Source organism: Abramis brama (assembly GCF_963993115.1).
Source record: "Abramis brama genome assembly, chromosome: 1".
Classification (NCBI taxonomy): Eukaryota; Metazoa; Chordata; class Actinopteri; order Cypriniformes; family Leuciscidae; genus Abramis; species Abramis brama.
Window position 1 is genome coordinate 44,082,448 of NC_139963.1, and position 72,089 is coordinate 44,154,536.

The 72,089-nt window shown below is 37.3% G+C and overlaps 5 protein-coding genes across 6 annotated transcripts; 3 read left to right on the forward strand and 2 right to left on the reverse strand.

The window, feature by feature from the left end:
- The first annotated feature begins 18,234 nt into the window (after positions 1 to 18,234).
- LOC311080285 (NAD(P)(+)--arginine ADP-ribosyltransferase 2-like) lies at positions 18,235 to 23,141 on the forward strand. The gene is made up of 3 exons (XM_084110161.1): positions 18,235 to 18,622; positions 18,837 to 18,924; positions 19,001 to 23,141. Exons 2-3 carry the CDS (start codon positions 18,874 to 18,876, stop codon positions 19,718 to 19,720), a joined length of 771 nt encoding a protein of 256 aa, XP_083966287.1. The 5' UTR covers positions 18,235 to 18,622; positions 18,837 to 18,873; the 3' UTR covers positions 19,721 to 23,141.
- Positions 23,142 to 25,289: 2,148 nt separating this feature from the next.
- Positions 25,290 to 27,822, forward strand: LOC311080279 (NAD(P)(+)--arginine ADP-ribosyltransferase 2-like). The gene is made up of 3 exons (XM_084110151.1): positions 25,290 to 26,538; positions 26,753 to 26,840; positions 26,917 to 27,822. The coding sequence occupies exons 2-3, from the start codon at positions 26,790 to 26,792 to the stop codon at positions 27,646 to 27,648; spliced, it is 783 nt and encodes a 260-aa protein (XP_083966277.1). The 5' UTR covers positions 25,290 to 26,538; positions 26,753 to 26,789; the 3' UTR covers positions 27,649 to 27,822.
- Positions 27,823 to 30,013: 2,191 nt separating this feature from the next.
- Positions 30,014 to 35,251, reverse strand: LOC311080249 (uncharacterized protein). 2 transcript variants are annotated; one of them, XM_084110059.1, is made up of 4 exons: positions 35,111 to 35,251; positions 32,495 to 33,128; positions 31,406 to 31,552; positions 30,014 to 31,131 (listed from the first exon to the last, which is right to left on the reverse strand). In XM_084110059.1, exons 2-4 carry the CDS (start codon positions 33,074 to 33,076, stop codon positions 30,244 to 30,246), a joined length of 1,617 nt encoding a protein of 538 aa, XP_083966185.1. In that variant the 5' UTR covers positions 33,077 to 33,128; positions 35,111 to 35,251; the 3' UTR covers positions 30,014 to 30,243. The 2 variants fall into 2 exon arrangements, with proteins under 2 accessions (XP_083966185.1, XP_083966186.1); XM_084110060.1 differs by having other exon boundaries at positions 35,115 to 35,244.
- A 43-nt stretch (positions 35,252 to 35,294) lies between these two features.
- Positions 35,295 to 47,050, forward strand: rnps1 (RNA binding protein S1, serine-rich domain). The gene is made up of 7 exons (XM_084110125.1): positions 35,295 to 35,423; positions 37,269 to 37,436; positions 42,831 to 43,022; positions 43,120 to 43,225; positions 44,575 to 44,728; positions 46,061 to 46,202; positions 46,468 to 47,050. Coding segments are annotated over exons 1-7 (870 nt in total). The 5' UTR covers positions 35,295 to 35,421; the 3' UTR covers positions 46,574 to 47,050.
- Positions 47,051 to 53,880: 6,830 nt separating this feature from the next.
- Positions 53,881 to 67,273, reverse strand: gpr139 (G protein-coupled receptor 139). Its single transcript, XM_084134832.1, has 2 exons — positions 66,966 to 67,273; positions 53,881 to 59,244 (listed from the first exon to the last, which is right to left on the reverse strand). The coding sequence occupies exons 1-2, from the start codon at positions 67,087 to 67,089 to the stop codon at positions 58,277 to 58,279; spliced, it is 1,092 nt and encodes a 363-aa protein (XP_083990958.1). The 5' UTR covers positions 67,090 to 67,273; the 3' UTR covers positions 53,881 to 58,276.
- Positions 67,274 to 72,089: the final 4,816 nt, after the last annotated feature.

Below are 72,089 nucleotides of genomic sequence, written 5' to 3' on the forward strand. Positions count from 1 at the left end.
CAATTCAGATCATAATTTATTCATACCGCAATGCATGATGGGAGCCATTAATGAGTTGTGATTGGTGGCAGCCACTGCAACATGCTTTATTATTGTCACCATTGTTGAGATTCACAGGCTGATTATTGATGTCTGTGTTTTAAATGATTATGTTTGAACATCTTTTTGATCAGAACAATGTTTATTAAATATTTTGAATTATAAGTAAAGTACTGATAATCATAGGCTGAAGAATCATAAAACTGCTGCTAACAAGTTAAACCAATCTATCTTAATATGTTTCATTGTTCAGATCACAGCATGATTATGTCAAAACATAACCAACACTATAAGATAACATTTTACTTTGTTCATTTAACTGTTATAAATCAATAACAGCAGACAAACAACAGTAAATATTAAAGTAAACGTATAATGGTCTAGAGCCCAACTAAAGCAAACACCCATCACCTTAATGGTAACTTACAATTTGTGATTTTCTTCTTCAGTGATTCTGCTTGTTAACATCAGGTGTCTTCAATAATGCTCAATCATCACTAAATTAATCACTTAATTATCTCCTCAGCCCTAAATGCCGCTCCATCTGAAAGCAGGTGATGGTGATTTACTACTAATCAAGGAACCGGCTTTACTGACGAGATGCGCATAACAATATCGCGATTTAAATCGCCCAGCCCTACAAGGTACATATATGTAACTTTTTGAGGATCAAAAAGCATTAAAAGTTACATATATGTACAGTTTCTTTTAAAGGTTAAGGTACAATATTGTACCCTTGAGGGTACAGCCCCAGTGACAAGCCATTGTACCCCTAAAGGTACAATTATGTACTTTATTTTCTGAGAGTGTATGTAGAGCCAGCCCTGATTGGCTGCTTGAATCTCAATTTAAAAGAACGTCCAGTTTGCGGTCTTTCTTTCTTTTGGCCATCGGTGGAGAAGAAGTCATAGCACGGTTACTCATGGTTCTTACAGGGCTTTCAACCGAGGAGGTCCTTCAGAAAATATCAGAAGCAGGCATAGAAGTAACCGGCGTCGAGATGAAAGGACATGAAATGGACTTTCAGGCAAATTACACTTACTCAGATGATAATTTATATGTCACAGTTAGACATTGAGTTTAAAATGAAATGTTGGAAAAGGTGAAAATGAAAAGGACTTAATAATTCTGATTTTAATTCAGCGTGTGTGTAATATATATATATATATATATATATATATATATATTATCATTATAGTCAACAATTGTACTCTGTCAAAGCCAATTTTGTACATTTTTGAAGGGTCCATTTTTATACTGTTAAATAAAGGTACAAAATTGTCACCACAGGTACAAGACTGGTCTCTTAAGGTACAAATCAATATTGTACCCTTGAGGGTACAGCCCCAGTGACAAGCCATTGTACCCCTAAAGGTACAATTATGTACTTTATTTTCTGAGAGTGTATCAATGCTATAGTGACTAGCGTGAAACAATTATTGTAACTCAATACATTTCAAGTCATGCTAGTCACTACCCAGCCAGCAATGACATGTGGGGCCCAAATGGGTCTGACATGAATTGCCCAATTAAGACCCATGCAGTACCCTTATAGGTCCCACTTTTAGGCTTCCACGGCTTGCCCCAATGTGGATCCCGGGTGCAAGCCCATAATGGGGCCCACATTTGCCGCCCATGAAGCTCTCATCTGGGCCCCACATGTCATTGCTGGCTGGGTTACGAACACAACTAGCAAGATGGCTGGAATTAAATCTGTGTAAAATGTTTCGTATTCTGATAATTAGAAATCATGTCTAATTCAACTGTTGCATCTGGTCTCCGCTTAAAGCTAGAGAACCGACACCCCCAGGGAAGACATGATTTACGACTGTGCAAACAAAGCAGAAGTCAGAACTCCTCTTTGTAGGAGGAACAAACTTTTTTTTTGTTTTAAAAAAACCTTTAAAAACCAGCGCAGAGCGTTAGTTAAGGGTTCACAGAACAAAGATGAAGATCAAAAACCAGACAGACTAGTAACCATGTAGACGCGCAGAGACAAAGAACCCAAATTAAGATCAGAAACAGCCATCTTTATTCAAGCCATCTTACTACTCTCGTCTCAATTTTCTTTCTTTTCTGAGTTTTCCATTCTTTTCCGTTGTGAGTCTCGGTTCTAAGTTAAGTTTTGTGGCAAAGTTTCGGTCCACGTTTCTTCTGCAAAGCCAGCTTCAAACAAAGACTTCCATCCACCCGCCAGCACACCACGTGATTGGCCGCCTCAGACCCAGGCACGAGGAGACCAGCCGACGAACTCGGGAAACCCCTTTTACGTCCAAAAAGGGAATTCCAAAAGAAAAAAAAGGAACGCAAACAAGCAAGTACTGCCTCCAGACTCTTAAACTGAACTGGTGTATTTGATAGAGATTTAGTAACCCACCTAAGAAACGAAGGGTGAAATTAATTATTGATGGTTCGTTCAGGTTATGTCTTATAAGTGCATAGAATCTTGAGATTTCATCATCTCACTCTTAAAACTCACTCTTTCCAAACTCTTTCTTTCGGCAACTTGTATATATGTGTGTGTATGCGTGTGCGTGTGTTTGTGTTAGATATTAGTTTTATGTGTTAGTATATAGGCTAATCAATAAAGTATTGTTTGTATTTGAAAAGAGAAGTATTACTTGTGTTATGTGCTCACGAATTTATTGTCTTGAACTGTGATCTAAGTTACCTATGCTTTTACCCTTGATTTATTTCTTTACGGTTAGCTGGGGATTATTCTTTCTTGGCCAGGAAGATTATATTTCCTAGAGTTAATAATTGTTTATGCTTTCTGTTCATTGGATGAACTGATAAAATGATCATACTAATTATTGATCATAATCCGTTATGAAATTAATTATATTTACGCGGACGTATAAACGCTACAATATATATATATATCGTCGCTGCCCGATGAAACTTTCAAACTGCCCAAAACGGTTACTTTTCAGGAAGTGAAAAAAACACCGTAATTTCAAAAGCAGTTGAATGTAGCGTTGTCATACTTGGTACGGCATCTTTAAATGTAACCATATTCTTGCCAGTGTAATGATATAATCCACATTTGACCAAAATCGAGTTTAAATGGACATACCCCAGCCAGCAGAGCCATGTGGGGCCCAAATGGGTTTGACCTGGGCTATCTAACTGGGACCCAGCCAGTTTTGCACCCAGTTTCCATGTAGGCCCCACATGGATTTGCCCAGATGAAATGAACACTGCTTAGTGTGCACACTACAGGCTGTTTAATGTAACACTGAATCAGTGTTGGAGGTAATGAGATAATTAAGTGATTGAATAATGATTTTGTATTAGTGATGAACACCTGCTGTTAACAAGCAGAATCACTGAAGGGAAGAGAAACACAAGAACTACTTCCAGCCACAACCTTGGATGAAATCAACTGGAGATAAAATACATTACATCTCTCAAGATCTGATTAAACAACTCCACAAACAGCATTACCAGCTTCACTTATTACTAACCAGACTGACTTTATTTCTGTCAGACATCTACAGAAGTTCGTATTAAGAATTAAGAAGAGGCTTAGATGTTGATTACTTATTGAAAGTAATAGTTTGATTTGATGTTACCATTGTGGCGATCAGTGTGTGCTTTAGTCAGGCTCTTGACTTTTTAACATTAGTTTTTCTCTGGCAGCTGTGTCTGTTTGTTATGGTGAGAACAGCAAGAGAAAATATAATCAGATGCTGTAAGCTGATTGATGATAAGAATATAATCATCATATATTGGCTTAACTCACTGATATTGTGTGGGAGGTTTATACGTGTAGTATGTTATTAATTCTGTTTTATTGTTGTCATTCTACAGCAAGAAAATAATAGAATTTAATCAGAACATCAAACGATTTTTAACACACCATTTACATATTTTGGGCTCCTGTGAGTTTTACTCGCACACAGACATCAAGAATCAGCATATGAATCTCAACAATGGTGACATGCTTCATGGTGCAATGCATTCTGAGTACATCATGCGAAATTTATCCATGGCTCCCAGAATGCATTGCACCATTGAAGCATGTCACCATTGTTGAGATTCATATGCTGATTCTTGATGTCTGTGTGCGAGTAAAACTCACAGGAAAACTGGCTGGGTCCCAGTTAGATAGCCCAGGTCAAACCCATTTGGGCCCCACATGGCTCTGCTGGCTGGGTACATATAATATGTAACTGTGTGAAATAAACTTTATTTATTTGTTTGTGGTTTTCAGTGTGCAGAAGAGTGACTTGTGGTTTTGTTGTGTTTGGCTTTACTAACACCATGACGCTTTATGAAATGAGCAATAGCTGCTAAAACCTGTGAAATGACGAGTCTCTTCTTAAGTGTTCATCCCTTTACATGCAGTCAAAAATAATGTTGCTAGTAAGTAGATCAAATAAAATAATTGAAAACTTTGATTAATTCAATTAGTTTAACAAAATATCCATTTGTTTAAAGTCTTCTTATATGAACTTTAATTGTGTGGAAAAGCTTTCCTCAACTGAATAAACCCTTGTGCGCCAATTTAAAACAGTTACTCTGAGGGCCTTATAGAGGACAAAAATGTCTGTGTCAAAAACTGTCATGAAAGTTTGAAGCTTGTGAGTACAGACTTAAGTCTGGTCTCATTTTAAAGAAGACCCTGAATAAAATATTGTTGAAGAGAATTTTTTTTATATAAAAAATGAAAGAAAACAAGTTATAGAGGTTTAAGTTACGAAAATAACTTATTAATATTATTTTACATGAAATATATATTTTATGAAACATGTTGAACTCTAAAGCTCCTAGAAAAAAAGATTTTGTTTGGGTGCAATACCAGATTTTCCCCATTAGATGCCAGCAAAGGTTCACACAGATTTGCAGTAGTTGTTCACTCTCAAATATTACACACACAAACACACAATTTTTTTATTTTTTATTATTACACACATACAAACCACACTCTGACATCCATACCAACACACCCATACAATTATAGCTGCATAATCTATCCAATTTACCCATGTAAATTTCTCAATTTGCAGAAGCAGAATAAAGCAAGTATTTGCTTTATAGGCCTAACCTGAGAAATTGGCACCAAGTAAAAAAAAATAGTAAAACATTTAATGAAAGAATGAAAGCTTTTTAAAAGATGATTGCATTATTTTGTAGTCAGATGGTCCTGGGATTAAAATTGGGTTTCAATGGGGACATTTCTGTCCTTAAGAACCTGAGTGGAACTACTTTGTGTACCTATAGTGTAAAATTGATTTAATAAAGGAAATTGGGGTGAAATAGTTTTGACTAATAAAATACAAACTTGAGCCAAAATGCAGTTGGCATTAAAAATTATCAAAAAACAAAACTGATGAGGGCTACTTGTGGGCTGTGGGACTCATCTTAAGCAGAGCGAAACTCAGAGTTTGTCCTGCATGAAACCACAGGTCTTCTTCACAAGGGTCGCATTATCAGACGAGATGAACGAAGAGAGCGAGAAGAAGATGAGAAGATTTGTTCTCTCAAGTTCATCTTTCCTTCAAATAAGGGCAGAAGTTGATATATCAACTATTATGATTGAAAATATTCCTGAGCATGTCCTGGATTATGTTTTCCCTGTCCATTTGTTAATTTTATTATCAAGGTAAATAAAGCCAGTGAATGTGCCTCATGCATCCCTCCTGTATCTTCACCTGATACAATGATGACAATAAAGTACTTTAAATTGAGAAAAAAATGAAGTACAGAGAAAAGTCATGCAGCTCACCTTACTGTCTGCACCCATAATAATAATTTTATTTTAACTATCTTTAGCTGTTATTTCATTAATGATAATTGTTGGGCACCATGTGCTGCTATGGATTTCACAGTTTTTTTTTTCTTTTTTTTTTCTTTTTTTTTCTACAGTGTATTTTAAAGGTGTAGTGTGTGATTTTTAGTGGTATTGTGGTCAGGTTACGAATTGCAACCAACAAAAGTTAGTCTGCGTCTCTTTTTCTGTTCTCTTCTTTCCTTCAGTGATTCTGCTTGTTAACAGGCTTATTAAGGCTCAGATGACTCCATATTTAATATACACAGACTTTGTGGCTCAGATAAGGTCCAGTTCTGGTTTATTTATTTGCTCTTGGCTGACATGTGACATTGCTATGGCCTGCTTGTGGCCCAGATCTGGCAAATAGTCATTCCACGCTGCATATGGGCCAGATCATCATTCCACATGTGCCAGATGTGGGCCGGATCTGGGCCGAAACAATGTTGCTATCTGGTTTTAGGCCCTATAAAAGTGTTTTGGCTTTAAGCGGTGTTCATCAACATTGTAACTAACGCTCCATGGCTATCAAAGCCTGATTGGATTGGTTTGGTTTTGTCAACTCAAACTAATACCATAGCCCTGAGTTTGATCAACTACCATCATGGTACAAGCCCCAGGTTTATACTTTCATCTCATACATTAACATTCTGTTTCAGTTTTTTAGCATGCTATACATCAATACAGGCTAGCAGTTTACTAAAAAAAATATTCTTTGTTTTAATGTACTTGTTCTAGTCTTGTTACACAAACTTTAATTGTTTAATGACACTGACTGGAAGAATTTGTGTGTGTGTGTGAAACCACAAACACTCCAGGCCTTCAGAGGTGTTGCACTTTCAGATGAGCTGAACACTTTCATACACACTCTAAAAAGAGATGTGTTAAAAAACAACACACAAGATGTGTTGATGGAATTTGACACATGTTGTGTAGACTTTTAACACACAATGTGTGTTAAAATGTAGCTCTGGATAGAATAGCACTGGGTGGAGGAGAGTTTGTTTTTATGGAAAAAAAAATGTAGGTATATTTTATATGGTATCAAATAAAATGCTCTAAAATAAATAAAGCAATATATTCAAATAAATAAATTAAATCTTAATTCATGAAAACTTAAAGGGTGTTTTTTTTCAGCCAATCACACCATGCCTCTTTTTCAATGTCCTTTTCAAATGCTGCTTTCACTTGTTATTAATAACCAGATTAGCGTTATTTCTGTCAGACTCTACAGAAGCTCTTATTGAGAATGAACAGGTTTTGGTGTTGACGATTCATTGAATGTTTCATTTAAAGTCACCAGAATCGTGATTAGTGTCAGCTTTATTTGAGCTCTTGACCCTTGACTCTTTAACATTAGATTTCTCTGATTGTTGTAAATGTGTATTTAATCTGTGCAATTGAAACAGCAGAAAAAATCATGAGAAAAATATGCTCAGATGATAATATTATCATGAACATGTAAGATTGTTCAGCAGAAGCTCAGAAAAAGTTTAATATTTGAAAGATGAGTGTAATACTTAAAAGATTAGCATAATGGTGTTTTTATTACTCAACAGGCCAGAAACAGATAAACTGCCATATGTAGCTCTCTAACAGAGTTCATTGTAAAGTATTATCTATTGTGAAGGGTCTATTTATTATGGGTTGTTGTAGTGCTGGGCTGGAATTTATTTTCAAGTACCGTGTCTATTAATGGGTAACGCTACAGTAACGTCTTCAGCTAGTCAGCTTGAGATCCTTGCCATCTAATCTGGTTATATCTCTTAAGCCTAGCAGTGAATGTTTTATGAGCAGTAAGTTAACCATATTCATCCGCACAGTCACGCAGAGCCAAAGCACAACCAAAACAATGTTCTTACGCAAAATGCATGCAGTTTTGTTTTTTAACCACTAGAGGGCCAAAAGTTACATGGTGAACGTAAATGCTAATTGAATGATACCATGTCAAATTTTCTTCCATTGTCTTGTAACCTTCATTTCAAACTTTTTATTTAAATATAAAATAATCATATATATATATATTGGATGTATTTTGTCTTTCAGATATGGAGCAAAACCCTTTTTTAATCTCTCCAAAAACATGTATATATATATATATATATATACAGTATATCTAATTGTTATTGTATGCAATATTACGGGTTGATTAATACACATCTTGTTGATCTCTAGATTGTAGATTTTCATCAACGATTTCATGTGAATTCACCATTGCGTAAAGAAATCATGTTGAAAAGTTCATCTTTGAACGATGGGAACTCAAAGTTGGTCCAATATGAAACCACACGAGAGACAGCAATTATTTCTCAAACACACACACATTATCAGCGATATAAAAAAGGCACCTTCCTCATCAGTTATTCTGAAGAGTCGTTGTCGTCTGTGAGCGAATGACTTTTCTGATCTTCATGACTTTTCTGCAATTAGCTTAAAATTATTTTTTAAATACACAGTTCGCACAGAATCTTACAGTCTAAGGTATCAAACAGATATCAAGAATCAGCGTATGAATCTCAACAATGGTGACAAACGAAATGCTTCATGCCACAATGCATGCTGGGTGCCACCATAGTGCAAATCTCATCCATGACTCCCAGCATGCATTGCTGCATGAAGCTTTTTGTTTGTCACCATTGTTGAGATTCATGTGCTGATTCCTGAGGTCTGTGTTTGACTAATTTCTGCTGCAGATTAAAATTTTCAGAAAACATTTATTTTATTATTCTGCTCTGCTGGATAGCATGATGTAGTGTCACAAGATCATTATAACTAACAGCACATAAATAAAATAAATGTGCACCATCCATTTACTCATAAACTTGATCAGATCAGCACTTGCTGATTACAACATCATCAAGAAACATCTGATCATATTTTCTCTCGCCATAACAAATGTATTTTATTAAAATACAGTTAAAGCAGCAAGATAAAAACTAAAGGAAGAGTAAAGGGTCAAGAGCTCAAATAAAGGAGCCATTAATCACGATTCTGGTGACTTCAAATAACACATTCAATGAAACATCAACATCTAAACCTCTGTTAATTCTCAATAAGAGCTTGTCTATGTAGATTCATAATGTCTAAACCATCCAGCTAATAAAATGTTTAAACAAACTCTTTATTAAACGTCACTGGACTCCATAAACACAAGTTAACAATACGTTTCAGTGTTCATCCAAACACTCAATTGTAAAAACACAGGAAGTAACTCTGGCAAATACACACCGACTACAGTCACATGTGACACATATCTGACACAAGTTGTGTAACTATAACACATTAGTGTGTAAAAGGTTTCAACACACTTCTGTGTTAGAGGAATAACACATTAGTTGTGTTAAAGGTAACACAAAATGTGTAGTCCTTATAAACACAGAAATGTGTTAAGAATCGACACAGGTTGTGTGTTAAATTTGACACAACATGTGTTGTCCCTGAGCACACACACTACATGTGTTAAAATCTACACAACATGTGTTGTCCCTGAGCACACACACTACATGTGTTAAAATCTACACAACATGTGTTAAAATCTACACAACATGTGTTGTCCTTGAGCACACACACTACATGTGTTAAAATCTACACAACATGTGTCATTTTTAACAACTCTTTTTACAGGTTGTGTTGTTTTCAACTCATCATTTTGAGTGCCGACACTCACCATCACTGTGAATGGTATGCAGTGTTTGCTATGTTCTCAAACTAACAGGCCAGTGTAAATACAAGTTATTTATATACAATATTTTGTCAGTTGCTACATTTTAATTAAATTCAAAGTGCAAACTCGGTTAACTGTTATCTCTTCTTGAACTTTTGTCAAAAGCAGCATTATCAGTTAGGTGTTGAAGTGTAAATAACTGAATAATGTCCAGTACAGTGAGTCTGTCCAGTCATTGAGCTTGAAACATTGTCTTGTACTTTGTGTGCACATGCATTCTGTACTCGACTATTGATTAAACGGTTAATATTGTTGCATCTGGCCCTTTCGCTTTATTTTTTAAAATGACACAATTTGTGTGTTAAAATGACTTACACAGTGAATGAGTTAAAATTAACACAAAACTAGTAGTCCTGGAGCTCACCAACACATGTGTCAAAATTTAACACAGGTTGTGTCATTTTTAACACATTCTTTCTAAGAGTGTAGTTACTTTCCATGGTATGTTTACGGTAACATACAGTAAAAAAGGAGAGCTGTTAATTAACATCAAGCGTAGCGTCAGTTCTGGCAGGTCACGTTAGTCAAACGCGCATTGACTCTCAGCTGATCCACGTCTACCTATAGGAATCTGACGCCTATCACTGTATATATAAGCTCCTTCAGTATTATCTGCAGCTATTGCGTTTCTCAAGAGCTATTTACCCTCCTCCATCCCCATCTCCTCCTCTCGTCAGTCAGAATTTGGCATTCTGATTCCCCTTGAATCAATTATGTACTATAAAATCTTGAATTAATGATATCTGCATACATTCATGTTGGTTCTGTTCTGTTTACCCTACGGGGGGTTATTGCTGCTTATCCATCATGCTAGGCTGCATGGATGCGCACGGAGTTCTCACCTAGAATAGAACCCGCCAATCCAAACTGTATGCTAATTGGCTGTACATTGCTAGCAACCAGCTGCCAGATTACCGTTATTTTACAGCGCAATGTTTTACAGTGGTTGTTTTTGCTATGGTATTTTTTAAACCGTAGGAAAAAGTTCCTTATGTAAGTGTTCTTTAGCCTGTTGATTATTGTTCATGGTTTTCAGCTACAATTAAATGTTTTGCAATAAGACTTAGAATAAATGTGAATGATTTCTACGTTTTTTTTTTCTTCTTCTTATTGGAATTGAAATCAGAAATCAATAAGAATCGGAATCGATAAGCAGAATCGGAACCATTAAAATTCAACCGATACCCAACCCTACTGCTGCTGTATAACAACATGAAATAATCCCTGTAGCAGATCTATGGAGCTGGGGAAGGTGGAGGGTTTCTGAAAGAGCGCTGCAGACCGCAACAACAAACAATGGCAAGTGTTTGAATGCTGAGCAAAAAGTTCATTGGCCGCGAATGCCACAGCAACCAATCAGCTGCGCTATGAAGATAACCATGTGAATGCTAACAAATGTTATGGACCTATCAGCCATGTTACCAAATTGAACCATATTTTAAGTGTCAAAGTAAATATAGATGGATTCTCATATGTTTACAAACACATTTGATAAATGAGAATTACAATTCATACTGTACACTATATCTGTATCACACTGTTTTTAAGTCACATTTGTTTTTGTTGTTGTTGTTGTTTTCTTTCACCATGACTCTTTATCCCTTTATGTTTGTTGGTTACATGGTAGTTATTCGATCATTCATATTTCAGTACCCATCAGCCTCTCAGTAGAATTATGAACTAACGGTGGGTTCAGCAAAACTCAGTGCAGTGACACTGGCTACTAGGCCTACTGTACAACGCCTCCGCTTTTGGATGTGTCTGTTTATTGTATGTTTTTTTCAGCACACTGCCAATATAATCATCATATATACACGTGATTACAGTTAGAAAGATGCAAGCTTTGTTGAAAAGATACAGTGTAATTTTAATTAACATACAAACCCAGCTATCTAACAGGAAACATTCTCAGAACTTTAGCTATCGTTCTGGCAAGGTTCTCTCAAAGTTATGAGCAAATGTTCTTCCAGGAACGTTAATAGAATTTTTCATTCAAAAGTACCATTCCCTTAATGTTTGAGGAATGATGAAATGAAATGTTTCCTTAAAGTTTGCATATCCAAGAAAAATATGCTTTTTCCAATCTGCTGTCAACTGCATGATGTTACAGTGGATGTTTTTGCTCAGCAAGTAGAAAAATGAGCAGGAACATTGGTGGCAGGCTTGATCAAAAGTCACGTACGGCAACTAAAGACTTAAATTTCAACATTGTTATCTTTGAAAACAGATGAGTGCTGATGACAGGAAAAAAAGAAGTGCATTTTATCATCTGGAAGATTGCAACATATTTGTTACAATGACCTGCACAGTTCAGGTCACTTCTTTCCTACATGAACACAGTGCCATAGCAGACATTTTTCTGATCTCTTCTTGTTTTAACAACAAGTTTTGGTTTCAAAAAGAGATACACTGTTAGACTTTTCTGTAATTTCTACAGTTATTTACTTTAAATCCCCCAGTATTATACTGCTATTTCTCTTTACAGTAAATAACTGTGATTCCCATTGCATCATGGGAATTTTCTGTGACGTCTAACACCACATACAGAGACTTACTGTATTTTTTTTATTTGCTGTATACTACTGTATTTGACGTAACAGCCTCTCTGGCTGTCACCATTCCATCGTGCTTTTTATTTCCTATAATGTTTGCCTTACACGGCGTGTCTACAACGCTATAACAGTCAGAGGCTGTCTATATTGGACACATTGAAGCGACCGGGCTGGACCATTAATTCAAAATGTAAACCTGTTTGTCCCTTGCCAGAAATAGCGCGAGAGCTTGGACTCGGAGTAACGTTACCGTCCGTACGTCAGACATATAACGTCGCATCACTACACTGTCTGGGATTTGTCGTGTCTCGCCGGAGCATCCAGTGTAACATCAATGGGACTGTCTGGCCCGGGGAAGAGACGGAATTCACTTCACCGAGAGAGAGACCAGCAAGTAAGGTAAAAAAAAAACATTCTGTGTGTGTTGACAGGAATGTGCCCAGTTTAACCTGTTATAAGTTACTCGTCAACATGGCGGTAACGAACTTTACCACAGTAAACTGCGCTAACGTTTCATTTTACAGACTTTGTTGTCCAGTTAAAATACGCCAACGAGCAACCCACATCAACATTGTGTCGGCCCAGATCCGGCCCACATCTGGCACACGTGGAAAGATGATCTGGCCCACATGCAGCATGGATCTACGGCACTTGAGTGGCCCACTCCTGTTTGCCAGATCTGGGCCACAAGCAGGCCATAGCAATGCCACATCTCAGCCAAGAGCAAAGAAATAAACCAGAACTGGACCTTATCTGAGCCACAAAGTCTGTGTATATTAAATATGAAGTCATCTCAGCCTTAATAAGTTAACAAAAAGAATCACTGAAAGAAAGAAGAGAACAGAAAAAAGAGACGAGCAGAAACACAAGAACTACAACTGACTTCAGCCACAGCCTTAGATGAAATCAACTGAAGAGAAAAGAAGACATTAAATCTGTGAAGATCTCAGCAGAGGAGGATTAAACAACTCCACAAACAGCATTACCAGCTTCACTTATTACTAACCAGACTGACTTTATTTCTGTCAGACGTCTACAGAAGTTTTTATTGAGAATTAACAGAGGTTTAACTCTAATGTGTTTCATTTGAAGTCACCATAACAGTGATGAGTGCTTCCATTAGTTGGGCTCTTAACGCTTATTATATCTTTTGTCTTCTTTGGACACTGTGACAGTGTGTTTGATGAACACATTTGCAGCAGCAAAGAAAGCTAAAGTGAAATCAGATCAGGTGATGATGATTACCTGTTGATGGTTTTATAATCATCATGAAATAACCTCATTCATTGATGTCTTTGGAATCTAACAATTGTTTTGTTCCATTAATATATTCTCATCACAAATCCTGTGTTACTGCAGCATGAGATTCAGCAATATTATAACAATCAGTTAGAAGATTTTAACAAACATGAGCACGAAAAATGAAGCAATGGTGACACACAGAGATATGAGAAATCAGCACATGAATCTCAACAATGGTGACAATATTTTTTTTTTTTAATAAACAGAATAATTCAGAACATCACTGAAAAGCTACTAAATGTCACAACAAAAACAAGAGCAAAAAAATAAAAGCAAATATTTAGAATCAAACAAAATTATAGGACAATTCAGCTGCATAATTTATTTATGTTGCAATGCATGCTGGGAGTTTTGTACTATGATGGTACCCAGCATGCATTGCAGCAAGGTACTTTTGATTGTCACCATTGTTGAGATTCATACGTTGATTATTGATGTCTGTGTTTGTCATCGAACAGTCAAGCTTCATGCTCATGTTTGTTAAAGTCTTCTAACTGATTGTAATAATATTGCTGGACCTCACGCTGCAGATGTTATGTATGTATGCAGATGTACGTAATGTGAATATTAGTTGAACAACATAATTTTTAGATTTCAAAGACATCAGTGAAACAGGTTATATCATGATGATTATAAAACCATCAACAGGTAACCATCATCACCTGATCTCATTTCACTTTAGCTTTCTTTGCTGCTGCAAATGTGTTTGACAAACACGCTGTCACAGCGGCCAAAGAAGACAAAAGATATAAGAAGAGTTAAGAGCCCAACTAATGGAAGCACTCATCACTGTTATGGTGACTTCAAATGAAACACAGAGTTAAACTCTGTTAATTCTCAATAAAAACTTCTGTAGACGTCTGACAGAAATAAAGTCAGTCTGGTTAGTAATAAGTGAGGCTGGTAATGCTGTATGTGGAGTTGTTTAATCCTCCTCTGCTGAGATCTTCACAGATTTAATGTCTTCTTTTCTCTTCAGTTGATTTCATCTAAGGCTGTGTCTGAAGTCAGTTGTAGATCTTGTGTTTCTGCTCGTCTCTTTTTCTGTTCTCTTCTTTCCTTCAGTGATTCTGCTTGTTAACAGGCTTATTAAGGCTGAGATGACTTCATATTTAATATACACAGACTTTGTGGCTCAGATAAGGTCCAGTTCTGGTTTATTTCTTTGCTCTTGGCTGACATGTGGCATTGCTATGGCCTGCTTGTGGCCCAGATCTGGCAAACAGGAGTGGGCCACTCAAGTGCCGTAGATCCATGCTGCATGTGGGCCAGATCATCTTTCCACGTGTGCCAGATGTGGGCCGGATCTGGGCCGACACAATGTTGCTATGTGGGAACGCTTAGTTTACATTAACAATAAATTTTTGGTTGTAGATAATGTTGGCCTACTGATGAGAAAATAACATTGTAACGTTATGTTAGCTAACGTTAAGTTTTATTTGGCTAGCTGCCACCTTTCTAGTTTTAGCATTAGTTTGCTTTTTTTAATGGAATTTAATATTTACTTCCATTTTTGTATGTGTTTAAAGGCAACTGCAACAAAGCGCCAATTCGCGCCAGTGACTTCTAGCAAGATTCCGGAGATAAGTTAAAGTTAGGCCATTTGTGATATATTTTGACAAGTTTGCTGAAATGATTAGCAATATGTGATGAGTGCTTTGGAGCCACTGGTGCAGGCTAGGTAGCATACAATATCTTATAAAATCTCTATAAAATTGGCTAACTTTATATCAAATAAGTGACCTTTGCATCATGTCTAACTTTATATTTATTACACAGCAAATGAACCAATCAGAAGATGGACCATTTTCTATGTTCAGTCTCACCAGATTAAATGTATTCAGGTAAGCACTGCACTAAAACTCTCACTAATTCATTCATACCAAATCTAGCATTCTAAACAATTTAAGTTTATAATTTTACATTATTTTGATATTTTGTTAGGCAGAAGACTCTCTACCATTGCAGTCCCACCTGACCAGGAAGGTCCTAACATCAGCGCACAGGTGGGTTAACTACTGTAGGAAGGAGAACGGTCATCACTCAGTGATTTCTTGCATGTGTCTTAATGTATATTTGTCTCAGACAGGGACCCCTTCACTGCAGATGAGCTGAAATGGGCTAAATCATCGATGTCAGTCTTTCTCTCTATGGATCTCAGCATTTTTGGACAGAATTTAGGATTTGTAAGTATTAAAATTTAATCTGGAATAATTTAATTTAGTTCAGTTGAAATGTTTGAATATGCTATTGCCAAAGCTGTTTACAAATATATATTCTTAAGTTATTGTAAACATAATAAAAATGTAAAAAAAGGAGGTTAAAAATATTTTGACACTAATATTTATTTCTCTCTCTCTCTCTCTCTCCTCTCTCTCTCTCTCTCTCTCTCTTACAGTATATAGTGTTGAAACCGGGCTCTCCTCTGAAGGACTGAGTACATTTGTGTTTGTGGACACGCACACAGATCAGGGAACATTCTGATGTTGTCAGTCAAGTTCTGAACAGGAACCAATCTTTGGAGAAGTTCATTTATTCGCAAAGGTGGACAAAAACATTGTGTTGACTTTTTAAAGATTATTTTGATGATGATTTTTACTCGTAGAAGTAGAAGTAGAAGTAGAAGTAGACTGAGGGGTAGTCAGTCAGACATTGATAATAATAAGAAATGTTTCTTGAGAATCAAATAGACTTCAAAAACATTAAGACACTTAAATACTTCTTTTGGCCACCAGTGTACATGAATCCAACACATTTTTGTAAATAAGTGAAATTATTTTGAAGGTGGGGTTATGTGTCATGTATTGTGAAAAGAACTGTGTTTTGTCCTGTGTTGGACATTTCTTTTTTGACTGCTTAAAAATGTATTTATATTCTGCAGTTTCATGAATGTAATGGTTGATATTTCATTATAATACTTGTATAAGCTAAACAACCAATGACTCTACATTAATTTTGTCAAATGCTAACGTTTTGTTTATGATTTTATGTATGATTTTAACAATGTGTGCAGTGAAGGATATCACATAATGTGTTAATTTAACACGTTTACACATCTTTGTGCTAACCTTTCTGACATATTTACTTTGTTAAAATCATTAACACAATGAATGAGTTAAAATTAACACAAAAAATGTTGTCCCTAAACTCACCCATTAATGTGTAAAAATGTCACACATCATTTCCAGCATTGGCAGACTGTATATTTTGTGATATATATGAAATGTTTTAAATAAAAATGGTAATTTTGTAATAACTTTGTCTAATTGGTTTGTATGTTAGTAGTATTTATGTAGGATAAAAATAAAATCAATTATATAATCAAAATTATGAAATCTAATTTAGTACAAATAAAAAATAATTACAGTAGTGTACTGATTAGCTTCGTTTTTACAGTAATGCACTGTATTACACAATTACAGTACCATACTGTAAAACTGAAAACAGTAATGTACTGTCAATCTTAATTACAGTAACTTACTGGCAACAGTGTTGCCAGTAAGTTACTGTAAAAAACCCTTGAAAAGTCTAACAGTGTATGTTACCGAAACAGAATGAAAGCAGGATGAAATCAGCCTAAATGAAGCCCTTTGCTCAGAACCGCTTCGAAACGTGCATCCTTTTTGTTAAAAAGAGTTAAATGTACATTGCCAGCAGCCATTTCACCCTGTCGCCTGAGACTGGTTGCCCACTGAAACTAAGCAGGGTTGAGCCTGGTCAGTATCTGGATGGGAGACCTCCATGGAAAACCAGTTTGCTGCTGGAAGAGGTGTTAGTGAGGCCAGCAGGGGGTGCTCACCCTGTGGTCTGTGTGGGTCCTAACGCCCCAGTAAAGTGACGGGGACACTATACTGTAACAAGCACCGTCCTTCAGATGAAACGTTAAACCGAGGTCCTGACTCTCCGTGGTCATTAAAAATCCCAGGATGGCCTTCAAAAGAGTAGGGGTGTAACCCCGGCATCCTTCATTCTTCACTCATCTGTGCGTGTCTCGTCATAAAGTTGCTCCAGATACTTTGACGCATGTCTGGTGTGGGAGTGGCATAGGTTAGTTGTTACAACGAGCGAGAAAGGTTTACATGAAGCAGTTATATCTTGAACATCTGGGGAATCACCTGTTTTAAAAAAAAAGATGAACAGAGAAGAGTCTGCTGGCAGAAAGATAACACGACAGAGCTCGTAATAAAACAAGAATCAACATCGGCCGGGCTTTTCGGAGATGGCGAGAACTGAGGGAATTGAAATGTTGTAAAAGCGACGCAGAGATGGTGTTTTTATTACTCAACAGGCCAGAAACAGATAAACTGCCATATGTAGCTCTCTAACAGAGTTCATTGTAAAGTATTATCTATTGTGAAGGGTCTTTTTATTATGGGTTGTTGTAATGCTGGGCTGGAATTTATTTTCAAGTACCGTGTCTATTAATGGGTAACGCTACAGTAACGTCTTCAGCTAGTCAGCTTGAGATCCTTGCCATCTAATCTGGTTATATCTCTTAAGCCTAGCAGTGAATGTTTTATGAGCAGTAAGTTAACCATATTCATCCGCACAGTCACGCAGAGCCAAAGCACAACCAAAACAATGTTCTTACGCAAAATGCATGCAGTTTTGTTTTTTAACCACTAGAGGGCCAAAAGTTACATGGTGAACGTAAATGCTAATTGAATGATACCATGTCAAATTTTCTTCCATTGTCTTGTAACCTTCATTTCAAACTTTTTATTTAAATATAAAATAATCATATATATATATTGGATGTGTTTTGTCTTTCAGATATGGAGCAAAACCCTTTTTTAATCTCTCCAAAAACATGTATATATATATATATACAGTATATCTAATTGTTATTGTATGCAATATTACGGGTTGATTAATACACATCTTGTAGATCTCTAGATTGTAGATTTTCATGAACGATTTCATGTGAATTCACCATTGCGTAAAGTTATCATGAATTCTCAAGAAATCATGTTGAAAAGTTCATCTTTGAACGATGGGAACTCAAAGTTGGTCCAGTATGAAACCACACGAGAGACAGCAATTATTTCTCAAACACACACACATTATCAGCGATATAAAAAAGGCACCTTCCTCATCAGTTATTCTGAAGAGTCGTTGTCGTCTGTGAGCGAATGACTTTTCTGATCTTCTCTTCTTGTCGTTGCTCCTGAACTCCTGTAAAATAACGAAAAGAAAACACAGAATTTCAAAAGGAGACAACAGTATTTTCAGGTAAGTTTGGGGTTGAAATACAAGGTCAATATATCACAGTTTTATGTGATTATTTCAAACAGTTAAAACTGCTAATCAGCAAAAAAATGCAGTTGTACAGATTTAAAATTTGTTTTGTAAGAAATTGTTGAACAGTTTTATTGTGCACATATTGCCATTGGAGTGATATATTTAGTGTTTGTAAGACGCTGTTGTGTTTCTGGATCTTCACTAGATCTACTAGATCATCAGAGGGATTTGACTGAATCGAGATGCTGCTGATCATTGAAGCTCTTCTTCTCATTTTAGCTGCTCTAGGACAGGTAAGCTTGTGTTCTAGTATGAATATTACAGACATGAATACTGATGATGTGATCATTATGATTTCTATTTCTGCAGGACCACAGCGCTGCTGCAGGACAGATATTTCCATTGGATATGGCACCGAATTCTGTCGATGACTATTATTCCGGCTGTAGACAGAAAATGGCACATCTGGTGAAGACAAAATATCTGAAGAAGGAAATCAACAACTCACCTAAATTTAAATATTATTGGCAAAATAGTGAAAATATTGTCAAGTTTCCAAAAGATCACCTAACAAGGAATCAGTTAATCGCCATTCACGTGTACACTGGTAAATACATATATAGTCAATTTAATGAAGAAACTCGTTATGGTAAAAACCATTACAAACACAAGACATATAAATGGTATTCACTTTACTTTCTGTTAACAGAAGCGATACAGATTCTGAAGAAAACACACAATAAATGCTATTACACTTACCGTGGTAATACAGTTGAATTTGATAAGAAAGTTCTGAACAAAGAGGTTCGTTTCGGCTCATTTACATCCTCCTCTCTTGATCGCAAAGTAACTCAAGGTTTTGGAACTAAATCTTGTTTTGAAATCTACACTTGTGAAAGTGCTGAGCTGACAAAATACTCTCAGTATCCTAAGATTAAAGAGGTGCTGATTCCTCCATATGAGAAGTTTAGAGTCACTGCTGTCAGAACAAAGAAATATCAGCCAAATCTCTGGTGTGACACTGTGTACACTTTGAAAAGCTCTGGGAAAGTAAGTTACCAGAACTGTGCTCTATTCAAGAAACCATAAAAACATACAATGTTTTGCACTGAATTTGAATTGCTCTGAATTTACATGATTTAATCATGTACATCAGTTCCACACAAATCAATATAAAAAAAATGTCCTCCTGATTTCAATAATTATTTGTCAGATAAAACACAATTTGTTTGCATAATTTTAACAATGAAATAAATTTATTTTAAGTGACACAATGGCCTCAAAGTGATTTTATATGTGCAAATTCATTTCTTCATTCACATCTTTTTCCATCACATTAATGAACAATTTTTGTGCTTGCTATCCTACTGCCATCAATAGAATATTAACTACTAAATGGGCTTTTGAGTGCAATGCGGCATACATGAAAACACTGTAATGTAGACATGCATTTTCTGTAAAGCTGCTTTAAAACAATATGTGAAAAGCGCTATACAAATAAATGTGATTTGAACTGAACTGAACTCTCTGGATGTTTGGCATGGCAATGGATATGACAATGTTAATATATCTGGTCTTAGCAGAATAGATCTGCTTCATTTTAGACCCGGTTCCAAAATTCCATATAAGGGATTCGATAATTCATGGGCATTTGGATTCCTCTTGATTCCTTTGTGTGCATTTTAAAATGATTTTAAACCATTCAGGCACAATAAGACTCACATTCTTTTTCTGTGCTGCGCACACATCCAAAACGAGCACACAGAAAGCCGCCTCTCACACTCTATAGTGAGCAATACTGAACTGAGTCCTCTTCTGTGTTGTCTTTTTGCACTTGAACAGACAAATACACCCAAAAATATGTCAAAATATCCTCGATAACACAGTCGGTTATGTCTTAAGTGAATGTAAACAGTTGACAAAGAAAATGCATGTGTAACAGTATAATGCAGTAGTTCCCAAAGTGGGTGCCGCAGAATCTCAGCCTTTCTTCCAACTTAAACAGCCTAAAATAACTATCCTACCATATACATTTTTTTATAGCATATATTTTAAAAATATATAAAAACACTGACATATGAGCATGTTCAAACGAATATAAATAAGCATAACAACAATGATATATTTCAAATATATTTAAAGTTTAAATTCCCCGCTCCGCTTAGCTCCACCCTCTGTAGACTAATGGTACGCACTCAGTTTTATATTTCACGCAGAGATTGACAGGATAGGGCGAAGATGGAGCCAGCGTTCTCTTCCCTGGCATAATCATATACTTTATATAAAACTAAAGTCTCTCTGTATATTATGTAACCTCAGCTAATATATTCAGAGATTTGACTCAAGGTCATATCAGTGAATCAGGCCACCATATGATGACTATAACATCACCAATAAGTGTCCAACATCTGATGAGGAGATTTTCTCCTGCATTTATTGCCATAACAAATGTGTATCAAAAACACAGTTAAAGCAGCCAGAGGAAAAACTAATGTTAAGAACTCAAGGGTCATGAGCCCAACTAAAGCAAATACTGATCTCAATCTTGGTGACATCAAATTTCTGTTAAAGTGTTTTGCATAAATTAGCATATTTTATACACTTTAATTTTATGGTTTTTGTTTTGCAGCCGTACCTGCCAGTCATTTGACAATTTTTTTACGATGAAGGTATTTGATCAGGATAATTCAAGAAATACCTCTAAAATAACAGTGTTTTTCAGTTTATTTAATTTAGGATGTTTAACTTCCTAAAAATTGACCATTTTATCATTAAACTGTTTTGTTACTGTTTAATTACAGATTATATTTGTAATTGTACATACATTCTTATGTAATTTAAGAAAACAGAAAAAATACTGAATGAAAAATTCAGTATTTTCTGTATAAAAATGTGAATTACTGGAATTTGTCATTAATGTCACAATACCTAAAAAATAACAGCAGAATTTTTTTATTTACAGATATTATTTGTAATTTTACAGAGTTTTGAGTACAATTTAAAATTAAAGAAAATGATCGTCAAAAAATCAGTTATTTTCTGTAAAATTATTATTATTATTTTTATTTTTTTTACAGTGCAGGAGACATCTCTTAGTTTGATTAATTAGTTTTGTGGGTCACCATTGTGCTGGAGAGTAGAGCCTGTGCTTCAGTCAAAGATTAGCAGATAAATACTGATGTTATGCTGCCGGTTGCTTTATTTAAAAGCAGTAACTGTGTAGTTGCTGATGCAGTGACAATCTTCTTGCTAAGTACAATAGCACATTCATGTGTGTTATTGTTCGCTAAATACAAACTGTAAAGATTTTATAGTTAAAGTCATGTTTTTAATTAATTCACTATTACACATTAGGTGTTTGCAGTTTTACATTAAGAGATGTTAATTTTCAGTGGACTCAAATGAAGTAAGTTCACAGTACTGTCAGTATAAATACCAGTTTTTGAACTCGAACTGTTTGAAGCAATTGGTTTCCCAAATGATATGAGTTACCTTGCACCATCCCCAGCTCCTCCTCTCTTCCAGTCAGAATTTGGCATTCTGATTCCCCTTGAATCAGAAAAATTCTCGAATTATGTTGTACTTTAAAATCTTGAATTAATGATATCTGCATACATTCATGTTGGTTCTGCTCTGTTTACCCTAAGGGGGGTTATTGCTGCTTATCCATCATGCATAGGCTGCATGGATGCGAACGGAACCATACTGCCAATCCAAACTGTATGCTAATTGTCAATCGTGGTCCTGACAGAAAGTACATTGCTGGCAACCAGCTGCCAGTAGATTACTGTTATTTTACAGCGCAATGTTTTACAGTGGTTGTTTTTGCTATGGTATTTTTTAAACCATAGGAAAAAGTTCCTTGTGTAAGTGTTCTTTAGTCTGTTGATTATTGTTCATGGTATTCAGCTACAATTAAATGTTTTGCAATAAGACTTAAAATAGATGTGAATGATTTCTGTGTGTTTTTTTTAACCTTACTGGAATTGAAATCAGAAATCAATAAGAATCGGAATCGATAAGCAGAATCGGAATTATTAAAATTAAACCGATAACCAACCCCACTGCTGCTGTATAACAACATGAAATAATCCCTGTAGCAGATCTATGGAGCTGGGGAAGGTGGAGGGTTTCTGAAAGAGCGCTGCAGACCGCAACAGCAAACAATGGCAAGTGTTTGAATGCTGAGCAAAAAGTTCATTGGCCGCGAATGCCACAGCAACCAATCAGCTGCGCTATGAAGATAACAATGTGATCTCTAACAAATGGAGTTATGGACCTATCAGCCATGTTACCAAATTGAACCATATTTTAGGTGCCACAGTAAATATAGATGGATTCTCATATGTTTACAAACACATTTGATAAATGTGAATTACAATTCATACAAGAGATGACCTGCAACACTAAGTTTTATTATTTATTTATTATTTACTTATATTATGATGCTACTTGATGTCTGAATGCACGGTTAGTGTGCACTACCGACTGATTTTTATTAAAGATCAGTATATCAGAGGACAGGCGCTAGCGCATGGTGAGGAGATGTTTGCTGTATGTGACAAAAAAAAAATAATTGGCCTAAAAAAACGTGACATCGCTTAGAGCACCTTTAATGATCTTAAATGTTTTAACTAAAAAGGCCAACAGCCGAATAACTACCATGTAACCAACAAACATAAAGGGAAAAAGAGTCATGGAGAAAGAAAACAACAACAAAAACAAATGTGACTTAAAAACAGTGCACTGTAAAAAAAAACGCGGCCTCTGTAGACAGCCTTAGGCTCCACAAATGGCAAGAAAAAAAAACTGGGCTAACCCACACCATGAAACATAAAGACTTAAATTTCAACATTGTTATCTTTGAAAACAGATGAGTGCTGATGACAGGGAAAAAAGAAGTACATTTTGTCATCTGGACAATTGCAACATACATGTTAAAGTATTTTAATGACCTGTACAGTTCAGGTCACTTCTTTCCTACATGAACACAGTGCCATAGCAGACATTTTTCTGATCTCTTCTTGTTTTGACGACAAGGTTTGGTTTCAAAAAGAGATACAGTGGGGATAACAAGTATTTGATACACTGCCGATTTTGCAGGTTTTCCCACTTACAAAGCATGTAGAAGTTTGTAATTTTTTTTATCATAGGTACTCTTCAACTGTGAGTGACGGAATCTAAAACAAAAATCCAGAAAATCACATTGTATGATTTTTAAGTAATTAATTAGCATTTTATTGCATGACATAAGTATTTGATACATCAGAAAAGCAGAACTTAATATTTGGTACAGAAACCTTTGTTTGCAATTACAGAGATCATACTTTTTCTGTAGTTATTGACTAGGTTTGCACACACTGCAGGAGGGATTTTGGCCCACTCCTCCATATAGACCTTCTCCAGATCCTTCAGTTTTCAGGGCTGTCGCTGGGCAATACGGACTTTCATCTCCCTCCAAAGATTTTCTATTGGGTTCAGGTCTGGAGACTGGCTAGGCCACTCCAGGACCTTGAGATGCTTCTTACGGAGCCACTCCTTAGTTGCCCTGGCTGTGTGTTTCGGGTCGTTGTCATGTTGGAAGACCCAGCCACGACCCATCTTCAATGCTCTAACTGAGGGAAGGAGGTTGTTGGCCAAGATCTCGTGATACATGTCCCCATCCATCCTCCCCTCAGTACGGAGCAGTCGTCCGGTCCCCTTTGCAGAAAAGCATCCCCAAAGAATGATGTTTCCACCTCCATGCTTCACGGTTGGGATGGTGTTCTTGGGGTTGTACTCATCCTTCTTCTTCCTCCAAACACGGCGAGTGGAGTTTAGACCAAAAAGCTCTATTTTTGTCTCATCAGACCACATGACCTTCTCCCATTCCTCCTCTGGATCATCCAGATGGTCATTGGCAAACTTCAGATGGGCCTGGACATGCGCTGGCTTGAGCAGGGGGACCTTGCGTGCGCTGCAGGATTTTAATCCATGATGGCGTAGTGTGTTACTAATGGTTTTCTTTGAGACTGTGGTCCCAGCTCTCTTCAGGTCATTGACCAGGTCCTGCCATGTAGTTCTGGGCTGATCCCTCACCTTCCTCATGATCATTGATGCCCCACGAGGTGAGATCTTGCATGGTGCCCCAGACCGAGGGAGATTGACCGTCATCTTGAACTTCTTCCATTTTCTAATAATTGCACCAACAGTTGTTGCCTTCTCACCAAGCTGCTTGCCTATTGTCCTGTAGCCCATCCCAGCCTTGTGGAGGTCTGCAACTTTATCCCTGATGTCCTTACACAGCTCTCTGGTCTTGGCCATTGTGGAGAGGTTAGAGTCTGTTTGTTTGAGTGTGTGGACAGGTGTCTTTTATACAGGTAACAAGTTCAAACAGGTGCAGTTAATACAGGTAATGAGTGGAGAACAGGAGGGCTTCTTAAAGAAAAACTAACAGGTCTGTGAGAGCCGGAATTCTTACTGGTTGGTAGGTGATCAAATGCTTACGTCATGCAATAAAATGCAAATTAATTATTTAAAAAACATACAATGTGATTTTCTGGATTTTTTTTTAGATTCCGTCTCTCACAGTTGAAATGTACCTATGATAAAAATTACAGACTTCTACATGCTTTGTAAGTAGGAAAACCTGCAAAATCGGCAGTGTATCAAATACTTGTTCTCCCCACTGTATGTTACCAAAACCTTCTGCTTCTGTACGTAAAAAAAGAAAGAAAAGAAGATTAACAGAGAAGAGTCTGCTGGCAAAAAGAGAAAACGAGCAGTAAGTTAACCATATTCATCCGCACAGTCATGCAGAGCCAAAGCACAACCAAAAAAATTTTCTTACGCAAAATGCATGCAGTTTTGTTTTTAACCACTAGAGGGCCAAAAGTTACATGGTGAATGTACATGCTAATTGAATGATACCATGTCAAATTTTCTTCCATTGTCTTGTAACCTTCATTTCAAACTTGTTATTTAAATATAAAATAATCAGATATATATTGGATGTATTTTGTCTTTCAGATATGGAGCAAAACCCTTTTTTAATCTCTCCAAAAACATGTGTATGTATATATATACACTGTATATCTAATTGTTATCGTATGCAATATGTGACCCTGGACCACAAAACCAGTCACATGGGTACATTTTTTGAAATTGAGATTTATACATCATCTGAAACCTGAATAAATAAGATTTCCATTGATGTATGGTTTGTTAGGATATGACAATATTTGGCCGAGATACAACTATTTGAAAATCTGGAATCCGAGGGTGCAAAAAAATCTAATCATTGAGAAAATCGCCTTTAAAGTTGACCATTTATGTTCGCGATTGTGCTGCATTCACTCACAAAAAGAAATGTTTTATATATTTACGGTAGGAAATTTACAAAATATCTTCACGGAACATGATCTTTACTTAATAACCGAATGTTTTTTAGCATAAAAGAAAAATCGATAATTTTGAACCATCCATTCAAAATTGCTATTGCCACAAATATACCCGTGCGACTTGTGACTGGTTTTGTGATCCAGGGTCACATATTAGGTGTTGATTAATACACATCTTGTTTAGATTTCTAGATTGTAGATATTCATCAACGATTTCATGTGAATTCACCATTGCGTAAAGTTATCATGAATTCTCAAGAAATCATGTTGAAAAGTTCATCTTAGAACGATGGGAACTCAAAGTTGGTCCAATATGAAACCACACGAGAGACAGCAATTATTTCTCAAACACACACACATTATCAGCGATATAAAAAAGGCACCTTCCTCATCAGTTATTCTGAAGAGTCGTTGTCGTCTGTGAGCGAATGACTTTTCTGATCTTCTCTTCTTGTCGTTGCTCCTGAACTTCTGTAAAATAACGAAAAGAAAACACAGAATTTCAAAAGGAGACAACAGTATTTTCAGGTAAGTTTGGGGTTGAAATACAAGGTCAATATATCACAGTTTTATGTGATTATTTCAAACAGTTAAAACTGCTAATCAGCAAAAAAATGCAGTTGTACAGATTTAAAATGTGTTTTGTAAGAAATTGTTGAACAGTTTTATTGTGCACATATTGCCATTGGAGTGATATATTTAGTGTTTGTAAGACGCTGTTGTGTTTCTGGATCTTCACTAGATCTACTAGATCATCAGAGGGATTTGACTGAATCGAGATGCTGCTGATCATTGAAGCTCTTCTTCTCATTTTAGCTGCTCTAGGACAGGTAAGCTTGTGTTCTAGTATGAATATTACAGACATGAATACTGATGATGTGATCATTATGATTTCTATTTCTGCAGGACCACAGCGCTGCTGCAGGACAGATATATCCATTGGATATGGCACCGAAGTCTGTCGATGACTATTATTCCGGCTGTAGACAGAAAATGGCACATCTGGTGAAGACAAAATATCTGAAGAAGGAAATCAACAACTCACCTAAATATAAAATTAGTTGGAAATTAGGTGAAAAGTTTGTCAAGTTCCCAAAAGATTACCTGACAAGGAATCATTTAATCGCCATTTATATGTACAGTGATAATAATATATATAACAATTTTAATCCTGACACCCGTTACGGTAAAAACTATTACAAACAGAAGACATATAAATGGTATTCACTTTACTTTCTGTTAACAGAAGCGATACAGATTCTGAAGAAAACACACAATAAATGCTATTACACTTATCGTGGTACAAATTCTGAATTTAATAAGTATGTTCTGAACAAAGAGGTTCGATTCGGCTCATTTTCATCCTCCTCTCTTGATCCTAATGTAGCACAAGGTTTTGGAACTAAATCTTGTTTTGAAATCTACACTTGTGAAGGAGCTGATGTGGCAAAGTATTCTAAGTATCCTCATGAGAAAGAGGTGCTGATTCCTCCATATGAGAAGTTTAGAGTCACTGCTGTCAGAACAAGAACATATCAGCCAAATCTCTGGTGTGACACTGTGTACACTTTGAAAAGCTCTGGGAAAGCAAGTTACCTGAACTGTGCAGTGGCTTTCAAGAAACCATACAAGTACTAATGATATCCACTGAAAAAAAAAAAGAAAAAAAAGTGCTATAATAAATAAAGTGCTAAACATAAAAGAAGACTTCCTCTCAATTTAGTTGAATAATTCTTTGTCAGCATACACTTTTTGTTAATGTATTATTGTTTTGAAATAAACATTCTGAAAAAAAACAAAAAAAAAACTGTATGAGACCCAATTCATTGGCCTTAAAGTGATTTGATAATAATTTATGTATTAATATAGGCTACATTAATTTTTCCATTTACACTTACATGTGTTACACTTAAACAATTTTAGTGCTTGCCATCTAGTTAACTGCCAGCAATAGAATTGTAACTGCTAAATGACTTTCTGAGCGCAGTGCAGAATGAAAATACTGGTTTAGTGGCAGAATAAAACGAACCAAAAGAAAGTTGCAGAATGCTCAGTTACATCTGAACCATGATCATTTTAAGAAACTTGGTTTTTAAAAAGTTGAAAAAGGGTAGCTTTTCTTAAATTGATGTTGGGGTTTATTATTATTATTATTATTTTTTAAGTGTTCCTAGAATGATGTACTTGTAATAGATCTGCACAGTCATTCCACTAGGGGGAGTAGGACTGATATTTATCCTTGTAGATTGAAAGAGTTTAATGGGGAAAAAAATATTTTTTATATAGGCTACTAGTTATATAGCCTGAAATTATTTACTTTGGTTGTATAAAGCAGATAAAGGTTTAAAGTGTTTATTTATTTATTTTTTAATGGGCCAATTAATAATTAATTTACAGGCGATGTATTGTGAGATGTGCGACTTGATGATGATTTCTCTCCATATCTGTATTTCCATGTTTAGACATAGAGGACCACAATGGAAAAAAGCCTTTGGCTTTTTGTGTATATTAATAATAAATAATAAAGCAAATAATATACAGTATATTCCCAATACACCCAATACACTGGGGATATTTTGGGGATATTTAATTTTAATTTTATTAATCAATAAATTCCACTGGAAACAAACCTTATTGTATTATTTTAATTTAACACTGTGAAGCTGCTTTGATACAATCTGTATTGTGAAAAGCACTATACAAATATACTTGACTTGACACTCAGAAAATTATTTTTTTGATGATTGTTCAATTTAACTGAATTAAATAAAGGTTTTTACATAATATTTTTTATCTTGCTGAGGAGCTTCTGTGATGTTCGAATTGTTGTCGTTTTCAATGTGCAGAAGAGTGACGCTTGTGGTTTTTAATATTGTACAATTTAACCATACCCGAATTAAAGACTAAAATTACATACTGAAAATACAACTGCAAAAAAATAAAAAATAATCTTTTGCACTTGCACTTTTAAACAACAACAACAACTGTCACTCATTTTCTTTTGCACTCATATTTTGTGAAATGTGTCTGGAAATTTCACAATTCATGAGACAGCTTTGCCCCCTGCTGGCCAGATCTGGCAGCAACCCATATTACACACCCCGCTGTTGTTTTGACAAAAGCAAAGTTTGGCAACACTGACATTATAAAGATTGCTATTCATAATCATATCAGATAAGATGAAATGGTGTTGGCTGGTAGACTAGTTATATACCTTTGTATTTGGTTTTGAGATGATTAACATTGTTGTTGTTACCAGCAAAACACTATTTTGTGAACCTAGCCAACGCACGCCAAATGTGTTGCTATGCAAACTAAACGTATTTCTTTTAAAGCCGAGCTGATGTTACCCGTGACTGTTGTTTCCCTTTTTGGTTCGACGTTCATTTGAACAACATTGTGACTTCCATCTTCCATTGCGTCTTCCACAGTATGTAGCGTGACTGTATTCATTCATTATAAGTCATGCACGCGCAGATGCATGACGGAAGTATTCAGTTTCCCGCGAAATCCGTCCCGACTGACCTGACAGCTCTAAAATACACTAGGTAATTCAGGTAATCAGGTACCCTGATTCAGGGTAAGGTAAGAACACAGATTGAAATGTTTATTTTTTAATTTTGTTATTTAAAAAAAAAAAAAAAAATGCTACATAGTTATTTTGTAAATAAAATGATGTGCAACATGATGGCCATTCATGTTAAAACTAAAGTTTACTCTTATGATTATTTCTAAGCATTTTATGCAAAGAAATAATAACAGCAAAAAGATCATTTCAATCCATATCTGCTTGTGCAACATAATGAATTTAAATCCTAAATCTTAATTTGTGTACATCTCTCATATAGCAATGCAATATCATATACTGTTATCATCCAGTAAACTATTGCTATTTTCAGGTTTGAGTTTTCCCAAATTTAATATTTACTACACATTTGTATTGACACCGTGTAGTAATATGTTTGATCATGTGGAAAAATAAAAAAACAACAACATCACAAACTATGTCTACTGTGATATTTATTTCCTTTTCATATAAAAAAGGCTAAATTACTATATTAAATTAAATCAAATGGAAAACACTGATTTTTTTGTTGTTCATTTTTTAAACTTGGTATAAGTTTCTTGGTGTGAGATTCTCTGGTAGCCTAAAAAGAGTACAACAATAAAGTAAAATAAAATTCACTGTAGCCCAAAGCATTTGGATACTGAAGTCCAGATTTCAGCCATTTCTCAGACGTTCTCCACCTTGATAATGTTCAGCTCGGGCTCGTGTGGTGAAACCGGAAGACTAGAGGACTGGTTAGGAGGGCTGCACGCCTGGAATGATCCCTCTGCACTGGTGGAGGGCATGTCTCCCGATTTACTATCCATCCCTGTAAAGGAGTCTGTGTGTGGCTGTGAATACGTGAGTGTGCTGGGCGAGTATGCTTGCGTGTGGGACTGAGTGAACGTCGGCGTGCGTGTTTGAGCGTGGGTGAACGGGGGCCCGCTGGAGGTCGGGCACTGTTGAAACCCGTTCATGGTGGGTGGGCTGAGCTGGTCCAGAGAGAACACCTCGATGCTCTCGAGACCAGAATCGTGGATCTCGTTGTATCGCGTCTGGGCTTGGCTGCACTGTGCGTAGGCGCCCTGGCTGGTCGCGCTTTGGCTGAACGGTACCGAAGAGGCCAGCGAACAAGACGCTGGAGCGCATGAGGACTGCAGAGGGTCGAATTTGGATGCGAAATCCTGCAGGGTGCTGAGGATCTGCTTCTGGACTTGAGTCTGCTGGGCTTGTTCTCTCTCCAGTCGGCCTTGTTGATCCACCATCATCCTCAACGCCAGGCCCAAACTCCTCAGCTCTGAGCCCAACGACTGGATCTGCTCCTGCAGGGTGCTCACGGCGGCAGGGTCCAGGACGCTCCGCTGGGGAGGAGGAGGAGGAGGAGGAGGGGAAGGCTGGTTGGGCACGTGTTGGACCCGTGCAGAGGGGGATGCATTTTGGGATGTAGCCCCAGAGGTGGCCGGGTCGGGGAGGCGGATGTCGACACGTGGAGGGTGTTGAGGAGCGCGAACAGGAACACCCACACGCTGGTTCATCCATCTCCTGTGAGGACTGGCTCCTTGGTGCAATAATCTCTGAGAAATAAAGATTTCATTAAGCCATCCATCACACATATGGGTAAGAAATAGTGATCAGCCAGACCCAAGGCTCAGTTTTAATAATAATGATTAGTAGTACATACAATTTTTAAATGTATACTTTTAATAAATTATGTAAAAATGGTTTTGCATATTGGTTATGGGACACTTAACCAAAACATAATTATTATTTGTTGTACAAAATGTTCTTTTTTTTTTTCTATCTCTAATCATAATAGTACTGGATTTATGATGATGCTTCATAACTCACCATGTTTGGAGGTCTGGCTGTAGTGAGGTCATAAGAAGCTGCCTGTGGTAAAACAAGCTTTCTCCCATCAGGACCAGAGAAGCAGGACGGATCTCGTCTCACTGACAGCGACACCTGCTGGCCGGTCTGAGGACCACTGTCTCTTACCTTCACAAAACACGTGGATTAGTTAAGGCAAAAAATATAAATCACACATATATATATATATGCCTTTTTATAAGTTATATATATTTTTGGTATTGTGTTATTATGAAAAATAAGCACATGCCCCCTTTAATGTGCACATTTTACATTTGTGTTGACTGCAATATTTACTGTAAAGAAACAAATTACAACGCTTTTAAATAATTTAAAACAATAACATTTAAAGGCAACAAATAAACCATGGTGCATAAATACATTACAATTTTTTTTTAAATCACATTGCTGTAATTTTTTTTTTAATAATGAAAATGTTTTTTTTGCTTTAAAGTCATGCGGATTAGAGAAGAAATGTGCTTAATTTTCATGAAAATAAAGTCACAATGCACACACACACATACAAAAAAAAAAAAAAAAAAAAAAAAAATTATATATATATATATATATATATATATATATTAGTTCAAAGTTTTTTTTTTTACTGTTTTTGAAAGAAGTATCTTATGCTCACCAAGAGACTAATATATATGACCAAAAAAAAACACAGAAAATTTAATATTGTGAAATATTATTACAATTTAAAATAAACATTTTTCATTTTAATGTTTTAAAATGTAATTATTCCTGTGATCAAAGCTGAATTTTCAGCATCATTACTCCAGTCTTCAGTGTCACATGATCCTTCAGAAATCAATTATAAAATGCTGATTTGATGCTCAAGAAACATTTCTGATTATTATCAGTGTTGAAAACAGAATATTTTGGTGGAAACTCTGATACAGTTTATTTTTCAGGATACTATGATGAATTGAAAGTTCAAAAGAACAAACTTTTGCAACATTATAATGTCTTAACTGTCACTTTTGATCAATTTAATGCATCCTTGCTGAATAAAAGTATTAAATTCTTTTTAAAAATGTATATATTTTGTTAGTACAATCCACCCACCCGCGCTCTGTGGAGCAAAGCCTTATCCAGGAGTCGTTTGCGAGCCACTAGCACAGGATTGGCAGGTGAGGGTGTGTGTCGTCGTCTAACGTAAGAAGCGCCACTCATCGCTCCCGTCCCGACTCCCGAGCGCGGCCCTTGGATCCCAGCATTCTGCGATCCCTGTGCCAACGAGGTCACGCTGACAATCCGGATGTCCTCGTCTTTCTCCCCACCCTGAGCCTCCCTCCTTCCCGCCGGACCCGTACCGGAAGACTGTCCTCCTCTAGCATCCGAGGAGGACCCGGCCTGCTGGGAAGCAGCGACTCTGGAAGCTTCTCTGAGGAGGTTCCTCAGCTGCTGATCGCTCCAGCCGACCCGCCGCGTCTCAGAGCCGGCCGTCGGCCCCGTGTGGCCGCTGTTCCTAGTGGCTCCGTCCTCCTTCCGAGCTCGCCCTTGAAACTCCTTCAGGAAAAGGTAGATGGCCTGCGCGGACACCTTGATGTTCTCCAGCTCCAACACGGCTTTGATCTTCCGGAAGCTCAAACCCGCCTCCCGCAGCTCCACCACCTTGCGCTTGGCAGCGTCGTCCAGTCGGCCCATGCTGGACAACACAGTAACGACACACTAAAAAGTGGGTCGGCTCAGCAAGATCCTGAAATTAATGCAAAAACATGGTTATGTTCGGAATGAAATATTATATGTTTGTAGCTTTTAAAAATTGCTTGGTACAATAATAACAAATAAGCCCTGTCAAAAATTAACATGTTAACCGTCACCTCCCTTTTTACCATACATCCTAGATGGTTGTGATTAAAGGGATACTCCACTTTTTTTGGAAATAGGCTCATTTTACAACTCCCCCAGAGTTAAACAGTTGAGTTTTGCCGTTTTCAAATCCATTCAGCCGATCTCCAGGTCTGGCGGTACCACTTTTAGCATAGCTTAGCATAGATCATTGAATCGGACAGGACCATTAGCATCTCTCTCAAAAAAATGACCAAAGAGTTTCGATATCGAAACTCTTTGGTCATTTTTTTGAGAAAGATGCTAATGGTGTTAGCCAATAGCCAATAGCGTTTAGGTTAACTCACAGACTGCAAGTTGTACTTGAGAGCACCATGGAAGTGAATCAGAGCGCTGATGATACATTGGATTCAATAGTAGAGGTGTGAATATATTCTACCCATTTCATTCTTAACCAACGTACAGTTGGAAACCGGAATAAAACTTGATCGTTTGTGCATCCGAACACAAATCTCCAACTCATATTGCTCTCTGTCATGTCAATGGTCGCTTTGGCCAGGTGGTATTTATTGCATAGGGGGCGGAGTTGTAGATTCGGAGCTGTAGATAACGAGGATTTGATTGGACAGAAGATGTGATGAGAAGCTGAAGACCGCAGTGATCCATTTTAGCAGGAGGGACTGTAAGTTTTTAATGCTTATATCTCCTAAATGTTTTGGAGCACACCAGCTTATTCATAACCTTAAGCTTAACATATTCATACTAAAAGCTAAAAAATATACATTTTGATTTCAGGGGGCCTTTTAGATTGGCCTCGTTTAAAGAAGACACTCAGCAGATTATTGCAGAATTGAAATCATCAAAAAATAAAAGTTAAAGAAGTTTAAGTTTACTGTAAAGCAAATGTGCTGAACTAAACATGTTTATTCTATATAAAATATATGGGCAATTTCACAAAATAATTTGGACTACAAAGTCTAGACACGTTGTGTTCCCAATGTGAAGTTGATATCACAAAAATTAAGCTTTCATTTGATGAATTCTGAGTGTTTAAGCTTTCGAATTATTTCTAATTTACGATGATTACTAAAATATGTGATAGGGAAAAAGGAAAATAAAAAAGCGGGGCGCTACTGGGACACTGACAGACAGTTAACAGGCTAAGAATAATAAACTAGGATTTTTTTTGGATGTAGTTGATAAATATCATTTATTAAAATATTGTAATAACCCTGTTATTGTGTGTCAATGCCCCTGTTATAATGTTGAATAAGTTGACCAGACAGGTCCTCCGCACACAGATCTATGGCCAGCTTCATGTCCATACCAGCCTGATGAATCGATCTTCAAGCAGAAGGAACTGGATGAATAATTGAATGCTACAGATCCCAATCTGAACTCTGACCTATAATGCTGCCTGAATCATAAAGTTCATTGTTCATTCATTGGCAAGAGCAGAACTGTCATACTTATATAAACATAAACATTAATCTTTCCTTTTTTGGTCTATGCCTCTTATATTGAATCCCATTGTTGTTTCTCAAAAGAATGAAAGACTACTATACTTTGTAGTATATAATACACTGCATACTTAAAGATAGTAAGCTAAGCAAGCACTGTTTCAAAATAAATGTTTCAAACAGTAACGTTCAAAACTGTTTAGCTGGTCTGCCAGTCTAACAAGTGCCTTAAACCCTGCAAAACAATCAAAACACACCAGCATGAGCAGCGAAAAACCTCCACAGCTGCTTTAAGATGTTTCTTCAAAAGGTTTAGACCAGCTGTCATTTTCCAAACACCACCAAGCAGGGAACAAGTTCAGATTCATGTAGGGACCCTGCGTAGTGATCTAGTGCACTCAGAACACAATAGAAATCAAGCATTTCTCACCTACTGCGACTTTGCTGTTCAGTTATGTATGTTTGAAGCGACGATGTGCTCCATTATAAAGTCACATGACGACGCTCGTATCCATATCCGTAACGTGTATCTGATAATGTCAACACAATAACCGTAAGTGTCGATGAAACGCACACATTTGTGGTTTACTTTGTGTTGTGATCATTGAAACCACACACGCCCCGCCTCCTTTCGACTGTCGCAGGGATAGCGTCATCACGCCTGCGCCCTCACACAAACGTCGTTAAGACGCGACAGCTGTTGAGCTCGGCGTTGAATGTGTCGCGCGCTGCTCATTTATCATGTAAGTCTGAATGTTTATTATTATGAGAAATATTTATAACTTGCGACTGTTTTTTTTGTCTCGTATATGGGTTTGTGTGTATGCGGAGAGATACTAACCGCGTTTCTTATCATTAAGCGTGGATATTTTGCAAATGTTGGGTTAATATCGGCGGGGTTAGCATTAGCTCACCGCGTTGAATGAAGAGAATCAGTAAACGTAGTTGTTTTTAAAAACAAAGCCTCAAATGTTTCGGATTTGTGTTATATATATGTCATAAAATATCGAGTTTTATTCTTTTAAGGCAGGATTTTGCAGTGCGTTTGTCAGTTTGCACATTTAATGTCCTTGTTGGTAACGTAAATGTATGATATTTCAGAGCATCACTTTCTACTTGAATTGAAACAATTCTTTTTGGCTTATTCTAATCTAATGATAATTATAGTGAAATAATCTTTAACTAACTTTTTTTTGGTAAAATTAAGGATCTCAAGAATAAAATCACGAAATTTGGTTATATACAGTACAAAAATGAATGCATAAAATACAACTGACAGTACAAATATAAAACATTTTATTTACATTTTTACAAGTTGATGACTAAAATGTGGAAAACAGTTATGAGGATCATAATGATGTTCAGTTATTCAATCAGTAAGAAGTTGTAATGTTCACAATTATCTCAGTTTGTTGCATCTTATGAACTTTCTTGAAGTGCTTGTTGTGATTAATATTAATAGTGTTATTAATCGTTTCCATCATATTTCTGTCACAGATAAAGTAGTTTTAAAGGGTTAGTTCACCCAAAAATAAGAATTCAGCCATTCATTTCTCACCCTCATGTCGTTCCAAACCCGTTAGACTTTCATCCATCTTCAGAACACAAATGAAGTTTTCTGAGAGTTTTCTGTCCCTCCATTGACAACTACGCAACTACCACTTTCAAGCCCCAGAAAGGCTACTAGTAAAGACATCATTTAAGTAATCCATGTGACTCCAGTGGTTTAACCTCAGTATTATGAACTGACAGGAGGGCTTTGTTTGCTCATAAAAACAAAAACAAACAAAAAACATAATCTACCACTTTATTTGCAATTTTTTTTAATCCAACACTGAATCACGCTTGAACGTCTGCCCTCACATCAACAGAACACGCAAGCCTCATGGCGCTCTCATGAACACGATTTAGAGATTAATATTTTGTAAATTAAGTGGTAAATTATGCTTTTTATGTGCAAACAACAGGATTTCAGTTTCATTTTTATCCAGACATCATTATCTGTATTAGTATCAATGATACTGAACTTCATTCACAAAAAGATGCCATTAAACAAGTATTACCGTCTTTATGTTGCTTCTACATTAATTTGGAGATTAACTGTGAAATTATTACATTATAAAATATATAAACTAGATATGAACCTACAAAAATGTAAGTGTTTTTAATTGTGATTAATCATGATTAATCACAGAAAAAAATTGTGATTGAGTAAAAAAAAAAAAAATTAATCGACTGATAGCACAAATAAACATGAGGGGAGTATTTAATGACAGAATTTACATTTTTGGGTGAACTATCCCTTTAAGAACTCTGCTTCACATTGTACATTCGCTGCCAATGTCCCACTGCCTAATGTCCCCTATAAAGTGTTATTAAATAAACATCCTTTTCCCCCTCAAGCTATAGGCTTTAAATATAATGTGCAAAAAGGTGTGATATGGCTTGAAAAACACATTAAAGCTTCCTTGGATCCGAGTAAAACTGCATTACATTATTATGACTGATAGCTCACTAGTTTGAGACGCGTCTATGGAAAACCAATATTTTATCAGCATTTTTCCTATTGTTTTTCTTTCTTTGCACAGGGCACCATCACCAACCAAGCGCAGGGAGCGTTCGGAGGACAAACCCAGGGAACGAGGGAAGGAGAAGCCTGCTGGGAAAGAGGGAGCGGAGAAGGAGAAGGATAAGGAGAGAGGCAGAGACAAGATCCGGAAGCGGCGCAGTAACTCCACCGGGAGCAGCAGCAGCAGGTCAGTAACTGTTTACACGCACCCTCTTAATGACATTATAATGAGGTTTAGGCAATATTGATATCAAACTATACCACGTAAAAACACAACTCTTTAGATCAAATTGGTGTGATTAAACTCATAATGTTAGAATCATAATTATATGTGGCGAATGCTGTTTTAAATAACAATAAACAGGCCTGAAAACACTTTAAAGGCACATATTCCTCTCTGACCAAAACGGATGATGTTGTAATGCGACTCATCCTTGGGTTTGTAAACTTAGTGATAAAGGAGGCATTACATTTTGGGGGTGCTGAAGAAACTGATTTCATGTTGACAAAGTTGTGCTACATGAATATACAGTGAGGAAAATAAGTATTTGAACACCCTGCTATTTTGCAAGTTCTCCCACTTAGAAATCATGGAGGGGTCTGAAATTGTCATCGTAGGTGCATGTCCACTGTGAGAGACATAATCTAAAAAAAAATAATCCAGAAATCACATTCTAGAATCCAGATCTTCTCTAGATCAGTCAGGTTTCTGGGCTGTCGCTGAGAAACACGGAGTTTGAGCTCCCTCCAAAGATTCTCTATTAGGTTTAGGTCTGGAGACTGGCTATGCCACGCCAGAACCTTAATATGCTTCTTACAGAGCCACTCCTTGGTTATCCTGGCTGTGTGCTTCGGGTCATTGTCATGTTGGAAGACCCAGCCTCGACCCATCTTCAATGCTCTAACTGAGGGAAGGAGGTTGTTCCCCAAAATCTCGCAATACATGGCCCCGGTCATCCTCTCCTTAATACAGTGCAGTCGCCCTGTCCCATGTGCAGAAAAACACCCCCAAAGCATGATGCTACCACCCCCATGCTTCACAGTAGGGATGGTGTTCTTGGGATGGTACTCATCATTCTTCTTCCTCCAAACACGTTTAGTGGAATTATGACCAAAAAGTTCTATTTTGGTCTCATCTGACCACATGACTTTCTCCCATGACTCCTCTGGATCATCCAAATGGTCATTGGCAAACTTAAGACGGGCCTTGACATGTGCTGCTTTAAGCAGGGGAACCTTCCGTGCCATGCATGATTTCAAACCATGACGTCTTAGTGTATTACCAACAGTAACCTTGGAAATGGTGGTCCCAGCTCTTTTCAGGTCATTGACCAGCTCCTCCCGTGTAGTTCTGGGCTGATTTCTCACCTTTCTTAGGATCATTGAGACCCCACGAGGTGAGATCTTGCATGGAGCCCCAGTCCGAGGGAGATTGACAGTCATGTTTAGCTTCTTCCATTTTCTAATGATTGCTCCAACAGTGGACCTTTCTTGGCAATTTCCCCGTAGCCCTTTCCAGCCTTGTGGAGGTGTACAATTTTGTCTCTAGTGTCTTTGGACAGCTCTTTGGTCTTGGCCATGTTAGTAGTTGGATTCTTACTGATTGTATGGGGTGGACAGGTGTCTTTATGCAGCTAACGACCTCAAACAGGTGCATCTAATTTAGGATAATAAATGGAGTGGAGGTGGACATTTTAAAGGCAGACTAACAGGTCTTTGAGGGTCAGAATTCTAGCTGATAGACAGGTGTTCAAATACTTATTTGCAGCTGTATCATACAAATAAATAGTTAAAAAATCATATATTGTGATTTCTGGATTTTTTTTTTTTAGATTATGTCTCTCACAGTGGACATGCACCTACGATGACAATTTCAGACCCCTCCATGATTTCCAAGTGGGAGAACTTGCAAAATAGCAGGGTGTTCAAATACTTATTTTCCTCACTGTAATGTAGTGTTGATGGTCACAAACATCGAAATGAAGACGTTTAGGCACGTCACCGAAAAGATCCAATACATCCACTGAGATGTTTGGCAATTCACATATCCTTGCATCTGTAGATTAAAACACGGCTACTGTATGTGGGTTCATTTGTGCTGTGTGCGCATTAACGTATGTTAATCATGGTGATTAAAAAATAACCACAATTCTTTGTGAATAATCAGAATAATGAAAATTGCGTGTAAATAGGAGCAAAAACACATTTGTTCGTGTCATGTATGATTAAATCATTACTCTTATTATTGGAAATAATCACATGTAAACATAGTAATTGTTTGATACATTGATGCGTCAAGGTTAACCCTTTAAGCCCTGAAGGCATTTTTTAGAGTGGTTGTTTTGAGTTGCATGCACAAAAGGTAAAGACTCATAACTCAAACTCTAGCAAGGAGAGTTAAAAGGTAGGTATTGTTTGATAGAAAACTTTTTACATTTTTAAGGGGGGAAAGAAATTACATTTGGACATTCTTATGCTTAGAAACTGCTGATAAAAGACAAAATATTTTAATTTTATTTTAATTTTACTTCTCTTTCTTATTTGACATGCAATAACTCAGGAAGGAAAAAAGGTAGGAGGACAATTCTTATTTTTGGTGAAATTCCCCTGCATCTGGATAAAATTTTGTGGTGACAACAAAGTAATCAAAAGTGACAGCATTTGGAACCATATGGCGCTTTTCCACTGCATGGTACGTTTCGGTACGGCTCACTTTGGCGCGTTTCCTCTGCATGGTTCGGCTCGGCTCACTTTGTGGTGCTTTTCCACAGCATGTTACGGCTCGAGGTTCCAAGCGTACTGTACCGTACAGCATAGGACCAGTTTATTTGTAGTGCACTGACAATAGTGTTATATAATTCATTTATTAATTAAATTAATATAAAGACAAAGACTTTGAGATATGTTTGGTAATTGTACCTGAATGAATTGAAAATGAATTTGCTACATTTCAGATTAATTTGTTAACATGTTATACAGGACATCATTATATATATGTTTCCACTGTTCGATCGCGCCCACGCCACACACGCGCACACAAATATAAGTAAACACTTTGCGACTTTTCGATCGCGTCCGCGCCTCTCTCTCTCTCTCACACACACACAACATATTCCAGCATTGCAATCTTTACATCGCAGCCTGCTTCAGAGCTAAGGCGGGGCTACAGATTAGGTGTCCCTAAAGAACCTGCGTATCTAACAGTAGTTCCGCATTACATTAATTTGCACGCGAGTTTTATTTATTTTTATAGCGTGTATGCTCCGTGTAAATTTATGCATCAAACCGTGACGCCCGTACCGTTTCGATTCAATATGAATACATGTACCGTTCCACCCCTACTACCAGCATCATTGGATTTGCAACACGAGACGCCAAACTAGGCGTGGGCGGTATGACCAAAATTCTGTTTCACGGTATGACTAATTTTATTTCACGGTAACGATATTTTTCACGATATAGTTATTTATATCTGTAGTTATTCTCGAAAAATCGACAAAAAGGGCTTTGTATAATAAATAAACCCAAATAGGCTACTTTAGAAATGAAAAGTACTTCACTTTGTTTGAATTTTCTTTTATTTGGTAAATTATTTCTTTGGTAAACAATTTTTAATAGCTAAACAAAACACTCTCATCAACTTTTAGATGAACTGCCCCCAACTGATTGATATTAAATACAACTCATAGGTGCAATTCAACTTTAAATTAAAGTGTTGCTGAATAATTTTTCAATCTCATGTTATTGCTTTACTTCATCAATCAGTTTATTATATCTAAATATTTTATATTGAACTATTCTATTCATAATAAATGAGTTACTTCCTTTTAATTTGGTAGGATATTCATAGATACTAGTTATGTTTAAATGTTTTCCCGGTACATTTTTGCCATGTCTGCTTTTAAAGGACTTGTTTTGTTCTTTTTGTGATATCTGGCAACCCGTCACCTAAAGCTTTTGTAAAGTTCATAAGTGACTAGGAGAACAGTAGTATGAAAACCGAACAGAAGCTACTGTTAGTGTTGACTAAGTAGTGTAAATTAAAAACACCTTGTTGTAAGTGTGTCATTATTTTACATAGCTCGGTGAACATAGACACACCGCGCTCCCTCTCAGTGCGTATGCACGCGCGTCTTTTGCATCAGTAAACTGCGATCGGAATTTGAGTGACACGTTGTAATCACGCATTGAGTCGAAGCAAGATTTTATCAGCTGTTTCAGTGGAGTTATTTGTTTGGAGTTAGAAATATATAACTCGCGCTGCATATTTAGTAATTTTGCCTCAGATACAGGATTATACATTTGCTTTAACAAGCGGGTTGTTAATTACCACGACAACCGCTCGCGTGTCATACTGAATGCTTTCCTGTTTAAAAAGTAACTATACATAAGAGACAGAAAGATGCAGATAACTATACATCATTTAAGGTTATTTCTATTCGTTACGATATTGATATATGAACTGTTGCTTCATGCTTTCCCCGTTGCGATCGTGCACTCCTCTAAACTGTAGCCTACGGGTGCTGCCCTGCTCTAGTTGACTGCACCTTTCCCCCCGAAAATATCACGTTAACAACAACCCTTTAGAAAACGTAATTCCTTTGTAGATCCTCTTGATCTGCTTTCTCCATGTTTCTTTGACAAATCTCAGTGTCTCATTCTCACGCACGCTTGCACGTGAGTTAACCATGCCCACTTATTTACATGTCGCGGTATCACAGAATAAAAAAATCTGTTACGGTTGACATTTTCTACCGCGGTAACGATATATACCGCCATACCGCCCAGCCCTACGCCAAACCCGCTAGATTTAAATAGTCAGCAACATCCACCGCAGTGTTATTTGTTTGCACAATTTTTATTAAACAACTTGCTTTAAATTTTTTTTAAATAAATAAACTTGAAAAAAGAAATGGCTAAATCGTGGTGATTGGTAGACGAGGTGCAGACGTTCCTCTCGTTGGTAGCTGAGGAGTGGATCGATGTGGAATGAAAATGTTTTTCAGCAACTTTAACGACCAGTATATAATCCCACCCACTTTGAAGTACTGAACTGCAGTGGAAAAGCAAAGCGAGCTGTGCCAAGCCGAATCGTACCACGCAGTGGAAAAGCAAAGCAAGCCGAGTCGTGCTGCGCCATACCGCACTGAGCCGTACCATGCAGTGGAAAAGCGCCAAAAGTACCCTAAAAGCCCTTGACACCTGGAAGGCATTTATGCAATTGCAATGAATGATGTTGATTTTGGATTAATTTCAATCTGGAGCATCCACTTAGGAATGATTTGTCATTTTCTGCAATCAATACATGTTTAATGAAGTTACAAGCTTAAACGCCACGTGAAAGCTACATTTGATTTTACTTAGCAACTTGTGCGCTTGTGGAGTTTTATGTGTTATAACTCCATGAGAGAACATCTTTAGATCCAAGTGATGGATTATGGTGATTTTTGGGCTCTTTTTAATCATGAGAATCTGCTGTAAATAACGCTGTGCAGTTTCACAAACTGAGCATGTTTCATGAAGTTACTGTGCGGTACACTTCAGATTTCTAGGGTTAAATGTGTCTATGATCTGACTTCAGATCCAGGTCCAGTTCCAGCTCCAGCAGCAGCTCTGGATCCAGTTCAGGCTCGTCCAGCGGGTCCAGCTCTTCTTCTGGTTCCAGCCGCTCCGGTTCGTCCAGTTCCTCTCGTTCCTCTAGTTCATCCGGGTCCTCCGGGTCTCCCAGCCCAGGTCGCCGTCGTCATGACAATCGGCGCCGCTCACGATCAAAGTAGGTTCCTGGCTTTTTGGCTTTCTTGTGTTATTAACCGGTTAATGCCTGGTTGTACCATGTCACTTACTGAACGTGGGTTTGCGCTTTTAACCAGGTCCAAATCACAAAAACGGACTGATGAGAAAGAGAGGAAGAGGAGGAGCCCGAGTCCCAAACCCACCAAACTTTATCTGGGAAGACTCACCAGGAACGTAACCAAGGTACAGTTGAAGATCACTGTAGAGCTGCATGATTAATCGTTAAAAGATCACAATCTCGATTCAAACACCCACGCGATCTCATTTCTAAATGGCAACGATGTGTCTAACGCCTGTTTCCCATTGCAAGCATCAGTGGTCCGTGAATAGCATATATTGTCACTGCCCATGTTAATGAATGAGAGGGTCGGTCGTCATTCTTCCTATGTGAACGCCCTCATTTAATGATATGGCTGCGCCAAAACTCGTGCTACTAACGCTTGAGATGTGAAACTGTTTAAACTTTAGTTAACTGTTGAAAGTACAATCATCACACTGCAACATTTAAATCTGCGCTGATTCGCAGAGAGCAGCTACCATGTAAATGTGCAGTATGAAACAGTCTTTTCAACCACACATTATCGTTATTTGTGTTACAAACATTTAAATAACTGGATAAAACCTTACTGGAATAAAAGTTTTTAGTTTGGGTATAAACACAGATGACTACGGTAGTAATCAAAATAAGAGTATGTATTGTATTGCTTATTACGCCAGGAGGTGGCGACAAGTGAGTGTTTACAAGAAATGTTTGTCACTGAATTGTTCATTTTAAAGATTTATTCACAAACGCTGATTCATCCAATAATGAAACAAATCTTTATGAATGAGACATTGACTTCAAATTATTTTTTTTAATTATTTCATTCAAATTAATATATTTTTTTAAAAAATAAAACAGTGAACATTTTGTCAGAACCTCTAGTTTGCATGTTATTTTGTTTCGTTTTTTTATTAGATATAGATTCAGATTATCAATTTGCGTCTGTAGATTTAATTTACAACCCATATCTTTAAAGGTTGTTTTCTCAAAATGATTTTGTCAGAAATCTCCGCCTCCAGTTCAGCAGCACTTAAACATCAAACTTTACAGTTTTATTCTCATCTATATTCAGCCTTCATATCATTTGTCTGATTTATATAACACTTTATTCCTAAAACATGATGATCTTTTTTTCTTCTTCTTCTGGATTTAGACAGTGTTTTCTGATTAATGGATTAATGGAACATTTATCCAGTGTTCAGATCTCTAAAACATATGCAAATGTAATTGACTACATTTGCATATTTAAACATTTCAGAAAACTTTTTCAGGGATTTCACAGCAGCATTAAGTATTCAAGATTATCATTATAATCTTTAAAAATTATAATAAAAGCAATTAAATATATTGTGTAATTTAAGTAGTTTTTTATATTACAAAAAAGTATGAAAATTAACACATGCTTTTTTTATTATATATCTAAAGGTTATAAGTGTTGAATATAGATCCTCCTATAATGCTTTGTGCTTCTGTACTTAATTTCCTATAGGAACATATTCAAGAGATCTTTTCAACGTATGGCAAGATCAAGATGATTGACATGCCTCCAGACCGTTTGCACCCTAATTTGTCAAAGGGTTACGCTTATGTGGAATATGAGTCTCCAGAGGACGCCCAGAAAGCCCTGAAACACATGGACGGAGGTAAAAAGCAACTGAATTGCATAATTTCTAGGGTTATTATCGTTAACTAAAACATGAAAAACTTTTTTGTTACATGAAATAAAATAACTTAACTAAAATGGTAACACTTTACAATAGTCTCATGTTAACATTAAAGGTACAGTAAGCAATTTCTGAGAAACGCTGTTAAACGAGGAATCGGACCGAGAAGCACAACACACTTGTAGCCAATCAGCAGTAAGGGGCGTGTCCACTCATGATGGGGGAGGAGAGAGAGGGAGATCTGAAAAAAAGAGATATGGCTGAGAGACATTACAAAAGAGAAAAGCTCTGAAGGAATATTACTGGAAGAATAAGGGTTATGATCAGGCAAGAGCTTTAGGACCCGTGTTGATAGAAAAGTTTTCCAGCGCTGGAGAGACCTGAAAACAGATGCAGAGGTTGCGTTGTTTCTCCTTAATTTTTTTTGTCCTTGTTTGTTCGTCATATCTTTATTTTTCGTGAAACATTATTTTGCTTAGCTTCAGTTATGGTAAAGACACATCCACTCTTGCAGTTAAGAGAGGGGTGTGTTTCTTTGGGTTTGTGTTTCTCAGAAATTGCTTACTGCACCTTTAACATCAACTAACTATGAGCAGTAATTTTACAGCATTAATCTTTGTTAATGTTAATTAAAATACAGTTGTTCGTTGTTTGTTAATGTTAGTTAACTGTTACAACTTTGATTTTATTGTTAGTATTAGTAAATGTAGATATTTATGCTATAGAATTATTGTTTATTGTAAGTTCATGGTAACTAATATAATGTTGTAAAGTGAATATTGTAAAGTGTTACCGTTCAAATACAATATAATATTTTTTTATATATGTACATAGAAATTTCAGCAAGTTGCCAAGGCAAAATTTCTCATTTTCATGTCGTTAAACATGAAGTACTAAAATAATTGATTAATGAATAAAACTGAAATAAAAACAAGAACTTGATAGACATATAAGTAATGACAAATGCAAAACAAAATTACAAAAAGTTTAGAAATGAAAATGTAATTTTAAAATAAAATATATGGTAACACTTTACAATGTTTCATTTGTTAACATAAGTTAACTACATTAGTCAACATGAACTAACAAATAATACTAATACATTTACTAACATTTACTAACACAATGAACAATTAGATTTTTGTCAAACTAATAATAATAATAATAATCAATGTTAACAAATAAGACCTGATTGTAAAGACTGATTCCCGAAAACCCTTAAATAATACGTCACTGAATCTAAAATAAGGCTGATCAGTGGAGATGGGTTTGTTAGAAGGGGTTTCTCACTCTCTCTGCTGCTTTCCTCAGGTCAGATCGACGGTCAGGAAATCACAGCCACTGCTGTCCTGCCTCAGAGGATTCGACCTCCCATGAGAAGACCGTCCCCTCCGCGCCGGATGCCTCCTCCGCCTCCCATGTGGCGCCGCACGCCGCCTCGCATGAGGAGAAGGTTGGCTTTTAAACTGTTTTAAGTCTGACTAGGATTTTGTGTTTTCTGTGCAGGTCGATGGGAACCAATCTATCTGGCCTAAATTAAATTTTAGTCCACACTTCGCACCTGTTTCCAAATGTCCGATCTGTCCTTTCACCTTGTGTTTGTTTATTCGTCCTCGTACTAGACCGGCTTTCTGCCTTTTATGTGTCTTATCAGGTAATAAGCGCATGCACGTCTATGATTTATCTTTGCCAAAGCTGACAGTTCGTTCTTGCCTCAGGTCTCGCTCTCCACGGCGACGCTCCCCGGTGAGAAGACGCTCTCGCTCCAGGTCTCCGGGTCGCAGACGACACCGTTCTCGCTCCAGCTCCAACTCGTCCCGTTAGCCGACGCTCCATTCTCACCAATGGCTTCTCCTGACGGCCCTTTCATATTTTAGCTGGAGATGACAAATAAATAGTCTCTTTTCTTTTCTCTAGTACCCCCTCAGGATTGTACGTAAAAGCCTAGTCTTATAACATCATTGAAGTTAGGATGGGTGTGCTTGGTTTTTTATTGCGTCTGTGTTTGTACACTCACTGGGATTGTGCTAGATGTTTCATTTTACTGTGATTCGTTTTGTAATGTGCTTTTTCTTTTTTTGAGAAACTCAGCTTTTTACCGGTTTATGTTGTGTGATTAAAATGCATGACCTTTTTTATCCAAATGTTTGCATTTTTCATGGAATTGTTTCTGTTAGCGACATTAGTGACATTAGCGGTTCCTCAAAATTCATCTCTCGACATCACCACCTAATCCTGTAAAATCTGATGATCTGTAAGATTGAAAACAGAAAAATCAATAAACCAGTTTAACAAGTAAAATCCTCAGTAGTCATCATTTATGTTGTTACAATACAAACCTACGTGACTCCTTTTTTAAATTATTCCTTAACACAAAAGATGTTTTCCTAAGTCTTCAGTTATTTTATACCTGTAAAGCCTGAACAGTGTATTGAAGCTAAAGACAAAATCTAAATTCTTTGTTGAGCATCATCTTTAATACATCAGGCTTTTATAGCTCTCATAGGATGATACTCTGAGAATATGGAGCTCATAATCGAGACTTAAACTAAGCAAAAATATGCAATTTTGTGCAGATGCTTATATTTATATGGCCAGATAATAGTACGAATTCTGTAAATCAATGAAGTTTCTATAACAGTATAGCAAACTACTTGCATAAAATGCATAAAAATATCAGTTGTCACTCTCTACCAATGTCTTTGTAAGATGATATGTAAATGTGCAGAAACGCTGTTGAAAGTGGATCTGAAACTCTTCACATCATGATAGCAATCAATAATAGAAGTGGTGTGTGTATATATATACTTTTATTATTTATTGCTATCAACTGCAAAGCCTCTAATTCGTAAACAAAACGATTTACGCACTAAATTCAGCATAAACTCCGGCACAATCTGCATTTTTAAACTCTCAAGACAGACGTCACAACCCGAACCTCACAGCGATTGGCTGCCAACCGCGTTTTTCGCTTGATATTTGCATACAGTCTAAAACTAGCCAACATTTTCTCTCAACGCTTTTTCTGGTCCGCTGTCAATCCCACAATGCACTGCGCGAGCCTGAAACTCGACTTCCATATAGGAATGAAACAAGACTTCCATAAGTCGCTCCGCGGCTCCCTTAATGGACACGCACTGTTAGTCTATGCAGAGTTTTACATAGATAGTCACCATCTTTTACAGTTCCACCTGAACCAAAACAATATCTTATGCTGCATTCACACCATGTCTTAACTGTAATAGATGGCAACCTGTGACGTTTCACGTCCTCAGACTCAGATATGTGCGTTTCTGTGGTAACACTATCAACCGAAATGAATCTGCAGCAGTCAGGTGGTACAAGTTCTGCAAGTTGTTTATGTTCATTATTATTTTAATGTTATGCGCTTTGAGACATGGGGTAGTTTAACGCCGTCTCTCGTGATGCTTTTGCATGCTGTAGCTACGCGTTCATGTTCTTTGGCGAGGCATAACCGACTGTAAAAAAATATGTACGTAGTGTCCGTGACGTCACCCGTAGGTTTCTGAAGAGCATTTTTGAAGCCTAAAGTGGGCGGAGCCGGCCGTCTCCATCTTGGCCTCGCGTCACTCCCGGATAACAGAAAATGGGCAAAGTGAGTGGAGCCAGAGAATGTCTAATAGGAAGAGAATTGGCACTCTCTGCTTGCTTCCGGTTTCTGGACTGGCTGCAGTAACATGTTTCTGTCCATGCGGGGGCGCTCGCAGGCGAGTGCAGAATGAATGGAGGTTTATGGCGAAATACCCATCAAAATCCACTTTTCTCAGGATATAATTTTTTGTCTAGTAATTTGAATGTTGTATTCGAAAGGAGATGCAAAGAAATTACACACTGCTGGGTGTTAGATTTTTTAGAATCACTTATTTGCTTTAAAAAGTCTTTTAAAATGTCAATGACGTCACACACATCGTACGACCAGAGATACTGCTTCACGGCAATCCTTCACTCACTTTGGTGCTTTCGCGCTCTGCACTTTCTTTTCTCTCGAGGCATCGACAACACAGCTGACACAGGTAAACACACGTGCTAGAAGAGTTTTTGTTTTGTTTGTTTCTGGTCCCGCTTCGGATGCCACGATGCCATCAAGCGGTATCTCTGGTCGTAATCAGTCCTTCACTGACCAATCAGCGTTCATTAGCAGAATGCTAGCGTGTTATGGGCAACAACAACTCAACCTGTAAGAAATCGAAAGGACATAAGTACTCGTTCATTCAACTTTCGACCTATAACCCATGTTGAACATGCAAAACCTACAATAAAATCTGAGATTTCTCAACGGCAGTCGGGTGAAAGAGACACATTTAGCCGTCTAGCCCCATAGACTCCCATTCAGTCTGCACTCGCCCGCGATCACCTCCATTGGAATTCTAATGGAACTGCAACCAAGATCGATACAATGGGGCTAATAAGAAGTGCCAAGGCTCTCCGTAGACGGGCTCTGGTGGAGCTGAGGAGCCTGGCTATCTGAAATCACGCCCACCTAGCTCGACGTGATCGAGTTTAGCTCAGGCTGTTAACGGCTTTGGGTAATGCTATAAGGTTATGCTACTGACAGTACCAAGTCTGCGCCTGCACAGGGCCTTGCGCTAAAGTGACAGTTGATGATGTAAAGCCAACTAAAAGTTCCTATTTTTGCCCTTCGAAATATTATAATAGTAAAAAGACATGGCTACAAGTGAGACTGTACTATTCTGCTAGTTGAAAATGTATTATGCAGTAACTTAATATTACTTTGAGAGAGTGTGTGTGACAGTGATTTATGTGCACGTCAGTCACTCTTTTTTAAAGTCTATGGTCCGTCAGCGCGGCATCGCTCGTCAAGTTCGTAGAGAGCTTATTCAGTCCATTTTAAATTCTGATTTTGGCCGCCTCTCAAATGGGTTAAACCATAGATATAGTGCCTATGAAGTTCAAGTAAATGCGCAAGAAAATCCGCGCTCATTCATGGATGTGCATTTATAGCATGGACGGAAAAAAGCGCCGACGCCTGCAGGATTTCACCTGACGGTACATAAGCATAGTATAATCTGTTCCATGAGAGCAGAACGAACAAGCCTTTATTGACGTTTTTAAATCTGAAAACTCCAAAAAGCAACGAAATTGTCAGACATCCATTAGTGCCTGTTCACAGAGGAAAACAACTGAGATACAGCGCTGGTTGTTCTCTCGAACGATACTCGACGACAACGACGGAATCCTAGCCGTGGGCGAAGTAATGGGTGTATAAAATTGTATGAAATAATCCTGAAAAAAAGCACAAAACACTGCAGAGATGGCAAGTTCAGCAGCTAACATTTGCTGAGGTGAAGTGACGGCTAGTAGTAACATCAGACAAACGGCTAGTATTGATATCAGCGGCAACCCACCTGTCACTCAAGTGGCCACACCCTTAATTATGCATAACTTTAAATATTAATCAACTAAACGGATGAGTTATAAACAAATTCACCCCCCTCACAGTTGTCATGAAGGGCAAAATTAGCTGTATAGACCAAAGCCACATAGAGATCCAGGCTGTAAACATGTTTTTTTTCTGCTGTAAAGTTGGTAATTTTAACATGGGGGAGATACAGATTTGACTCACTTCTGCAGCCAGCCTCAAGCGGCCAGTCAATGAATTGCAGTTTAACTCACTTCCGTGTTGGTTTCAAGAGAGAGATGGGGAGGTTGCCGCTTGGGCATAACTTTAGGGAGTGCTGTGAAGAAGGCGGGATCTCATGCTAGCCTATTGCTAGCCTCTCTGAAATTGTCTCCCAATAAGAAAAGTTTTCCAGTGCCGGAAATAAGCGGGAAGGCCTGAAGAAGGACGCCGAATTGTGTCTGCTCCATATGTAAGTAACATTGGTTTTGCTGTTTCACTAACCGAGATAAGCTGTTGTTGTTGTTATATCAGATAACCCGATGTGATTGGTACAGCTCGGATACAAGGGCATATTTAATGAGCATACTCGATGCCAGAGTAAACTCACTGAGCAAATTCAACTTGTGCTCTCGCTAGAACTCTGGATTTCCAAGGTAGCATTTTTGGAGCGGAGCAATAAAGGGAGGGGTGTGTTTATATGGGTTGATTTAAAATATCAACAGTGTTTCTACTCAGAAATCGCTTAGGCCGTGTGTCCACCAACGCGTTTTTAGCCAGCTGAAAACGTTAGGCGCTCTGCTGAAACCGCCTAGCTGTGAGCGCTTGAGAGCGTTTTGACAGCGTTGCGTTTTTTTTTTAGTTGAGACACTTTGCTTGTTAGGATACGGAATATCCACGAAAGTGTTACTAGTAAATCATTTTTATAGTAAATCACATATTTTGTTTCTGTGTTGATTCTATATTAAAATGACAATACAGTGTAACGTATTTTCTCTGGCTCTTGTTTTAAATGATTTTGTTCCATTATTATGCTTGTTGTTGTCATCTGTTGACATTGTACAAGCAGAATGTGGTGGTTGGTCGGTGTGGTATTAGTCCGGCCCCTCCTCCACTGTGATTGGACGGTTGTGTAAAAAGTGACAGTGATGAGCGCTGCATTTTACCCATAGACTGTAAAAAAATACGCTCAGCGCCTTGTTACGCTCATGGCGTTTTAAAAACGCGGCGCTCCCATTGAAAACAATTGAAAAAATACGCCAGCCGCGTGAAAAAACGCTTTGGTGGACACACGGCCTTACTGCATCTTTAAATGCATAGTTTAATGATCAGAGCTCTGTAGATTTTAAACATATAATGCAGTGCAATAGCCTACAATGACTATTGAGAGATGAACAAATAAACGTTCCTCAAAAGCCGGATAGATCATATGTGATACTCACATTTATGATTATTCTAAAATATTACAAACAGTATAAAAGTTATTCTTATAAATGGCATACAGTATAAAAATCAGTAAAGATATCACAGCAAAAAGACGTGTATCATAACCTAAAGCTGTATGTTTTACTAAACGGCCTTTTACTTGCTAAAAAAGTATCAGTCAGACAACAGAAGGCATGTAGTAGATTGTGTGCAACAGGTTTTTTGTTTATTATTTAAAAATTCGTGTATTTACAGCTCAGGTGACTGGCTCAAAACAAATGTCAAAAAAGATGCACACGCCATTGAGCTGAATGGGAATGTTGACAGCTTATTTAAGGAGCAGACGGGGAAAATATGTAAATTTCATGCTGAGAGCCCTCAAAAATAATTGGTCACTGGTGAAATAATAAAATACAGTGACATTTGTGCAATAAGCGCTGAAGCAAAGCAGGCAAACCTTTGAACGGGCCGCTCAGCTGGGTTTCTGTCCCACTTCATTTTATTCAGCTATTAACATGGACATTAAAACAGCACTTTATCAGCAGCTGTTCCCCGGGGTGGACAAGCCCAGGCGCTCAACGTTTGGAAATGAGCTTGTGTATCTGTGGCCTGCTGGAGATTGACTCATGTGTGTCATGGGTAATGAGGCATGTTGGGTGACAAGCTTGTGGCTGTCAGGCACAATAAACAATAAATAGTGAAAATTGGCCCTGGACAAAAAAAAGGCATCCTTTTCGGCTGAAGAAGAGGTTGAATGTGGAGTAATGGATTGTGATTCACATGACATTGATTTTGACTCTCTGAGTTTGCTTGTGCACCAGTTTTAATTTACTAATTACTTCAAGCTACTTAAGTGCCGTGCCCAAGAGTACTATTATTATTGATCAAGAACATTATCTAAAATGGGTTTATCTCACCAAAACTGTCCAGGCCATATTTCACCTCATAATCAATAGAAGAAGAAAAAATTAAAGTTTTTTTTAGCACCATTAAGACTTTGCTGAATCTGTTGAAGGAAAGTATAACCTAAATGTATGAATAAATAAGTAAATAATTATTGATTGATTGATTGATTGATTGATTGATTGATTTGTGATTGATATGTGTTCTATTGTAATTTCAGAGGGGAAATGTCATCATTAGTAATACAAAAATAATCATTAATGTATTAGGTTAATTATATGGATTTTTTGCATTGAGAATTTGAGAAAAAAAAATGTTTTGTCATTTGTCATATTTTTCATCAACAGATTCACAACACTGTTTTTTATTTTATTTTATCTTATTCTAATATAATTTCATGTGTGTTTATAATCATATATGTGGGTGATTCTATAATTGCAGATACATATGGTGTCCAATGTAATTTATTTATTTTTTTATTTTTTATTTTTTTATGGTCATATTTTTAATTATTGTAATTATTTGTTACTCATTGTCATGGATCACAAGATGTTACAAGTCATATTATATTTTCTGTAAAAAGTCTTAAATAGCTGAAAATCATGATTTCTTGTTGTCTGAATTATCTGTGTATTTTTTTTTTCTATCAAGTATGATTGTGTAATCAAAATATTTTATTTTCATTTCTTTTGGTAATATTTAATTTCTTTTATTTATAAAAGCCCTAAATAGTAATTGTACTAATCCTACAACATTAAATTGTTTAAAAATAAGTTTTATCTTATAAAATTGTGTCCATAACTCTTGCGTCAATTCTGTTCCCGTACCATACTCTGCCTTTAAATTGGTGGAATTATCTCCCACAACTATGTAAGATACAGGAAATGATGTCACTTCCCCTCACCGATAAGATCTGAAGCACTGAAAGGTATGTAGAAATATTTTAATCTAAAAAGTTCTTACACAAAGAGTTAATTTGTAAACCGTCAAAATTGTTACGACAATATCAAAAGAAAAACTGAATTTATCACTGATTTTTTAAATGTATTTTAATCATGATTTAATTAGTGCCATGTGCTCTTAGCATTTATGCTAGCAAGTGGAGTTTTTGGCTAAAACGTTTTAAATTGTCAATCCTGTTACCATCAAACTCTGTTACCAACGTTATTTCTACACATTGCCTAATTTGTCAGTAAAAGAGTTGACAAACAATGCTATAAAGAAATTACTTGTTTGTTAAAAGTATAAAAAAAGAAAGTAACTTATGTTTGGCAAGCACTGAATTATTAGAATTGATGTTATATGTAATAAGATACTGGAAAGAATTTCTGTAAGTGAACAGACTTTTTGAAATGCAAAATGTGTCTCCAATTATTAGAATCACACACAAGTCAAATTAACTTCAAACATTTAAAGTAGGTAAAAGGTGATACATTTTTAATGATTATTGTGTTCAAGAAAATATACATCAGAGTAACTTACATGCCATTTTCCATAACATACAGAACATTCACTGAAAATTCACAAATACATTCACTTGGCCTACACATACATATTTATTCACGGCTGAACAGCCAAACATCTCAAAGAAAATGTCAAAAGATATTGGAAACAATGCAATTATGTTCCATATTTGATCACGGACATTCATTCCCGTACACGTATTAAAGGTTAACAGCCTCAATGACTTATATATTTAAAGAAAATTATATGTACAATAGTCTGTTGTTCAGGTATGAGCTCAAAAATAAACATTTTAGTGTATCTTAGACATAAGCAGACATGACCTTATCAAAAAGATTTAAAGGATCAGGAAACATATTTCTTACCCCCTTATTTGTAATTTTTTGCATGAAGGCTGATCGTGGCTTTAAATGATCTGTCGTGTCCATACATTGGCAGTAATACAAATATAAAAGCTTCATGATTGTTCAAAGGACAGAATTCTGGACATGAGCACATTTGCACAATTGATTTTTGATCATCATGGCCTCAAAAAGTATTTTAACACACAATTCACACTTAAACATGAATAAATGTCTTTCCATTATATTACAAAATATAAAACAATCTAATGCAATACTTTTTTGGGGCCACTGTATGACTCTGTATGGTCTGGACTCTGTATGGTCTGGATTCTATAGTTTATAGCATTACTATACTCGTACTATATTCTATAGTAAAAAAAGTTGATTGTTGCTTTATTAAAACACATTCTTAGGTGAAAAGGTAGGCAAACATTGTAGAAACAAATAAATAAAAAAGAATAAAGATTAGTTTGGATGATATACAGTACAGACACTTTAGCAGCACCATGACATTCTAGTCTATAGTTTTCCTTACTTTGTATTCTGTACATATCTAACATATGATATTACGCCCTTGTTGGCCGTTTCACCGACATGACACAGATCTCACAGATTAACCTTAAAGTGACCAGTAATAGAGCTCCTATTTCACGAACTTTCTACTGAGCAAGAAAAGAAAAAGCTGATTTGGTTACACTTTACATTACAGGGTCCATATTAATATAACTGATTACAGTAGTGTGAATAATCAATATGCATAATTACAGGCTTCTCCACAAAATAATTGCATATTAAGAACATTTTTCATAACTGTTGCACACAATTTATATAAATCAATTGCAAACGCATTGGCATGCTTCCTATTAGGACGGGTTGTGCTTTTTTAATGCGTTTAATTTACATCAGCAAACTCTGCAAAACAGTGAATGTGATTTCACCAAGTACAACATGTTCCTGGATTAACATCTTTTTTGTTCCCGGAACAACATTCCAATCAACAAAACAGATTTGAGGGACAAATTTACAGTTTCTGTCAAGTTTAAGCTTACGACCAGGGTTTAGTGCTTCTACGCAGTGTAAATCACCTATCATTTCCCTCAGATTTTAGGAATAAGTTAAGGGTTGGGTTTAGGGGTAGGGATATGGTTTGGACTTCATTTTCAGACAGGAATGTTGTTCCAGGAATAACAAAATATGTTGATCCAGGAACATGTCTTACTTGGCAAAATCACCGTGACCAGATCTCCCTAGATCCATTTTGTTCAGTTCGTTCACTAAACATGTTCATTCAGTAGGTTAACGAAATTGCGCATAATGTACGCGTGCTATAGACGGTATTTACAGACAGAAAAACGTATCAAACGTGTCACATTTATCAAAAGGACAATACTTAAGTGCACGGAAAATATGAGTCTGTATATGGAAGTGAACTAGAATGAAAAGATTCATTCAAAAGCACTGATTCATTCGCTTAAATGATTAATTCGATTTGTTCGCTTAAAAGATTAATTAAAAAACGCTTATTTGTAGCATATACAAAAAGTTGTATATGGCCTGGCAAACAAGATAACTTAAAAATCCAGTTTTAATGTTGTTTATATGTCTATGTGGTGTTTTTAATATGCTTTAAGACAAACCGTGTGAAAATTCAGAAGTCAACACCATTGCTGAGTATTTTCTCCTTAAACCTGCAGTGAAAAAGACAGAATCAAAAACACGGTTTGAAATCGCTGGTGTCACAAACTACCTTGAAACCAATCACGTCAACGTACCGGCGTGCTTTAGCATATCATTAACAGTGAACTAGCAGGGGAGACTTGAGAGATGCCAGGTTATCCCTATTTTTCTGGTGATATGAAATATCGGGTAGATTTATCAATAATGCGTGTATATTACGATGTTATCTTATAACTATATGCCGTTCTGAGTTGTTCAAACCATTTGTAAGGATGCTGATTTTTAGAAGGCAGCTGTCTGACTGTCTGAGATGCGAACGGTGTAACATTAGCAACACATTGTTTGCTGTTTGATAATAGTCAAGCAAAAGGCTAATCATACTAATTACCGTTATGTGTCTGGCGTTGTGCAGTGTTTACCTCAGAGTTAATCTCTGAGAGGATGTGAGTGAGTGGAGGCGGGGCTCATTAGCATATCCATATATCCGCGTATACTAAATGAGGCAAGGGTGTAGAGTTAAATGCAAGCTATTTTAAGGCATGAACAATTTTTTTTCACAGGTAAAAAACGTCTAAATATGTCATTTTGGTGATCAAAGATGAGTTTTAAGGGATAAGATTATTGACTACAGGGGAACTTTAATATTTTGGTCCATTTTCCTGAAATGTAACTGTACAAAAAACTGTAGCCAACTTTTAGGAGTACAAGAGCATACCTCAAACTAGTCCACAAAGCTAACGGACATGGACTAAAAGCCGTATTAGACTAAAAGCCTCAATCTTTAACATGGACGCTGTAATGGAAATTGACCATTTTCAGTTGTGTAAAAAAAACATTTTTTACCACCATCACAGCTTTCAACAGAACCACCTTCATTTATAGGCCCCGCTGTAACAAGACAGGTGAATACAGCCTTGTCTACGACAGAGATCATACATTTTTAAGTCTACCTTATCTACGAACATGTTCCCCGCTGTATTGTTTAAATATGCACCACAGTTAAAGCACTCCAGATGGCAGCCTGTTACTCCACGCCGCTGTGAAGATAAATGAACGTGGTTTTTCCCCAATAGCTCACTCTGGAGAAAGTAATTGATTTTATTTGAAAAGTGTTCTCTTTTTTTCTTTCTTGAGGCTGCCCAGCAAAGGATAAATGAGTCTGTGTACATGTGTGGTAGAAGTTACAAAGTCTTAATTATTTAGTGTTTGCCACTGTGATAGAAAATCCTTTCATGTACTGAGCAATGAGTGTCTTAGAATATTGATTGAAACAATGAAGAATAATTCCACTCTAAAGGTATTTTTTGCCTTAATTGTACATTTAACAGTCAGTTGCACCAGAAGCTTTTTTTTGTTGAAGCAGAAGTCTTTGCGTTTCATCTTTATCAGGCAGCAATACTGAAGCGGGTTTCCAGCACTGAGTATATCTAAAGGCTTGAATAAGAGCTTGTGTTGTTTGCGAGCAGCCCTTGGAGACCAACAGCATATTAAACCAAAATGCCAGCGTTGTTTTTTTAATATCACAAAGGGAGGGAGTGCTCTGTCTCTTTGCTGAGAAGGTTAGAGGGGAAAGGTGGTTCACAAAGAGTAACATCTTGTTGGCTCCAGCTTCAAATCCTTTTTCTGCATGTAAAATGTTGCTTTGGTTTGCAATGAACTGAAAAACATGCTAGCTAGGGCTTGGCGATACATTTAATACAGGCAATTTTATTGCAATATCTTTTCTGATGGTATAAAATTAGGGAATATTGTGTATATCCTGATAATGTTAAAAGCTTATCTTATAAAGGCAGTAAGTAATTTCAAAGGTTTCTTTTTACAGCATGTCAAAACAGTATTTAGCTTTGTGGCTAATCACACGTCTGTCGAGCGCCAAATGTATGTACTGTGTAACAATAGTTATTTTTTATAGCTAGGGGAGCAGAAAATCACCTTTTAAAATTTTTGCTGAGCAAATGGAAAAATATTGATATATGCATTTTTAGCCATATCGCCTAGCCCTAGAGACAAACTGGTCTTTTAATCACATCAATATGTATATTGGAACAAATGGACAGTCATCATCGCCTGGAACTTTCATGATTTCTCTTGACTTTGAGATGAAGTCTTTTTTTGCATTAATACCCTGATAGGCATTGGCATGTTATCGGTTTTGTTTTGAACCTCATTTTGGCCGCAAGATGCCTCAGAACCTGACATTGGATCTCTTATTGAGGCACTTCCTAACAAACCGTTCAACGCCTTCTGCATGTCACCAGTCGGGAAGGACTTTCCCCAAGCTCGCCCGGCTCAGCAGCCAGGGTAATATTGGCATGGCATCGCTTGTGTTGGCGATCAAGATGATATGCAGACTGGTTTCCCGTTCTTATCGTACTGGTACACCAACATCTTGATGCAGTGTGAGTTGGCTGGTGAGATCCATGGGCTGCTGGTGATAGAGAAGTTGTGACTGGCGTAAAAAGGTGGAGGCTGCTTCCTACATCGGAATAAGGCCTTTAGCACCGTGGCGGCCATCCTGCGGAAACGCTTGCTGATGAAGCAGTACAGGAAGAAGTTGACCCCGGTGTTAAGCAGCGCGAGCATGTTTGCCACATCCGTGACCAAGTGCAGCAATCTGGCCGGGCCAGGTGTCGCCGGCTGTGCCGTGTAAAGATGGTAAAGGATCATGAGCGTGCGCGGCGCCCACAGAACGGCAAACACCGAGGTGATTGCCAGCAGGATTGCCGTGGTCTTTCCGGTTGAGTACCCTCGAAGACGGAAGCAGTTGCGTCGGCAGCGGAGCTTGCGTACGATGATGGCGTTGAGCGAGAAGAAAACCGAGCAGGGGAGCAGGTAAACTGTGGCGCAGTGAACCCAAACCAATACGTGCTGCCCTGCACTGCTGCTACGGCCGCCGTTACTCGCTCCCGGGAGTCCGTGCCACAGCTCCGGCCACCAGTAATACGGGATGCTGGAGATCAGGCAGCCGGCGTACACCGCCAAGATCACTTTGCGGGTTCGGGCCGGGTAGGATACGGTGTGGTAGCGCAGCGGATGGCACACGGCGATGTAGCGGTCCACGGTCAGGGGCACCGTGATCCAGATAGAGGTGTGGATGGAGGAGAACTCCAGAACCTGCACGGCTTTGTTGAGCGAGTGAGGCAGAGGCGCTCCGAGAATGAAGTCCTCAAAAAGGAAGTCCACGAACACGATCAACAGCAGGACCAGGATGTCGGCTACGGCCAGGGCCAACAGGTAGTTATAGGAAGATTTCTGTCGCCGCAGCACCAGCTGAGAAAGGATGATCACCGTGAGGATGTTTGCTGAGGAGCATGAGAAGAAATAGACAGAGATGGTGAGAAGAGAGAGGGAGGGGCGGGTGAGAAAGTGATGAAGTCAGTCTTGCAGGATAATAAAAATGCTTCTTTATTAAACTTATGAGTGCAAGAATGAATCATACAATATTGCATTGAAATTGCAGCACCACAAATAGATAGAAAGTATAGTTTTTTTCACATCTAATGAACACAATCACATAATATATGCAAAGCATTTGACTGACACACACATCACGCATACACTTGCCTTAATATGCATGCATTCACATGCACACATGGTTTGTGTTCACATGCAGAAGAACATGAAGAATTCATTCATGTTCGAACACATGCATTTGCTTTGCACAGTCAAACACATAAATACTGAAATTTACATGCACTGAAATCACATGCATGCATTCACAAGCACACTCTTAAAGTCACATGCATGCGTTTTGAACGCATGCATTCACATCATCCATACATTAACAATCCTGTGCATATATTGACACACACTCAAATTTACACATATGCACATGCACGTTCATGTTCACATATGCACACTCATTCACACACATGCACATTCACATGTTCACATACATGTACACTCATTCATACACATGCATATTCACGTTCACACACACTCATTCATACACATGCACACACATTCATACATGTGCAACATTCACATGTCAAATACTTAAGAGATCTTGACCTTCTGAGACTTTGTCATTCAATTCGTCCCTCTTCTTCCTAACTGCCTGTTTTCCTCCACAGCTTTGACCTCTGTCTCATTGTGACCTTCTATAAAACCTGAACAAGCAGCAGCAACATGTGCACAATTACATCCAAACGCTTGTGCTTATGCAATGTTCTGCGTCCAGGTCACAATGACCCAGGAAAAAGACCCAAGGATACACAGACCCCCTAGCATCCACCCCTCTTCTAACGCTTTCACTGCTCTGCTTCCACCCAAACCTGTATTGTTTGTTGCTCACGCTCAGGCAGAGTGAGATGTACGGGTATAAGAAATGACCAGCGATTGCCATTACCTCTCATTGTGATGAAAAGAGCGTGCACACAAAAGTGCTGCCTTTGTTCAAACCAAACAATTTAACACAGCGGGAGGATAAAGCCTCATTACAATAGACCTCAGGAAACATTCTGGTGTGTTAACCTAAAAAGAAATTCACAGCAAATTTCAGACCTGTCGCCCCACTGTAGCCAATGGGCTGCTGTGTGGCAGGGTATACTGGATGAAAAACTTCAAAGTGTTTTGTGCACCCGTGGTGTGTCTCTGTCTGCCTGACAGTCATTCGGGCTGCTAATAAAGATGGAATTGGATTACATATGCCAGTCAGGAGTCTGGAGAATCGCACTTCACAGTTCCAGAACATCAGCTGATTACAAATTACAAAGACTCCAGCTTCAAACTCACACATTTGCATAAACACCTGCAATCTCAGGCACACAAGCATCCTTTTCAAGATGTATATGGAGAGACAGACAGAGATGGGTTTGGTCGACACATGTGCATAGTCTGTTCATAATCAAGTTTGAAGAAAAGTTCTCTTTTACCTTATCAGAAAAAAAGCAAATCAAGCTATTTATCTCTCTCACAGTTGAACTTGTACATAAACACATTGCAGTCCTTAGAGCACTGTTCCCAGAGGAAAATGTTATTGCCTGTTTAGAGGATTAAAATGTTTTTAGGTTCATACATAAATGTGGTTGGAGGAATAGCACTAGCATACTACTCTTATTATTTTTGCAGAAAAAGTAGTAATCTAGAATGCGGTTCCAAATTCAGCATATGACTATCATTATAGTCCTTTAAACCCATTAACATGTCTCACTTATAGATGTGGATTAAACCCCATCCTCTACTCCTTCATTATGGCAAATCCATGAGATCCTTCGTTAATTTGTATTTTATCGATACAAATGACTAAATAAATAAAAACTCCTCTCCTCTTGAGTTTACAACCAGGTTAAATGACGCACAAATGTGATACTGAATGCTAATTTGCTTTAAATCTCCCTTGTGCCTTTTTTGGACGCATTTTGGGAAGCATACAATGTTGCATTCTTGGAATATACAGTTGCATTACAATTCGTTATAACCTCTAACATTACATTACATTTCCCATTCGTTTACAGACAGAGGTGAACAGTGCTTGAGAAGCTTGATTGGAAAAACTTTTTCGTGCACATTTCAGGAAACCTCCGTAGAGAGCGGGTGCAATCCCATGTATGCCAAGTTCAGAATAGGGCTGTGTTTGAAATCACCCCTTATACCCTCATTCACTATTCCCTACATTATACCACTACTATCGTTCACTTGAAGTGAAGGAGTGAATGAAAACAAGTGAGTGAGTTCAGACACTGAGTGCGCTGGAAGGGCATTTGCATAGTTTATGCTGTTTTATTATCATTTGAAACTTAGCAAGCTCCAGTAGTAATGGAAATATTTATCTTGAACTCTGTCATGGAAACTATGTAGAAACCTTAATTAAACAATTTTTTTGATATTACGCTGGACCCACATTGGACCAGCGGTTTGGAAAATGGATGGATGATTCAGATGCGGGCGCCATCTTCTAGTCGGAAGCGGGAATTCATTCGACTCTCACAGTGCATTATGGGTATTGTTTAACCGTTGAGCATACATCACTTTTACACTCGTTATTACAGTGCATTGTGGGATTGAATGAGTGCACTCGATAATGTCAAAGACTATAGAATAACACAAGACACATCACTCATATTGTTTTGAATGGGGAAAAGTGCAACGCTCAATATGGCAGAATAAGTCCCGCCTTCTAAATAAGAGGCAATCACCAATAGGCAAAGTCATCGTGTCACTGCAGCTGCCGTTAGAAGCTCCAGTTCCTATAGAAACAGACAGACATGTGCTTCCACTGCGCATGCGCATTAGCTTGATCCAGCCTGAAAAAAATCATTTTCTGTCATGATTCGAGCATTTAGAAACAAAATGTATTAGACAGTTGTCAGATTTCATTGGTGATTTCAAATATGAATCATAAGCTTGGCGAACAGTTTTGGTGAATTTGATGTTTCCCCATTCAAAGAGATAGGAGCTGCATTTGCATGACTGAGAGGCATTTCAAAGATGGCTGCAGAGTGAAATGACTCATTTTAAAGGGACTTTGATAACGTCCACTATGGTTTTGTCCACTACAAATGGCTGTCTCCTCAAATAGTGCACTGGTCCTATCTAAGGGTATGGGGAAATTTTGGACACAGCCAAAGTCTGATTGACTTCATTCGGCGCTGTGCAGACTGATCGGTGTACGACATCAGAGTATCGTGAGAGTAATTTTAAAGCATACAGAGCCACCAGCAACGGTTCTTTGATGTCATACATCGGTCTGCGCAGCACCGCTTCAAGTTTAAAACACCTAATTATTAGTCTTTAATATATTATTATTGTCAAATGATTCTGCACAGTTTTGAATTCTGACTCATCTATATGGTCCATATATTCCAGGCTACAGAACCTTCATCTCTAATGTCTAGTGACGGCCCAGGATTGAGCTATAAAATGAATATGAATTTGAATTAAATGAAATGATATGTGAGTTCATTTGAGTTGAGCAAATCTGAGCACAACTGAGGGCTCTTCTGAAACGTGGGATCTTTTATAAAGAGAAAATCCCGAGATTCAAGAGACATGTCTCGTCTTGATGGCATTGCTTTCTAAAGAAACAATAGAGATCTCATTTTAGATTTGTCTTTCTTTTCTACAGGCTACACAAAACAAGCTCTCCGTTGTCAAACTCACTCCTTTTTCCCTTTTTTTTTTTTGTGGATCACTAACAGGATAATGAAGGTTATTTGTGTGTCTGTGTTCAGTGACAACAGCCTGAACTGTATTATAACAGAAAATACATTCTGTTTGATTTCCTCTTCAACTTGCTATATATTTTTTTGTCATAGTAATGGATATTATCTGTGAAACTGAATGACTCACTTCTCTCTTATGTGCATCCAGTTCTGTAGTTTTTTTTAATTCAGTATTATCAGTTTAAGATGTGTTTTTTCCTCCTAGTCTTAAACGTTTAATGTTGAGTGTTTATTTAATTCTGTCAGTTTATCTCAGTGAGTCTTTAAGTTATCAGACTGTGAATCTGTATGTCCTTGGCTGTGTGGATCAGTTTGTCTTGCAGACGTCGTGTCTATGTGTGTTCAGGTGTATCAGAGTGTCACTAAGGCTGCAGTCAAAAATAAAACCCAGATTCACCAAATCCCACTTTCAACTCCCAGTTTTACTTTCCTTATCCGCTTTATTCTTCCTTTATACTCCACTGTCCATTGTACTTTTGTTTGTGGATTTCGCTTTCTCTGGATTAATCTCTCCAGATGCTCTGCTGTGAGAGTACTTTATTTAGACAAACAAAAGGGATGCACTGCGCCCTGGAGGTCGTACATTTCCTGGCATTTCCATTTAGCTGGTCAACATCGTAAGCATATTGATTTCACTTGACTCCTGTCTTTATGCAGGTCTCTGCAGGGCCCAGAACAGGAGCAACCGATTTTAATGTCTCAGTTTGCTTTGAATTCACACGTGTTTGTGTCAGAATGGAAAACTAGTGTATTGCTTACACTACATACTTGATTCTGCATGGTTTTCTTTCATAAAGTATTAGATAGTCCACAGTTTTGGCAGACATTTTATAATGTTGTCACATTACCTTGCGATGTTGGGGGTTTCATTCAACAAGTGACATCTTACTTACAATTTTTATTTTTATTTTATTGTAAAATTGTCTAAACTTTTGTCAGTTCAAATAAATAATGAGTCCGTAATAATAAACTGTACAAAATATGATATACTGCAAAAACATCAAAAGAAACATTGCTGATGAGATCTCATTTGTTTTTCCTGCATACCAATGTGGCCCACATGGTATTAAGAAGCTTGTTCGTCGATCAGATCACAAGTAGACGGCATTAAATACAGGTGTAAATGGGGTCTAAAACTTGATGAGCTTTCGACCACTTCCAGAGATGAAAACGCATTCCACCGGATTGCTTTTGTAGTGTAGATGCTCATGTGGTCGAATGCGTTCAAACAGCCACAAATTATGCTAACTCCACATACTGACCTAATGAGTAAATATTATGGGAAGCAAGTTCATATGTAAATTGCGCGAGCTTATTTCGTCCATTAGATCGAAAAATCTGGGGGAAAAAAACATACATTTACCCGCCCATAAATCCTCACCTCGAAGAAATCAGGACAGAAGTGGTTGAAAGTGGACAAAAGAGACACATTAAAACCCCAGGTGTAAACAGGAATGTGTCTCCCTCATCGACTTGTGATCCGATCAATCAAAACGCATCTTAATACCAGTTGTAAACAGGTCCTTAGATTACATTGAGAGCAAATTGAGACTTTTGCTAAAATCTCCTGCTTCTCAGATGTTTCTCCTATGAATGAGATCCCAGTAATCTCACATGAATCTCTAAGAGTTTCAGGAAAGATCTTAACGTTGTCTCAAACTGTGCTCAGATTTAACTAGATAAAGTCTGCAATGAACTTTTCCCTCTGGGTTCAGCAACTCTCAGGTTTCCAGACTTTCTGATGGTCCTGACCCAAACACAAAAAAGCTCACAAGCACTTTCCTCACCGAGGCGGTGAGCTCTCAAAGAGCCCCGGATCGTTTACCTAAATTGAAAATCATTGGCTCCACCTCTTAAGTGGCAAATAACACCACCAGGGTAATGTAGAGCCGGTGAGAGGATCGTTACTGTGGATGTGTGACCTTCCAGCAGATGCAGTATATCACTCTCTGGATAAAAACCCTTCTTCTTCAATAGAAATCACCAAAACACTTAAATCAAACAGTCCTTCAGTTAAAAAAGGCAATGAAATAAGATCAACCGCTTCCAATTAGTGACCTTTGAGCTTAACCTCCAGCGAACAATCGAACAGGCATGAGCTCATCTCAGCACACTCGTATTTCTGTGGTTTCTACTGTTTCAGGTATAAAATGTTCTTCGAATTTCATTAAACTGTAAATTACAGGTTCTCACAAATTGCCACTCGGTTCACAGCCATGCAAGTTATTTGAAGGAAATTATTATAATTTTTTTTAAGCATAATGAGCATGTGACAGTTGGCATGTGTCAAATTTAAATAGCTTCTAAGACTGACACCTGAACGTTGCCGAACTGTCTTTGCCGTCAATGTCTCTTCCTAAAAATTAATTGCACATTATCATTTGCATTTAGCATATTTTTGTTTCAGAACAGACATGCAACCCACTGCTATACTTCATGGTCGTGTTAAACTACAATATTTTTTTTATCATTTGTACACAATTTTACAATTAACTAGTGATCTACATGCTTTTTTAAAAAAATCATAAGGACAGAATTGCAAAAGCAAAAAGGTGATTTTACCTTCAGATATTAATTTAAAATGTATCATGTATCATTCCTTGTTATATAAATGTTATTTGTTACTTCTGTTAAAACAACCTCACTCTTCACCTTCTTTCTGTTTAATCACACATGCTTTTAGTCAATCTCTCTCTCTTTCCACTCTCTTCCCATCCGTTCTCCGTGTTTTTCTCACTTTCTGTGCACAATGCCTTTGAGAGGTTTCTCTTCTTCACCTCTATCTACCCAAAATCACTGCCAGGTGTGATGACTTTCACACAGTGTTGAATAAAGACTCTAATCTCGTCTCATCACGCTTCTTGTTTGTCCCAGAAACCCGCATCAAGAGTCGGAAATTCAAGCCGCTATTTAGCAGTTGAGCAACAGGAAGACTGACTGCCTCCGAAAGCAAATGAAAATATTTGTGTAAACTGCTCAGGCTGAGTGCTTCGCTCAAGGGCACAGTGATTTATCTCAATCTGACAAAGAAATCATTCCGCTGAAACTGTGCCACACGCCATCCGACCTGAGAGGGAAGCTTAGATTAAATATGCAGCACACCTGCAAATAATACCAATTGTCATAAATGAGCAATCAACCTCCGATTGTGTAGGGACAAAATATAATTTTAGTCTCCAAGAGGATGAATATTAAACGCCGGAGGCCAATTATTAATATGACGACTAATCAAGATGTCTGATGCATCATCTGTCTTGCTCCCCAGGTCATTCCAGTTAGAGCCGGAACTAATTTCATCATCTGAATAACAGGTATTTCTTGCTGATTTATGATTACAAGCCTGTGGAAATGATGTGAGACTCTGTATTCTGTCCTGTCACACAGATGACCTTTGGAAACACTGTTTTCCCACAGTTCTGATGGCAGTTGCGTCCCACAAGGTTACGGACAATTTCGTCAAGGATGTTACTAATCAAGATTAAGTGGGACCACACTTTAAGAATCTGCTTGAAAAAACAGCTCGGCCACAAATGTGAATATTTATCCAAAAAGACAAAAGCATGCACAAACATGCATTGTGCACTACGCAATCAAGATTTTAAGAATCTGCATGGAAAAACTGTACTGATAGATTACAAATGTGAATATCGGAGGCAAGGCATTTCTCTCACCCCAGTGCAGTTCACAATTACACAAAGTCATGCATAAAGCCATGCATTAAATAATAAGAATATGATGAAGGAGTGATCGCCCACAAATGTGAATATTGGGGACGATGCACTCCTCACACCATGCACTTCATAAATACATGCATGAAAACATACATTGTGCACTAATAATCTTTCTTGCGTCTTTCTTACCAGGCAGGCCGAGGCACAGCAAGGAACTGTAGTAAATGACGGGGAACTGTCCGAGAGGGCAACCACGAGGACTCCAAGAACTGGAGTTGGTGGACAGTATGGTGAAGATGTGGCTGTGCTCCATGGCCTCTCTGCCCTCCTTCTTTAAGCTCCAGAGAGGAGACGAACCACAGCCGGACCGCAGGACACGCAGAGGGAGAGCCGGCTGGCACGTGTGAGAGTCAGAGAACGACTGCGAGTGTGTGTGTGCGTGGAAGAGAGACGCAGACGATGAGAGGAGATGAAGTCGGCGATGTGATGGGAAGAGAGGCAGGGATGTGAGGAAGAGTGTGTGTGTGAGGAGAGGTGGAGGAGAGAGAGAGAGAGAGAGAGAGAGAGAGAGAGAGAGAGAGAGAGAGAGAGAGAGAGAGAGGAGGGGGGTGTTGAGAGCTGGTGAGAATGAAATCTGGGGAGGCATGAGCGCAAAAAGGGTGAAAATAAGTGACGAGAAAGGAGGGGGGTGTGAAGGAGAAGAACATTGGAAAGAGCAAGAGGCGTGAAGTGAGGAAGAGACGATTCGTGTTGACACCACCGAGAGGTGATTTTTTTTCTGTGGTGACACACTCGTGCAGCTGAAGAGCGACCCAGTCCTGAATAAGAGCTGTAGCATGACTCGACTAGTTCACACCAGTTACATGTACAGTACGTCCACAGCACACAGTGATGCTTAGAATTTTGTCATTATGTTGGGATCTAGCTTTTATTAATAATTATTTTTTCAATTATTTTGTTTGCTGTCACAAAACTTTAGAAAATTATATTAATAATAGGCTATGTATCATTATTATTATTTGGGATGTTCCGATACCACTTCTTTCCAGAACGTGTAAAATACAGATTTGTTTTTTTGGTAATTTTTTTGTATTTGCCAATACCGATTTCTGATACCTGAACCAAAACAATATTAATCATATTAGTTGCTTTATTTTGTTTATTAAACAGGTGTTGCCTTCCAAGTCTTTTTAACTGGTGATTTTCATGCTTAATTATGCCTGTTAAAATGTATTATACGAGCTTCTGTTACTTTCACTGTTCATTTAATTGTTGTGTTGTATTTAGTATTTTATTAAAGCTACACAAGTTGATTCTTTGCAAAAAACACTTTGTTCTTTCAAAATGATATGTTCTCATTAATGTGTAATTACTTCAACCAACTAATAAAGTATTCTCATAAGCGTAGAATCTGCCATTTAGAATACATACGAGCAAGACGCTCGAATGGCGGCAGCCATGTTGCGCCTCCATCTTGAAAATACATTAGCCTAAGAGGGACATACCTGGAAATTCAAGCTTCACCTTTCGCATTTTGACACTCAGTGGCACCGTGACGAATGCGAGGGGGAGATTACTCGCGACTGCCGACAGATTTTAAATAATATGGCCACCGTAGGAGTTAAAACGCCCTCGGAATGGGAGGGGCTAGAAAGTAATATTCAGTTGGTAGTCATAAACAATTTCACCACTAGATGGGAGAAAATCCTACACAGTGTAGCTTTAAAGGGGTCATGGCATCGATTTTTTTTTTTTTTTTTTTTTATTATTTTAATATGGTCCTTAAGGTTCACTTATAATGTTAATTTTTTTTGTTAATATTTTCAACCTTCATTTTGACCCTCTGTCTGAAATGTTCAGTTTTTAAGGGGCGGCTCCTTTAAGGCTTGTCAATATATGGCAACTGTAATGATTGGCTGACATTGAATAGGAAACGGTATCAACGGCCACTCACTATTGCACGCCAGTAAGTGTTTGAAAACATTATCCATATAAAACCGTCTTTTACAGATAAAGCATTATGAAATAATTGACTTAACATTTGTGTCAGATTCAATACAGCCGACTGCTTCATCTTTCAACAAAAGTTTCTTTGCAAACTTTATATTAAACTGTGCCTTGTGTACAAAATAAAATGCTCCGAACCAACATAAAATCATCCGATGCGATCCGGGACGCCATTAAAATAGACCATCCCATTGTTCCTGATGCTGGGATCCGTCTAAAGTCCCGACAGAAATGAGTAAATGAGCTGTTTAAATAGGACATGTCAAAATGAAAGTTATTTTACTCTTACATTTACTCTTCCATCCAGTGTAGACAGCGTCAGTGATTTATAATGGGTTTATTTGCTTTTGACGCGACGCTCATATCCAGTGTTGGCAAACGTCACCCGTTAAGCATCTCCAGTGAGGGGTGGGGGGTGGGTTGTAGCTTGATTAAATAAATGCTTTGTTTATGAGAAGGATGTTTAAAGCTATGAAACTTGCAGAATGTTTTAATGGCACAAATACCTCTTATATGTCAAAAGATCAAGGTAAATTTGATTTTTCATGTCATAAGCCCTTTAAATGGCAGAGTGCCGATTAGAGCTGCCACAGTGCAGAGTTACTGTAATCACATGACATTTTCCGGTAATAAGACTAATTATATTATTCATCCAAATAAATGTTTTTATTCTTTTGCTTGGTTTAACAAAAAACGTTAAAATAAAGCAACATTGAAAATCAAATTGAATATTAATAATACAAATATGTGCCCATGTGAGCATATTGTGGAATTAAATTTTAATTATATACATATACAGTACAGGTCAAAAGTTTGGAAACATTACTATTTTTAATGTTTTTGAAAGAAGTTTCTTCTGCTCATCAAGCCTGCATTTATTTGATCAAAAATACAGAAAAAAATGTAATATTGTGATATATTATTACAATTTAAAATAATTGGTTTTCAATTTATTATACTTAAACAGTTCTGCTTCTTAATATTTTTTCATAACCTGTGATACTTTTTTAGGATACTTTGATGAATAAAAAGTAAAAAAAAAAAAAAAAAAATTTTTTGAAATAAATCAATACTTTTATTCAGCAAGGATGTGTTAAATTGATAAAAAAGTGATAGTAAAGAAGATTTATATTATTAGAAAATATTTTTTTATTTGAATAAATGCAGTTCTTTTTAACCTTTTATTCATCAAATATATTAGGCAGCAGAACTGTTTCCAACACTCACAATAAATCAGAATATTAGAATGATTTCTAAAGGATCATGTGATAGACTGGATGTCACATGTGACACTGAAGACTGGAGTAATGATGCTGAAAATTCAGCTTTGATCACAGGAATAAATTATTTTCTAAAGTATATTCAAATAGAAAACTATTATTTTAAGTTGTAATAATATTTCACAATATTACTGTTTTTTTTCTGTATTTTTGATCAAATAAACGCAGCCTTGATAAGCATTAGAGACTTCTTTCAAAAATATAAAAAATGTAATGTTTCCAAACTTTTGACCTGTTTGTGTATATATATATATACACACACACACTGCACTTTTGTGGAAATGTTGTTTATCTTTGACTTTATCACTTATTAAATATTAAACACGTTTTTTTAATGATAGTATCTTACATTTAAAGATACTTTTCTGAACAAAATGTGAGTGGTGCTACAATAACAATATGAAATGTTATGAATATGAAGAAAGAACAAGTTAAAATGTTCAAAACAAACATAAATGAACAACCTTGGTGTAGCAAAACCCTAAACGTGAGTTCACAGCATAACACAGCACATTCATTTCCTATCATTACTTTTGCATAAAGAATAATTTAGATACCAGTCAAATGCAGCAGTGATTAAATTTGTGTGACAGTGATGGAAAGCTCATGCTCACCATTGCTGTGGGTCACAGAGTGCATTTCTTCAGCACCTGTTTACTTTGCATACTTGATCAGTCATATGTGTGATGTGGAACGGAGAAGGCTGATTTTCTCCATGCCGTCCTTCTCATAAAGTCATTTTCCCAGTAAATGAGTGTGAAGGGATGGAGAGAACACGGTCCGTTTAATAAAATATAGCTCAGTGATGCGCATTGATTACCGAGAGCGACAGGATGGCAGGTCTTTCCTCATGTTCACACACAGGCCTGAGGCTAAATGGAGCAAACACTGCTCAGTGATCTACTTTACTGATACTCATTGCTTCTTAGACTGCAGAAGAACAGATCTTAAAAAACAATAATAACGAATATGAATTTATTTTTTAAATATCGATTTGATTTGAATAATAATCTCTAGATGAGACTATATTGTATCACTCTAACAAAGCTTCACTATTATTATGGCACAAGTTCATTACAGAAAGACATAGAAAGAGATTCCATCTCTAACAGCATTATCCATCAGCACGGCTCTTAGCGACAGACTGTATTAATAATGAATCGCAAGCTTTAATAGCGGCCCGGTATGCATAACTGTTAAATTAGATGTTTGATTTCTGTAAAGGGTTCAAGGAGTTCACACATGCCTTTTCATTTGTCTGCTGTCGCTCTCTCGCTTGCGTTCACCCATGTAAGAAAAAGGTGGGCGATGAAAAGATTTAATAAAAAAATCTAAATTAGAATTCCTCCAGGTAAAATAAAACAAAACAAAAAATGGGTAAATGTGAAATAGACAGTGAGGAGAACAGCATCACACCTGATACTGAGTTAAAGTAGTGTGAAGATCAGCAGAGCAAAGACTTTCTCACTCAATATCTCTGAGAAATCACTCAAAAACAGACACGTCTAAACCTGCCCGAAATCTGAATCCCAATCGTGCTCTGCTCCGAAACATACACTGTAAAAGAATATGGTACAATGTAGCATATGAAGAAATTTTTCGTATTTGTCTTTTACAGGTCTTATACTGTATTTTGAATTGCGTGTTGCATTCTGGGAACAAGAACCTGATCGGCGCGAAAAGTTTGAGACGCAAACGCCATTACACACGCAGATGATCGTGGCCAAAGTTTCTTTTTAAAGTCGGATTTCGGATGTGTGGAAGCCATTCTGACACCAATATTGTGCAAGTTCCTGCTCATGTTTTCTTTTCTTCTTTTTTTTTGTCCCTTGTTTGTTTAATGTCTAAAAACGTATTCCACAGGAAATGAACTGTTAATTTACAGAATTTTTCATTTTAGAGTTGAAGGAACTGTCCGTAATTTAACTGAAATTGTCCTGGTAATTTTCTGCCAGTACATTATCCTTTTTTTTACGGAATTATTTTTCAGGCAGCATTTTAAGGCATTATAGGCATGCTGTTAGTT

What these genes read in the sequence shown, in the direction of transcription:
- gpr139 (XM_084134832.1), bottom strand. Translation starts at nt 67,089, where the DNA reads ATGGAGCACAGCCACATCTTCACCATACTGTCCACCAACTCCAGTTCT. An exon ending in GCTGTGCCTCGGCCTGCCTG is followed by an intron (nt 59,245 to 66,965) that starts GTAAGAAAGACG and finishes CATGCTCCTCAG; the next exon opens with CAAACATCCTCACGGTGATC.
- LOC311080279 (XM_084110151.1), top strand. Translation starts at nt 26,790, where the DNA reads ATGCTGCTGATCATTGAAGCTCTTCTTCTCATTTTAGCTGCTCTAGGA. An exon ending in TTTTAGCTGCTCTAGGACAG is followed by an intron (nt 26,841 to 26,916) that starts GTAAGCTTGTGT and finishes CTATTTCTGCAG; the next exon opens with GACCACAGCGCTGCTGCAGG.
- LOC311080249 (XM_084110059.1), bottom strand. Translation starts at nt 33,076, where the DNA reads ATGGGCCGACTGGACGACGCTGCCAAGCGCAAGGTGGTGGAGCTGCGG. An exon ending in CTTTGCTCCACAGAGCGCGG is followed by an intron (nt 31,553 to 32,494) that starts GTGGGTGGATTG and finishes TGTTTTGTGAAG; the next exon opens with GTAAGAGACAGTGGTCCTCA. An exon ending in CAGCCAGACCTCCAAACATG is followed by an intron (nt 31,132 to 31,405) that starts GTGAGTTATGAA and finishes TTTATTTCTCAG; the next exon opens with AGATTATTGCACCAAGGAGC.
- rnps1 (XM_084110125.1), top strand. An exon ending in ACCGGGAGCAGCAGCAGCAG is followed by an intron (nt 37,437 to 42,830) that starts GTCAGTAACTGT and finishes ATCTGACTTCAG; the next exon opens with ATCCAGGTCCAGTTCCAGCT. An exon ending in CGGCGCCGCTCACGATCAAA is followed by an intron (nt 43,023 to 43,119) that starts GTAGGTTCCTGG and finishes GCTTTTAACCAG; the next exon opens with GTCCAAATCACAAAAACGGA.
- LOC311080285 (XM_084110161.1), top strand. Translation starts at nt 18,874, where the DNA reads ATGCTGCTGATCATTGAAGCTCTTCTTCTCATTTTAGCTGCTCTAGGA. An exon ending in TTTTAGCTGCTCTAGGACAG is followed by an intron (nt 18,925 to 19,000) that starts GTAAGCTTGTGT and finishes CTATTTCTGCAG; the next exon opens with GACCACAGCGCTGCTGCAGG.